Source organism: Populus euphratica, unplaced genomic scaffold, assembly GCF_000495115.2.
Source record: "Populus euphratica unplaced genomic scaffold, PopEup_1.0 scaffold25.1, whole genome shotgun sequence".
NCBI lineage: Eukaryota > Viridiplantae > Streptophyta > Magnoliopsida > Malpighiales > Salicaceae > Populus > Populus euphratica.
Genome location: NW_011499851.1, coordinates 3,091,795 through 3,163,883, shown reverse-complemented (window position 1 = coordinate 3,163,883; position 72,089 = coordinate 3,091,795). Strand labels below are relative to the sequence as shown.

Below are 72,089 nucleotides of genomic sequence, written 5' to 3'. Positions count from 1 at the left end.
GCATAAATAAAGAATCTATTGATAGCATTTAAGGTCATCTTCTAGCGGAGGAAGGGATTTTTTTTTTTTTCACTCGGGTTTAATTTTTTTTTTTGGTGTATATCTGTTATTTTTTAAGATATTTTATTTATTTATTAGACTTACAAAATATTTAATAAATTTAAAAATTATTTGTGTTACACTGACCCAACTATCCAGATTATATAAAAAGAAGAAGAATCTATTGATAAGCATTAAAGAAAATGTTACGTATACACTGACCCCACCATCTGAATTATATATATAAAAAAAGAATCTATTGATAAGCATTAAAGAAAATCCTTTCAATTTCTTAAACACATACATACATGCATATGTATGTATTTTTCTTTTTCGTTTTGAGAAACTGTTTATCCTTAGGGCTGTATTCATGAGTGTGAAGTCTAGGAACCTGTGTGTTATTCTAGCTATATTTTTCACACGTGTATGTATGTATGTATGCATGCATGCATGTATGTATATATATGCATGCGTGTATGTATGTATATGTGTTGTTATTTTTAGCAGTTTATAATTTTGAGAACATCTCCGGGGAAGAAATTCTTATTTCTCCCCTGGACGTGCCCTTTACCAAATGTCCGGTGGAGTGAAAAAAGAATAAACCAGAATGGAATGGGGGTCGGGAACAATTGATTTACTATTACAAGGCGAATTTTCACGGTAGATTTTAACAGTGAAATTACTTTTTTATCCTTTAATTAAATAATATTTGGTATAGATTAGGAGGGCAATATGATTTTTTGTTTTATATGAACAATAAAAATACCACAATGCCATTAGAGACAAAACATTAAAAAAAAAGGTATATGCCTTTAGCGAGATTACTTGAATATGTTTTAAGTCAATTCGTTCTTCAGTGTCTGCTTACTCGGACCATTTTTATATCCTTTTTGTATCTGATTTTATGCTTCCATAGATTTTTTTCAAGGTATTGTGATTGTTTTCTTCTTTTAGAAATAATTATATCAATATCATTTCTTATTCTTTTATTGTTTACTTAAAATAAAACTAACTTATTAAATTTAGTTGATGCTATAACTTGAGCTAGTGATTTCTTTTATTTTCTGGAAACCCACTCGCGACTTTTAAACATTGATTTTTAAGGAAAAAATATAGACCCACGGTGTATCATGGACCCATGCTTAGTTATATATATAAAACATTAAAAGGTGTGGGCTTTTTGATGTGCACACGTCACCATTCATTTTCTTACATTTTATTGTGGAGCTACTATTTAAAATTTTGTTTTTTTCAATTTGAATCTCAAACTCTTTTTTTTAGCAATTGCATCTTTTTTAAGTCAAATTCAAAGAAAATTCAATAAAATTTGATAATTAAGAAAAAAACTAAAAAATAGGGGACCAAAATAGAAAACACATAAAAAATGAATAATGATTTCAAAGCTTGTGTAAAAAGTTTAGTTTAATTCTTACACTTTAAAAATTATATATTTTTGGTCTCTACGTATTTTTTCAATTCAATTTTGATATAATTTTTTTTTTTAATTTTAAAAAAGAGAGAGAGGTCGTCGAATTTCAACGATAAAAATAGCAAAATGTCACTAACACAAATTTCACCTATTAAAATAATCGAGCTTTGTGTCAGATTGTTTTATTTGATGAGAGTAGTTCTTATTTAGTGTTTTTTTTTTTTAAAGTTCTTATAAAGTGCCTCTCCTTTTTAACCTTAAAAGTGTCTAAAAAGTAGATCGAGGATGAAATATTTTTTTTGTTTGGGGTTGATTTTGTGTTTTAAGATGGCTTTTTGAGGGCATGGACATGATTATCAAGACCTTCAGAGCTGGTTTAAAAATGAGCAAAATTAGATGAGACATTATATACTTCAGAAGGTAAGGCGTATCCTCGTTATTTTTTGAAAAAACAAATCATGGTGAATGACATATCATTTATCCCAACTATAATAAAAAAGGCCCAAGTACACGGGTATCGATGAAATAGGTTGAGTTGGTTGGCCTCACTTGTCAGGCCCAACAATGCTTAATTTTTTTAATTTTTTCTGTTTTTTTAAATTGATGTTTTTTTTTATATGCTCTATTTTTAAAATATTTTTTTATTTAAATTTAAATTAATAGCCATCATCTTTTTTATTTTATTTATACAACCTTTTTAAAATAATAATAATTTTTTAATTCTTGAAGAGATTTGTTTTTTTTATTTATCTATGATTTTTTTTATTTTTTGCATAGATGAAATTTATTTTTAAAAATAAAAAATTTATTTTTAAAAATATTTATAACACGTGTAGCATTGCATAGATTTTTGCCATTTTATTTTATCCGGTCAATTTATTGTGCATGTTTATTTCTATTATCGTTTGATTAAATAGATAAATAATTAATAAAAAAATTTAGAAAATACAATGAGGTAAGTTTTGCAAGATTAAATATCTTGATCTACATATATCTTTTAATTTTTACATTTTTATTTTTAGTTACTATTCATGATTATTTTCTTTATTTATTAATATATATAATTTTCAATTTATTTAATTACATAAATGCATAAAAAATTTAATTTTTATTTAGAATTTCCTTATCTAAAAAAACATATTTGAAATCCTGTACGTGTAATGTTTTTAGAAAAAAGATTTGTCTCACGGCAAACAAGAATGAAATGGGCAATGTTAATTTCTTTAAATGAAAAGGAACCCTTTTTGTTTGGTTAGCTTGGAGTATCATGATCAGGTATCTTTTTTTTTTTTTTATTTATGTGGGGTGTTTGGACTAAATTGTGCGTACCACGATTAATCTTCATGGCCTATTGAATATTCTACAAACCCAGTAGACAGATAAGATATCGTGAAAATAATAAACATGTATATCAAGACTCAAACCTATATACAATGAAAGAAGACAATCTCCTTTAACCGCTGAGATAAGAGAAAAGGAGTGAGATTTGTTCACTATCCTTAAGGGAATTGAAGATGAACAAAGACAATTAGTCAACTCATGGTGATCTCAAAGGCATGCAAACGCAATGACGTCACTGACTGTAATAAGATAGACAATAGTCGTGCCTCCTTTTTAATAAAATAGTGAAAATAGAAATTAAGAAAGGATCATAAGTGAAGAGCGTGTGAAAATATAATTAAAAAAAAAAAGAGTAAAGGCAAAAACAAGGACTCACCGAATCAGTGACGAGGTGATGCCTAAGTCACCACACAGGACACCATTGAATATAGATAGGATGACGTCAATTACAGTGGTTGGCCGTTGGGTTATCATTTATCTCCTTGCCATGTGTGACATCGTGCATGGCTGTCCTTCTTACCGATATATATATTTTTTAAATAGATTTTTAATAAATATTTTGTTAAAATGATTATAAGATAGTTTCTTACATATAAAATAAATAAAAAAGATCTTCATAAATAAAAAATAGATTATTTTAGCTTTCACAAAAACAAACACTTGATTGAATCATAATTATGATTTATTATAAAAAATAAATAATCTGTTTTAAATCAAATCACATGTAATTTTAAATTTAATTTTACGTATAATTTTAATTCAAATGATAATTTTTTATAATTAATAAAATATTAAATTATATAATTAAATTCAGTTATATTATTTAAAATATCTATCAAAATAAATTAAATTAAGATTTTTAACTATTTTACTTTTAGAACTAATCATTGATTAAATAAAATAAGTATAGTTAGATCTTTACTCGGAAAAGGCTAATACTGAAACCTGCTATCCATTGATAAATTCATCTACATAAATGTATTATCCTTTGAATTCCTTATGTGAACATTGTACCCATCTTTAATATACCTTGAAATCAAGAGGTTATATAGTGTTACCCCTTTAAATGTTTTTTTAATTTTATTTATTATTATTATTATGAAAGTATCGACAGGGCACTGTTGCCGCCAACAAGCATTATTATTTGGTCTTCCATTGGAGGAACCTTTTTGATTATCAAGATAAATTGAATTCATAGTGATATCATCTTGAAATTATTATTTTTTTAATGTAAAATAAATTAAAAACAGATTTATAGAGATAAAAAAATTGATTATTCTAATTTCTATAAAATTAAAGTTTGAAATACACAATTATATGCGGGGTCCAAAACAAAAAACAAAAATGATTTAACTAAATAAATAATTTTTTCTATAGTTAGGTAAAAAAACAGAAGTTACCTATTGCCAAATGTGCTCTTCAAAATAACTAAGCTTCTACTTTTACCATGTTTGTAGTATTTCGAAAATAGAAAGGAGTTATATATATATATGTATGTACTCAATCTATCTTTGACTTTATCTAAATTGTTTTTTAAATGAAAAAAATGTTTATTTTAAATTTCATTAAAAAAATTAAGAGTTTACTTGACACTACAATAAATTATAATTGCATATTTAAAAAACATTAGTTTGTTTTTTAATTTAATCATATTTTTATATAGATTATCAAATTTTAATATAATCGACTCGTTTCTTAGTTACATATGTTGAATTTTATTAGAAAATTTTAATATATATATAGCAATCTGAATTAAATTACTAACATAACATACGCAATAAACGGAACTAGATAAAATATAATAGCTTTCCTATGATAATACATGCTTTTTACATGATTTTATTTATACATTTTATATTTATTAACGTGGTTAAAAGGGATACGTTAATATAAATCTATCAAACCATCTATCTCTAACAATCGTTATTTCTTAGTTGCAAAGCATTGGTCGTTTTGACCGCAGCTCAACTGGTCTGAACGAAAGTCAGGATTTAATTAGTAATTAAAGACCAGGCCAAACGTCTGAACGCGCTACGAAGGAACTGTTTGTTTGTGCCGTAAGCCTTTTTTTTTAATTGTTTTAATATGCAATGTTAGAATAAAATTTTAAAAAATATTATTTTAATATATTTTTAAAAAATAAATTCCACCACGATCACCTACACTTCCATAAAAGAAGAGAGAACCCATTGAAAGATAACAAGGTTGTCTTGGTTATAAATCTCGTCGACTTCAGCCCCTTTTCACTTCACTTCTTTCGTTCCCACACGCCATTCTCTCCCTCTCTCTCCTCTATTCCTGTGTGTGTACGTGATTGTCTCCGTATTTTCCACTTTTAAACTGTTCTACTTTTTCTTTCCCATCTTGTTCCCCACCCTCATTGCTTCTGTTTTGGGTTTTGGTTTTGAATCATAGTTCATTTTCTTTTAAATCCATGGTCTGCATGCCATCGAATTCGTGGTTGGTTCTCTGCTATCATCACTTCTCTGCGATATAATTGCTCTGATCAAAGCTCAGTTCTTTCTTTGCTGTGTTTACACCTTGTATTCAATCCTCAACTGGGTTTCTTTGTTCTCGTGCTTTTCCTTCATTTCCCCTAGTTTTCATTTTTTTCATCCCGCGGTTGCTTTTTGAGGATTGAAAGCTGAAGGAAAAACCATGAAGTGTTTCTATATTTTTAAGGATAAATTTAAGAACAAGAAAGGACAAGCAAATTCAGCCCCAGAACCGAGAGACCAAAGCAAATCAAATAGTTCACCTCTGAGTCGTACAGCGAAATCCTTACCATCTCCAAGAAGCATACCTGAATTGTACAAAGAGAAGGAGCACAATTTGCGAGTTTTCAGTTTTCAAGAGCTTAAAGAGGCAACAAATGGTTTTAACAGATTGCTTAAGATTGGAGAAGGTGGCTTCGGGAGTGTGTATAAGGGAACAGTCAGACCTGCCAGTGGTCAAGGCGATCCTATAGTGGTTGCCATTAAAAAGCTCAACAATCATGGCTTGCAGGTACAATCTCTCTCTGTTTTTTTTTTTCCGTTGATAATTCCAATCTCATTTTTTCTCTGTAATTTTTGTCCTTAATTTTTTTTTAATTCCTTCTGTTTATATTTCTAGTTTTTACCCTTTTCAATTGCCTTTTGCATTCAGCGTTGTATTTTGGTGGAGAGACTATATGTATGAGCATCATGCTATAAATTGAAAAAAATATCATGTTTTGCTTTCGCTTTCAGTTCATGATCAAGATGAAAAAGATTGCTGTAAAAATAAAGAACTGAAAAAGGATGCCTTTTTTGGTGATTGACTGATGTACTGGCATACCCGTTCCTGTAACGATCACAAAACTGTAATGCGCTACAGTTTCGAGTCTTCGAATGACCTTACAGATGCTAAATTCGAATTGGTTGGGGGAGTTGATGTTGAAATCAAAACCTGACATGATCATGTGAAGGAATTTTTTGGCTGTCTATGCTTACACGAGACACAAATCATGTCATTTTTCTGTCAACAATGTCTTTGGCCAAGGTAGCAAGACGATTCCGTTTGGATTTGCAGGAGTCTTGAGTTCCATTCTTAATAATGTTGGTAGTGATAAATCATTTGGTGATTGCCAGTTGTATAGGATACAAGGGAGAGAGTATTGTGAATGAGCAGAATTAAGTTGGTATTATCCCAAAGTATATTAGCAAGAGAAAAGAAGCTAAGTTCAAATGTCCAGTAGACAACAATCTGCAATAAGCCAACGTCTTCGCATGTCTTAAACTTGAACTTTATGAAGAGAATTAGATTATAATTAGGAAAATGGAATGTTTTTCTTGGAGTTAAATTAATTGTATCCAAAACGAAGCATTCAGATCTTGGAATATTCTATGTAGTTCTAAGACACGTAATTCTTGAAGATTCTTTTAGGGCATATATTATTTCTTCCAACGGTACCCGGTTCAAGCTGAAGTTTTTTTTTTTTGGTAATTTTGATGAATATTGGCCTTCATTGAGTGTTAAGCGTTTTCTTTTCTTTATTGTTTATATATATTTCTTCATTTCATTTCATCAACTACAATGAAATGATTTTTCATTTGTCACTGCCCTTTTCTGATATAGGGTCATAAACAATGGCTTGCAGAAGTTCAGTTTCTTGGAGTTGTTAGTCACCCGAACCTAGTGAAACTTCTAGGTTACTGCTCTGTTGATAGTGAAAGAGGGATCCAACGGCTTCTGGTTTATGAATATATGCCCAACAGAAGCTTAGAAGATCATCTTTTCAAAAGAGGTCCACCCACTCTGTCATGGAGGAAAAGATTAGAGATAATCCTTGGTGCTGCTGAAGGATTGGCGTATTTGCATGGAGGAATGGAAGTCCAGGTACTGTTTAGAATGACCTAGATGAACTGAATAAATGTCCCCTTTACCTGTAACTGTGCAAAATCAAAATCTGTAGTGATCTATGAAAGTGGAGCCTTCTTGCACTTTCATGCTTTCTAGTTGTGGCTATTGGCGTGTGTACCTTTAGGTATTGGCTAAAAGAGGAAATTTCAAGTCAAGGTCTTAAATTCAAAGTCGTATCAAATTTATATAAAGGTAAAATGACCCTTTGTCGACCATCAAACTGGTTGAGTATTTGAGCTCCTGGTTTGGATAGGTTCGTTGCTTCATGTGAGAACATTGGTTCCCTTCCCGCTGTGAATTGAACATTGTTTCCCTTCTCGCTGTGAATTGATAAGTCTCCAGCTCTGGAAGATGATATAACTTGGCCACTGTCCTCATTCTTTTCTGGCAGGGGATTTGATTGGCTCGTAAAAAATGCCCCATAGCTTCTGAAAGGCATTTCTGAATCTACTGTTCAGACCTCTCATTGCATAGATGACAAGTCGCACCATTGTCTGATTTTACACCACAGGATATTATTGTGAAAGACTCCCATAGATAAAACCTTAGCAGAACTCATTTTCTGCGTCCAATTTATTGTAACTTCTTTTCCTAATGGTATCTTTTTTTTTTTTGGGATTTGGAGAAGCTGTGAATTGTGCAATTGGCATTGTGTATCTTATTTTGTTTATGAAAGACCTTAAATTTTCTTGGCTTTACATTGAAAGTTTTGGTACATTTGAAAGCAGCCTCCTTTCAATTATAAAATTTTAATCTTTTTCAGCCACAATTGTACAGGTTATTTATCGAGATTTTAAATCCTCGAATGTTCTTTTGGACAAGGACTTTAAACCAAAGCTCTCTGATTTCGGGCTTGCTAGAGAAGGACCGACGGGTGATCGAACTCATGTATCCACTGCGGTGAGTAACTTTAAGACATTTATAAATGAAACCATCCCCAAATTTGTGTTCTTCATTATGTTTCTGAACCAAACATTGTAGCTGTTTAATGCAATCAACCATGAACTGCCACACTAGAAGGATGGTTCTCTGATTATTGAAATGATGTCTGGGAAACTGAAAAATAGTAGTCTGTCATTACTAGGAGAAACAAAATTAATCTCTTCTCTTTCCTTTTATTTTTTTCCTTTCCTTCTTTAGTCATATCTATCAAATCATTAATGGATTTTTACCAGCGAAGTCCCACTATTAGATCTGGATAAATGTGGTTATGCAGGATGCCTTGCCCTAACCATCGATGATTGAGACAAAGCTTCGTGATTATATTTCTAGATTGGTTTTTAGCCTTGCTTGTTTTTGTGTTGATGTGTTTTCTTGTGTCAGGTGGTTGGTACATATGGATATGCTGCTCCCGAATATGTTGAAACAGGCCATCTCACCATTCACAGTGATGTATGGAGTTTCGGCGTCGTTCTCTATGAAATCCTTACTGGCAGGCGAACGCTGGAAAGAAATCACCCTGTAAAAGAGCAGAAGCTTCTAGATTGGGTGAAACAATTTCCAGTTGACAGTAAAAGATTTAGCATGATAATTGATCCACGACTCATAAATGAGTATTCCTTCAATGCAGCAAAGCAAATTGCTAAGTTGGCAGATAGCTGCCTTAACAAGAATGCAAAAGAGCGGCCGACAATGACTCAAGTGGTAGAGATGTTGAAGCAAATAATACAAGATATAGAAGGGGGGAACACCTCTACAAATAGGAATGCTGAATCGTCTCAATCTAACTTGTTAAGGCGCAAACAGAACAAGGTTTGTCCATGTGTATTATCTTAATGGGCTGGCTGAGCCTACACATCACCGTACTTAACCGGCTAAACAATCTTTTGTGATTCTGGCAGGTATAATTGCTTGGGGGTTGAGCACAATTGAATGGCCATATTATCAATGCGCCTGAAATCTATTGAAAAACAATACCGTGGAGTTACGTAATTTTGTATATGAGTTGATCCGAATCAATCTCAATTCGACTTAGCTATAGCATTCTTTTCTTGTTTTACTGGTTATCATTTTTCCTCTGTTAAGTTCATGAATGTTGCGAGGCAATAAGATAAAGGCACATAGTAAATGATAGAGTGGTTTTGAATCTTGATGCTGGCTGATGTAATCATAATGATTGATGCAATACGATTTCCATTATTTCGCTAGTTTTGAACAACGCCTACAGTTGCTTTTCCCCTCTTGCCCCAGGAAATGGAAATTGAATTACCCCTCTTGCCCCAGCCAGCAGCTCTTGGTAGAACATTTCCCCTCACTACTCTTGTAGCATATGAATATACGAGGATCAAGGGTTTTGCAGGGTGATATTTTGCAGTATATTTGCTTGGATCCTGCTCAAAAGGAGCCATGAAACGTTGCTATGGTTTGCATCCTTGGCTGTGCTCTTACCAAGCAGAAGATGGAAAATCAAAGATTATATAAAATATAATTTGATTAGCCGGCGGAAGCCGCCCGCCCCACTCAAGTGATCCTACACCCAACTTTCAATATATATAAAATATAATTTAACCAAACAGATTATATAATGATGATTATTGCTGTTGTTCAACTTTTACATCGTATGTTCCTACAAGAGTGTATTCTCGTCGCGCTCAAAACATAATTCTTCACGAACTCATGCCTAACGTTTTGTCACGAAGCGATTATCAGCTAAAATAAAATCTAAATACACAAGCAAACCGTATTCTTAGTTATTTATCTATGAGCCAAAAATCGCCTACATACAAACAAGATCTTGTAATTCGATGCATATATTTGTTTTTCATGAGCCACGGTATTACCATGTGTTCTTAGAGATAGATCGATGTGAAAGTTATCCTCGTACGAAAGATGTTTCTTAATGGCCGAGTCGTATGCATGCCAAGATTGACTTCCTGGGAGGCTTGGATGATGACATCTTTGTGTGATTTATTTATTTTAATGGTTTGTTAGAAAACATGGCAACCAATCAGGGCTCATATTTGTTTAAGAGGCGTCAGAATATCATTACAAGGTGTCAGCATACACCGTTAATGACGAGTTAGAATATATTTGTTTAAAAGGGGCGCCTTGAAAAACATAAAATTCATGCTTTCTATGAGGTGCGCTGCGCACCGCATCATAAATATTATTTTAATATATTTTAATAGTTTTTCAAAATATTTTTTTAATGTATTAAAATAATATTTTTTTATTTTTTAAAAAATTATTTTTAATATGAACATATTAAAAAAAATTAAAAATGTATAAAAAATATTTTTTTTTAAAAAAAATTAAAATTTACTCAACCTCTGTTTATAACACAATACTCAACGTGGTGTTACTCTGCAACTGGCCTGAGTTCAACGTATTGCCATGATTCTTAATTGCACAAATACACTTTTTCATATGTAAATCGGGTTTTACACTTAGAGTCTTGGAGTAATTAAAAAGTAACTATTAATAATTACTTGTTTAATAGGAAAGATGATGTTTCCAGAACATTATTGAGAATAAAATTTATATTTTGGATAATTAGTTAATTTTTTAATTTTAACAATCTCATTCCTTTTTTCCTGTCAAAGTGGCTGTGTTGAATGCTTGATATTTCGTAAAATTTTTTGTTTTGAGACTTTATACTTTTTAATATTTAAATAAATATTTTTTCGAGAGAAAATATCATGTTATTGTCCAGAGGTATTCTTCTCAGCAAAATCCATAAAATTAAAAAAAAAAAGTTTGGGATTTGATTGATAATAGGGTAAACCATTAAGGCCTAAACTGAGGTTTCTCCGAAGAAAACTCATGAAGATTCGATAGCCTTCGGCTACATGAATTCATTATTCAAGTGAGAAGCATTACATTACAGGCTGGTCTAAGCCGGCTCTGGCCTAATAAATCAAGTGTTTTAAGCTCCGGCTTTGGTCATTGGAGCCCACCTCCAGCCCATAATTATGTTCTTAATTACTTCAGGCGTCCTCAATATTTATTCGTGAATTGATATGGAAAACTATTTTTTAAATTATTTTATATTTATTTGTTATTAAAAAAATTAGTTAATAAAAAATATTTTTTAATAAATAAAAAATATTTTTAGTTACAAAAATTTAATTTGATTTTTAGCAAAATATATTTTTTTTTACTATATTTATTTTTAGGAAAGTAGTTTCTGGAAAATCATTTTTAATTTTTTTTTATATTTGTTTATCATTAGAAAATTAGAAAAGTTAATTAACGAAAAATACTTTTCAGTTAAAAAAAAATTTAACTTGGTTTTAAAAAAAGTATTTTCCTGAAAAATTTGGATGGAAAACACTTTTCAAAAGTTGTGAAAAATTTTAAAATGTTATTATTAGCTGATTATATCAAATTTGATCGTTAAATTTTTTATTACTATATATATTTTGTTTTGAATATTTATTTTTTAATTTTATTTTTTAAAATTTTATTTTTATATTAATTTTGATTTTAATTTTTATAATTGCTATTTATCTTTTTTTTTTTATTTTTTTTATTGAAATTTTTTATATATCAAATTTTATCCTCATTCTTTTTATTATTACTTATTTTATTTAAAATAATTTATGAAATGTTAAATATTATTATTTTAATTTCTTCATCTTTTATTTTTTAAAATATTTTAGATTTAATTTCTATTATTTTGATTATTATTTATTTTATTTAAAATAATTTATGAAATTATATATTTTTTAATTTCATTTTCATTCAACTATTTAATTTATAAATTTTTTTTCTTATTATTTTAATAAATGTTTAAAAAATAAATTATTAATAAATTATTTTTCAGCTTATTATTCATAACATAACCATTAAAAAATATTTTTTAATTTATTTTTTATTATATTATTAAACATTAAAACATAATTTATTTTTTTAAAATTTATTTTTAAAAAATTATTTTTCAACGAGAAAACAGGTCTTAATTGTATTTTTTTTTTAATAAGGAAAATCTCAAAGCATAACTGGAGAAGGAAAATGGGAAAATAGTTCACTTTAATTCAAACAGTAGCCCACAACAGGTGTTTTCTCTGCCGTTCCCTTCTGGTAACCAATTCCAAACAATTTCTCCTCAATTTTTTTTTAATCTTTTTAAAATTTATCAGCTCGGAAAGTGCCTGGAGACTTAATTGAAGATCTTCTCTGCGGAAATCCTAATCGGTACTGCTACCACGTTGGGATTTCTACTTGCTTCCTCATCTTCTGTGTAACAGTGCGTTAAATTGTTTCCCGTCTTACCTAATTTGTTGTTTGTTTCTTTCTTTCTTTAATTGTACGTTGTGTAATATTGCTGCTGCTGCTGCTGTTGTTGTGAATTTTTCATGTATAGAGGGTTCTATCTTTTTTGGTATGAAACTTGGCGTCAGAATACCCTTCTAGAGTCCTAATTCTCCATTTTTTTTTAACTTACTTATGATGCGAGTTGAAGGTGGAAGATGAGGATGAGATGACATGGGGACTATCTTGGAATGACAACTTTGACTAAAAATCTCTTCACACAGCTTTGTGGAAGAATCTTGTATTGAGAGACGAGGGATTTCCTTCAGGATCTATTCGGAAGATCAAAGCCCTTTCTTTACACTGTCTTCTGTCATTCTTTTCTTTTTGTATGGGAGTTGGCTTGCATACGATTCTGACTGTTAGTAATCCTACAGAAAACGGAAAAGGTGGTGGTGAAGTGGTACAATTTCTCTGAGGGTGCATCTGAATCTCTCAATCCCTTGTTGTTTCACTGTTGCCGCTGTTTGGAAATTGGAGCACTTCAGGCTTTGGGGATGTTGAGTTGAATGCTTGGCTTGGTGGAGGTGTCTGTAGGAGGAAAATGGAAGTTATGAACTTGTAGTCCACAAGCTATAATTTTGTTACTAAGGAATGCGACAAAACTGGGTGTGCAATGGAAAAGAGTCTTCGCCTTCTTATAGATAATTCAGTCACAAATTTAAATTCTGGCACACGGGGAAACTCTTTGCAAGTGTAATTTATGCTACAGAGTTTATTAACTAATTATTTTTTATCTAAGTTTTGTTCTCTGTAAATGGGATGGCACTCCCTTGATAGCTTTAGAATAGGCTTCTTTTTCAACAGAAGAAAAGAGAAGAAAGGTAGATCCGAGTAACGATATGGAACATTATAGTATATAAAATTAGGAACAAGTTTAATGTACACAGTAGTTTACCAAAACTGAGACCTGGGAGCTTATGATTAATCTCTGCAATGTTGATCTCTTAGGAAGTATGGTTTCATCTAGTCTTTATAAATTATTTGATATGGCAGCATGGGAAACTCAACAAACTTACATAGTTTTTAATACAAGACAATTCTTCCCATATGATTATAGAAAAAGGTTGCTGTTCAGCTGCAATTCTTTTTCCCTGTAATACAATGGACACATAGTAACTAATAGCCTGACACTCTCCTCTTTGAGTTATTTTATAATGTTCAAGGTCTCAGCAACTGCTTGAGATAAGTTCCATCTTGGTGTTAGGCACTGCATATGTGTTCTTGAAAATTGCAGGAATTGAAAAGCCGAGCTTTATGAATCTCTTCTAAATAATTTGAAGCATATTTTTCATGTAACCTGAAAGGATTGTACTGCTTCGGGAGATGAATAAGATCACAATTGAATTTTAAAATGTATTTATTTAAGCAAATGTCAAGAGAAAGAAATCTGTTGACTTGATGGTGTGATGAATGAGATTGACTGATCTTAGAAAGTACGGGTCACCCTAAATGACGAGTCATCTTTTAGCTGTCCATAATCTTGGTTGACAAAACATTAGCTTAAAAGAATTATTCTCCATTAGTGGCATGGAGATCTAAATACAGATTTTGATTCTTTTATATAACCATCTCAAGAGTTTGGCAGGTGATGCCGAAAGTATGGTGTACATGTAAGATACGTTTGCTCTACTCTACTTTCTTTTCTACCTATGATTCAATGAGCTATTCAGTGTCTTACATGAACGTGCACATGTCTTTGTTTTATGCTAGAGCAGCTTCCTTAGTTTTCTGAACACTCTTGTCTTTGATAAAGCCAATGTAAAGGTTAGTTCCATGGGTGTCACACTCCGATAGTTTTTCCTTCCGACCACCTTCTGACATGCTCTTAACAAACTCCACTAATTGCCGCCAGTTGTCCCCTTCAAACAACTTCTTATTCATTCTTAGATATGTAAATGCAGTCAATCCATTGCCAGATTCTGATCTACTTGTTGCCATAACTTGTGAATATGCACCTGCATCATACCTCTCCAATGCATTCTCCCCAGCAAGTTCAGTTCCAGCAGTCCTCGTAGCCATCTTCACTTGCCGCACTAATCCTTGTGGAGAACAATTTGCATGTTCTGGCTGTTCTCCATCTCGCATTTCCATGCAGGTGAAATTGAATACAACCCCATGTTTACTGAACATCCGTGCTATTGGTAGGTACCCATCATGATGTCTAGTATTATAGTATCCTGCAGTTAGTTCAGCTGCATGAGATCTTGTTCTGTAATGCCAATGAATTCCTGCTACCTTTCCCGATAGTTGTGCTCCAGTTCCTCGAAATATGCCTTCTGCAGCTGCTAGGATTTTTTCGCCATGCTCTAGTAGCTTCCCTGAGTACCATTCTAAGAAGAACTGTCCATATTCAGTATTCCATGTTCCATCCCTGCGGAAAAATCCAGTTTCTTCAGGAAAATGATTATACTGGCCGGAATCATGGGGTCCTCCTCGTCCCCAGTCTTTCTTTCCAAGTGCTTCAGCTGATGCTTCCAGTGAAGCTCTCATGTACTGTTCAACATAAAAGTTGTTTTTAAGAGTTAAACTTTCCATACTTGATAAATGACATGCTATCTGGTTTATTCTGATAATTTGATTCCATAAGATACATGTGTTATCAATTGATGGGGCACTCAATCTCTGGATTGCTCAAATTGGCTGACTAGCATGCTAAAAAAATTGCAGTTTAGGATGTAACCAAATTTACCTTGTCATAGCATTGGAATTCTCCAATTCCAGGAAACCTCCATGTGCCATTGGTTTCTGGATAAGCTGGGTATCTCAGCTCTCCACATGGACCCATCCCCACTTGAATTTCCTGCAATAAAAGCTGAATCAGTTTCTAAATCTTCAGGCTGTAATATCTCTACTTGTAGATAACAAGGGGGTTACTCATGATTTCTTTTCTCGAAATGGTTGTGTGTTCCCTTCTATCCCGTGAGGCTCTAATTTTTTATAGCATACAACTGAGTTATTTATTTTCTTCTCTCTCTCGTCTTGTAGATCCTTTTTATTTCAGTTCCCCTCTGACAGTCTTGGTCAAATAGAACCAAGTGGAACCTATAATCTTGCATGGATGATGATGGTTCTACCACTGGAATATATATATTGCTGCAACTTTAATTCAGTGAAAAGTGAAAAAACATAAAGAAAGTTTGTTCCCTAAGCTTATATTTAGTACCAATGATGAGCTCAAAGGAATTGATGCTTGCAAACTAATTATGATGAACTTGTGCTTAAACCGTGTTTCAAGCTTAGTAGGTTTTTAATTGAGAGATTATGCAAAAATAGAAAAATTTATTTTTAACTTCACCTAATAATTTAAATGCTCACATTTAATTATTTTCCTTTTGTTTCTAAATTTTTTTGGTTGCTAAAAATACTTACATAAGACAATAAAATACCTTATTTTCTTCCTCTTCCATAGATATTTGATTTCTAATGACCAACGTTAACTCTCACTTTATATTTTTCATTTCTGTTATTTGGTTGCTTCCCTTGTAGTTAAAACTATGCACACTTATCGAGATCTCTCTAATCTACTACCTTGATATGACATGAATTAGACATTCAGAATGATTTATTGTTATTTCCAATCCATATGAAATGGTGGTGATTGATGGACTTGCTGTACAAAACTATGTGACATCCCTTCTTCTTTTTAAATGTTTGTATTTATGCATGTGTTTGATCCATGAGGGATTTCCATGCTAGCATTCTTTTGATGCTCTTTTCAAAATTCTTATAGCCATAAAACTAATAACAGTGATTTGATTGGTATGAGCATGTTCTATGATGTGTCTACATGAGTGTGAATGTCTACATGGTATGAGCTTCAAGTTTGTTATATGTTGTCATTTTGTGAAGTAAATTGGTGATTTTCTATGCGTCTAATTTACCCAAATTTCATCTCTACGCCCAAAAAATAGCACCAAAAGGTGTGATGTCTAGAAGCTCACCATAATAACATCTCCTAGGTAATCTTTGAATCTCTTGCGGAAGCTCCTCATGTAATCACTGTAGACCTGTATGGGTGTTCTTCCTCTTAGCAATGGTAATGAGTCACAGCCCAAGGAAATGTACTCAGGATTCCTTCTTCCTGATCTGTCTGTGTAGACAAGATCAGGGTTTTTGCTGATCTCTTCAAGCACCCATGGAGGCAGGGGAATGCTAAAATTGAAGAGAAAGAAGGGATTAGTCATTATTTAACTTGTCTTTTGCCTAGTTTAAAATAGAGTTAACTAAAGAATATTAGTCAGGCTTATCAAAAGAAATTAGTACTTAACAAAGAAAAAAAATCACTGCATGGCACTTTAAGTGGCCAAGTCTGAAAAGGTCTTTAATAGGCTCTTAAGGAATCTGAATAATATTATTATTTGACGAATTCATCTCTTAATCTTAAATCTGAAAAGAGAAAAATATATCAAAACTAAAATTCATTGCTTATTTGTGACTTTCACCCAAAACCCTCCTCCAAACATAAAAGTAAAGGCTTTTTAGTACCTGCAAGAATCTCCAACATTTCCTCCACACTGATGAAAGGACATGACTACTTGAAGCTTCAGGCCATGCTTTTGCACCATCTTCACAAGCTCTGCATACCCTTCCCAGTTGTATTTTAAAGGCCCATCTTTCTCCACCAATCCCCACCAAGCATCCACCATTACTCCTTCGACTCCTGCACTTCTCAAGGCCATCAAGCTAGCATTCATTGCTCTTGGCTTGTTCAAGTTCCCCCCTATTGTTATTGTGTCAAGTGGCAGCATCACAAACACAGGCACTTTAGAGTCATTGCTACTACGAGGACCTGATATTGCATGTAGTTCGCCCCCTTTATTGCTTTTCCTTCCATCTGTCATCAAGATTTCATCGTGTGAGAGCTGTGCTTCTTGCATTGAATTCTTTGCCTGAAGACGGCATGATGGCTTGATATGCGCAAAGCAAATTGTGCCAGAAAAATCATCAGGAGTTTTAGGGCTTCTGGTGTCTTTTAGACTGATAAAGGAAGTTGAAGATCGCATTGCTGAAGTCATTTTTCTTTTTGGTGTCTTAAGAACAGAAGAGGGAGAGAAGAAATGGAGGAATGAATGAATGAATGAATGTGCCTTGTGTTCATTTATTAGAGAAACTCAGGTTCAGGTTTTTCAAGGATAAAATTTTGGTGGGCACTACTCTAAAGAGAAAAAGTGCAAACAATGAAAACTACTCTGCCACCTTTTCAATGTCATTTTCACCATATGTGGCTGCACCTTTTTCCTTTATGTTATGCTAGGAGAAAAAAGTTCCAGTTTTTATTTTCCATCCATTGAATTAATCTTGATTGTCGGATGCTGACTCAAGGGTATAATTGGCATCTTATTGTTCAAAACTTATTTTTATGCACGATCTTTCCCACATGGGAGCTGTGAGATAAATATTAGCTCTTTACTTGATAACAGGCAATTGGAATATCTTGAATGATGCATCTAATATTTTGCCTATTGTCTTTTTTATTGCCTTCCTACTTGAAGGTTTATTAATCAGTTAATTATCCATGGTTTGTTAAGTCAAATGGCTGTAAATTGCAGAAGATTGCTCTAAACTCTATTTTGAAACTATTGGGTTTATTGTTTTTTCTTGTTCAGCACTTGCCTTCCAATTTCTAACTGATGCACATGGTAACAAGTTCATGGACTACAAAAACTTTTTATGATATTAGACAAGCTAGTGAAGATTGCACCATATGATCAGGCATTAGCCACTATTGCTGATAGAAGGGTTTTATTTTCCCTTTTCAGTTTGGCTATTATCATGCTTATCATATCAAATCTCTGGGATTGGTGAACAATGGGCGGGTTTCTTTTGCCACTATCTAGCTTACCCCACAAAATAAGTATGCATCCATTTGGCTTTATCTTCATTCCTACTTAATTTGATTTTCTGTGGCAGGTAAAATCTTGATTTTTTTTTTCCTTCTTAGTTTTGCACAGATTCAGATAAGAGACTGGAGGTTCCTTTTGATTAGGAAAACATGTGGCTGTAATAAGTCTCCTTTTTCATTATTCTTGGAATTCTGTATCTGCATGCTTCAACTATTCAAAGCTTGGCTGTTTCTTTGAATTAACTATTCTCCATTGGAATTGTGAACCTCCACTGCCATGCAAGTCTTCATCAATTAGATTGAACTCGCCTTTATCTTGCATAACGTTATTCCACATTTTTGCTAGTGTGTTGAGAAATATGAACACCTTTAGATGCAATATTCATGGAGAATACCTAGGGTGTTTTCCTCTCTTCATGTGCGTTTCAAATTATCAATGCTTGGTATTGGATGGAGTTCTATACACAGCATAGAGAAATAAAGCATAGAGAAATAAATCAAGATTTAAAATTTAATACCGGCAATACCTGTACTTTATACAACTTAATCTGTGATCTATAAAGTATAAAGACATACGTATTTCATGTGTGATGGAAGGTTTTATCTAGATTTGATGTATTGATTGTATCTATCTTATTTCTCTGTACTGGTATACCTTTTTTGATCTCTTCACTACATAATCTTGCAGTTTATGGTGTCATAAGTTTGCTGCTGCATTTATCGCTATATATAAAAATGATGAATGGCAAGCTCTCTCTCATTATGTATATAGTGATTGCTTGCTTTTTCTGTCTTGACCGTTGTGAGTACTGGTGTCATGTGATAGCTTTGCAGAGCAACCAATGCCTGTGTTGCATTTCTGAAGAGAAGTGTATTTTTGAAATTACACAAGCACACGCATACTAAACCATTCATAATTGCCTTTGCTCTTTTTTTTTTTTCCTCTCTTTTTTTTTTCAAAGTTTTACAACTTTTCTTCCCATTTGATGATGATGATGATGATGATGCCTGCACATATACAACAGAATATGTTATGTAATTTTCCTGTTTAGCATTGGTCACTGGAGCAATTTCTGAAACGATAATTCAGTATTGGCGTAGAAGAAGCGTACAATTTGTGATAGATAGTGAACCCAGTGGGTCCTCGTTAATAGAGAAGATAATCACGAATCTCTCACACTCGATGTGGATATTTTGGTATTTATTGAAGCAAGGTCTTTTGAGCTTAGCTGTATGCTGCCTGAGTGGTTAGCCATCATTACAATTTCGTGGAGGAAGTGAGGACTTATCTCTTCCCCTATCTCTCTGACTCACTTTCTCACGCGTCACACACCAACGGGACTTGTGAATGAGAAGACTTAACAGAACGGGAGAAAAAATTGTAAAGGGAAGGGAGAATGAAAGAGGCGGAACAGGAACATGTGTAAGCAGGAGTTAGCCATGTGGTGAAAATCAAACATGAAGGCGTGGCCCTCCAAGTACAAAACATATCTGCAGTTTTAGGGCACAAATTGATAATACCAACGAAGTTTCACATTGTATAGAGGTTTCAGGTCTTGACTACTGAGAAAACATTGCACCCAGAAGTTTGTAATTTTGTGACAATCATCTAAGGGAATAGCTCAGTTCTGCTTCTGGGTTAAGCATAACTTCAGCTGCAGTCCCTCCCAATGATATGCCTGCCGTCACGACGAGGCTCTAATTCACATCCGTTGAATTTTGCTATAAAAAAAAGGTGGGAATTTATTTTCCAGGCAGAAACTCCGGTCCCGGGCAGCTCCTTGCTTTACTTCAGGGTAAATTTGATTTCACTTCAAAGTCCACAGATCCGTGAGATAGCTGCGATTAACTTTATTTGACAGTGTCGGTACCTCACTTTTATCTCATGGAGAATCAAGTTTCAAACATCATCTACAGAATAACAGGAAGGATCTTCTTATATTCTTCTTTGGAGATGGATTGAGACTGAATTTGGACGGGAGGAAAAGACCCCATTTGCTAACACTTTTTTCACGCTGGCGCATTGAAGGTACTATTGTCGTCTTGCCTGCCAATCGGTTCAAGGGTCCCCCCGCAAAAGTTTAAAGCTCACACGCTCTTCTTTCTTTGCTTGACGTGGTTCTCTAATCTCCATTGCTTGAACGTTACCATTGAAAACGCCTGGCAGCCTTGTTAAGTGGCAATGCCTTGCAGTGCAAGTAATATATCAGCCTGTTCCAAGTAATATATCAGCCTGTTTTAAGAGACTTAACTCACCCTTTTAATTTGTTTTCGGGATCAATGAAAAGAGCAGTTGCTGACTGCTACGGCGCGTCGAAGCATGACCAAGTGTGAATATAGCAAACATGAGGACCTTCTCTAACTAATAATAAGTCCTCCAAAACTGGGCTGGTGGACAATGACTTGAGCCGCGTTTAAGTTGTGTCCAGAAAACACAGATATTTCTGTGGTGGACGCTATAACTTGGTTTTGGGATCTGGTCCCGTATCTTCTTCATTTACACGGTCAAACTCCCCTTCAAGCACAAATACAGAGTCGTGGTTAGCTTGTTGGTTTGTAAAGCATATACGACTTTTGGCCTTGATAGGAATCTAGTTTTGGCTTCGATTGCCGCTTGTAAGGTAACATTTTATTATTATTATTATTATTCCAAAAAATGTTAAAAAAAGAAAGTATAAATAAAAATTTATTTAGTTGAAAAGACATAGATATAAAAATAAATTTATTTTAGAGTGAATTTCTATACTTCCAAAATATATAGTTAAGAAACAATATTTATTGTTTTTATTGTTCAATAATTATCCTTGTAAAAAAATTTTAATTTCAAAATTATTTAAGACATGTAAAAATAAAAATTATTATTATTATAGTTTTAAAATTTGATCTGGATTAAGGGTAGAGAGGTTCACCTTGAATTGATATTTTTTTAAATGATTAAAATGATGTTATTTTGACTATTTTTTTAAAAAAATCAATGGTTTTTTTTTTACTTGAGTTATGATAAGATTTTATCTTGAGTTGTTGGTCGACCCTTGTTTTTTATTGGGTTTGGTCAAGTCAATTCTTCCTCTATTTTTTCTTAAACTTGGTCTAGAGCATAGGTTGATCAAGTCTCAAGTCGATGTATCAGCAAAACAAAAATTGATGGATTTTTTATTTGAGTTTTTATTAGATTTTATTCCAGTTTGCTAGTCGACTCTAGCTTTTTTATTGGATTACTTTGGGCCAATCATCCCTTTATATTTTCTTAAACTTGGTCAAAGCCATAAGTTGGCAATGTCTCGAGTCAACTTGCCAAGCCAACTCAGGTTTTATAAATAGGGTTATTATACTTTATTAATTTTATCACTCAATGTAAAATATATTAAAAAAATAACATATAAGTTTGACAATAATATATATTAATGGTAAAATAATTTTTTTTCCCATCTTTTTCATCATTAACTAAATATGATACTTTTACCCTTGTTTTTCCTTATACTTCACTACAAAACACTATTCTATCTTCATTTCTTATTCCATCTTGTTTCTTTTATTCTTATTGTATCTGTCTCTTGTATCCTAGGACAATAACCACAAATGCATATCTGGAACCTTTTTTCTTATGTTTTTTGTAGGAAGTCTAGCCTGTCTTTCTAAACAAGTTAAAAGTGGTATCGTTCTGCAATTCTAAAAAAAAAAAAAAGAAGTAAAAAGATAAAGGAGGGAAAACAAGAGAGATCCATCCATTTCCCGTGTTAGGGCAATGCCCAGCTACCATACTGATTTATTAGTCTTATATTTTTTATGAGGGTCGTGGATTTGAATGTGTTTGCCATTTTATGTTTTTATTATGCTACTAATGACTCAATGTATCAAGTTTGTGTCAAGCTTAATTTTGCTACTATTCATAATACATAATTTTAGTAGTATTGCCTAGTAGACGGTGGGTTGCACCACCAGAAGTAAAAACATCATCTCGAAAGAACTCCTACAATATATTTCATAGATACTTTAGAACTTCTCCTATCATGGAGGTTTTTGAATTTTAATTGTTGATATTTTGTAATAAAGTCCTCTTTTATAGCTTATATATCTGTCTTTTTCAAACATTATTTCCAACTTCAAAAAGTTTCTGATTGTCAGAAAAAATATGAATAAGGAAAAAAATCAGTTTAAAGTAAAATATGCTGTTAAAAATAAAATATATCAAAGAAATTATTAAAGGATAAAAAAGAAAACATGAAGAGAACCTTTCAACAACAAGAAGATTTCCTTTCCATATGAATTTCAAAGGAAAAAAAGTAGTAGTGAAAAAAAATAAGTATCTACATGCAATGACAAATTGGAAAATTAGCACATAAAATCAAAACAGTTAGCAAATTAACATAGAAGCAAAATGTTTTGGTGAAATAACACACTTTTATTTTGTTGCGCTTCAAAATAGAGACAAGGTAAAACTCCAACTATTGGGCTTAACCGGTTGACTGGTTCGTAATGTTTAATAGAACTAATCAATTGGTTAAAAAAATAACAAAAAAAATCACAAGACTGCTAAAATTAGAAGATCTTGACGAGATTTTTGATACTTAAAGATTTGACAGTTCGCGTAGCAATGCAATGACTAATATAGAGAAAATAACTCCAGAAACTCTTGTAAAAATTTATGCACATTCAATGATTGAATAAAAAATTATGTTCCTTTTGAGCTGTTATTCTGGTTTGACATAACTAGACCTCTTTTTAAACTATATATGTCCTACTGGTCCATAAATATATCTGTTAGGTTATTCATGTAATTTATTTGAGATAGATCCTTATTTAATTATGACAAACTCATACCTAACTACTCATAATTACCCATTATTGCAAGCTCGATTACATCATTAGCATTGAAAAATAGAGAACAACTGAAGTGTTAATAATAGCTTTTTAAGTTTTTAATTGGAGTCTATTTTTGAGTTTATAAGAAGTTGGACAAAGATGTATATGTTGACTCGTAAAATATATTTGTAAGAAAAAGTTCATTAAATTATATGTTTTTATAAAACGATCGACTAGTTAATCCAACCAGATGTAACTGGTCGACTAATTGAGTTAAATAATTAGACCTTGTCATGTTTTAAAAACGTAACAAGATAAAAATGTGTTGTTTCAACAATTATTTCTGAAATGGTGTTATAATGCAAGATCTTAAAAAAAAACAATGGTAATTTTAAAACATGTGATATGATGGGTAGGTTAAAAAAAAAGGCTAGAAATCCTAGTTGTTTGGGTCGGCCTGAACAACTAGACATCTAACTCAAACAACCATTAAAAAAATTAAATTAATCTTTGATCAAACAGACATTAAAACATATGTCTAGCTCACAAAACAAGGTTATGTTACACAGTTCAAAGAAGCAATATGACATAACCTTATTACTTGATTTAGAAGTGACTATCGCTAAAAATCATATGTATATATCTTCTAATTGGTTTATGTCTCAATGAAATAAAATTTACTGTGTAGTTAGATATTTTATGATTGCATGCACGGTATATGCTATTTTTATTGGCTAGAAAAATCACCACGCCTATTTATAATTAGGAAAGTCATTGCTTCATATCCTCTAATTGTTAGGTGAGTTACCACTGCTCCTACTTACATCGTTAAGTAAATCATGTGATCTTGAAATGTTAGATGTATACACCACCATCTATACAACAAAACATTCAGAACATCCTCTTCACCATTGTACAAAATCTTTTCTCTTATATATCTCTTTTATTTTCTCTTTCTCTCTCTCTATTTTTCTTCTCATCAATTTACTATTTTAACCATAAAAAAATCCTTTAATTATACAAGGACTTGTTTTGCAGGAAAAACATCTTTGAGAAAATTAATATGGATACCCATATTTGAAGTTCTAATCATGCTAAGTTTGAATTTTGAAAACAATGTATCTCAGATGGTATCTAATTCCTAGTTTAATAAAAAATCTAAATATATCATTCACTTAAATGACCCTAAAATTCCCTAAAAAAATCACCAAATACAATAACCATGTTATTCTAGTCCCCTATTTTAATTATAAAATATTTATTTTTAATAATTAACTATAAAAAATAATCATGTAAAATATATGGCAATTATGGTTTAAAAGTAATAACATTAGAAAATATGATTAGAAAAAGTTATGAAATATTTTTTATTTCAAGTAAAGTCGTATTTTAAGCATATTGAAAGGCCATATTATGGTGGCCTGAGTTATCAACTCATAATCCTTTTCAAATTCCTTAATTTTACTAGTACTTCAAATTAATTTATGAAAAACATATAAAATCACTTCCAATAGCTTTCTATCAATAGTGGAGGCACTTTATCAAAAAACAAGTTGTACATAACTCAATTTAGATGATTTTCCTTTAGACATGGGCTAACAAAGAAAATTTTTTAATATCATCCTAGTGATATAAACAAAGTTCAAAAAGTCTAATTGCAAAAAGGTATTTGTCAACCTCATAGTTATAATTTTCCACAAAAAAAGATTGGGAATATTGGTTAGAGTATAGTAAGGATGATGATTCAACATTTTACTTATGTTGTTATCTCTATAAGCTGAATATGAGAAATCAAGCAAGTGGTGATTATTTTGTTGGTATGAGATTAACAATTGGATGAATAAAAAAAAATTCAAGATTCATGTTGGAGGTCCTAATAATGCTTACAACCAAGCCTGGAAGGAATACCAAGATTTGATGAATCAAAGGCAACACATTGAAGTTGCTTATGCCAGAATTTCAAATCAAGCTCAAAGAGATTATCAAACCTAATTGACTGCAATTATTGAATGTATTCATTTTCTTTTGTGTCAAGAATTAGCATTTCATGGTCGTTATGAATATAAAGATTTAAAGAATTAAGGAAACTTTCATAAGTTTCTATGGTTTCTTGCTAATCATAATCAAGGAATCAAAGATGTTTTTGACAAATATCTTTTGTACATGCTGCTATAATAGAAACCACTAATATAATCTTGAATGATCTTGGTCGTGAGTTCTTCATTATTTTAATTATTAAGTTTCATAATTTATTAGTTAAAGAGGAAATGGTTATTGTTCTACACTATGTAGATGTGAATGGATGTGTTATTAAATGTTTTTATTGGTATTGTGCATGTTAAAAACACAACTATTCTACCGTCTAAGGAGGCAATTAAAGCATTATTTGCCAAACATTGACTTGGTATATCACATCAGCATTGACAAGGCTATGATGGAGCTAATAACATGCAATGTGAATTTAATGGCTTGAAAGCTTTAATAATGAAGGAAAATCCATCCACATATTATATTCATTGTTTTGCCCATCAATTGCAACTAGCACTTGTTGGTGTGGGAAAAAACCATGCTTATATTGCTTTTTTATTTAATGTGGTTTCTAGTTTGACAAATGTTATGAAAGCTTCATGTAAGAGAAGAGATACTCTTTGCGAGAAGTAACAGAACATAGCAAAATAGTTGAAGCACTTAATAATAGTGATATTCAATTGCCACTTGGTTATATATATTGGGACTCATATCATGAATCTTTGATAAATCTAATTATATTGTTTGCCTCCATTATTGATGTGCTTAAGGTCCTTGTTGAAGATTAAAAAAAAAAAAAGAGCAAAGTTTTTGCACTTCTTAACTCAATACAATCTTATAAATTTATTTTTAATTTATATTTGATAAAGAATATAATAGGAATCACAAATAAATTATCTTAAGCATTATAAAGAAAATGATGAGGAATGATGGATATCAATCTTTAATTGATATTTCAAAAATGAATGATATATTTATCATTCATGATCAATCAAGATGTAATACTCAATTATTAACAAACTTGCATCATTACCACGCAGAGTTGTTTTATATAGAAATTAACATGCAACTTGAAGAGCTTAATCATTTTTCCTTGGTAAACACAAAGTTACCTCTTTATATTGCATGTTTGAATCAAGAGAATATATTGCATGTCTTACTCACAATTTTATCTGTTTGACTGTTTCATGGTTGAGCTTGTAGCACTTGATAATCAACTTAAAATAAAACAAAAATTAAGATGAAATTGGAGTAATATTTTATTCGGATTTGATTTCCAATCGGCATACATATACAAACAGGTTACCAGACAGCATTCTAAAAATTCTTTTATTTAATGCTTTATGTTATTGTTTTGATTTTATCACAATTGCTTGCTTTCCCTCCGTATTTGTAACAATCTTCACTAATTTGTGTTTTATTTTTTGCCAAAACCACGTATTTTAGACCTTCTGAGTATACAAGGCTACACAATGCGAGCCTACGGGATCATAATCCAAAACAATATCCAAAGAAGCAGCAGAAAAGACAAAAAGTAGCCTCTTGGATGTTCATGTAAATTCACTCTCCCAGCGTGCAATTCGTGCAATTCCTGTTGGGAGCAAGAGTCACTATTTTGGAAAACTTAAAAAATGTCCTTGTATCAAACAGTCCCTATTACAATTGTATTTACTGCCAGAGGAAGACGTGGTTCACCGAGGTTCTGATAATTGTAACCGAGTCGGAAGGTTATCAGCCACCCTCATTGGCTTCCAATCAGATTCTTCCTTTGTCTGTCTAAGAGCAACAAAGTGAAGAGCATCGCTCCTGACCTGATACATATGACAAGCCCATGGGTATGAATCTGGAGCAGACCAAACTTTCTGCTCTTCGAATTCTGTTTCCTCCACTAGTGACTCCGCCACACAGTATACCGAACAAGGTTCTGGTTCCTCAAAGTTGGAAACAGCAACACATCCAGGAGATACATATCCTTCTGGAGCCCGTGGATGCCAAACAGATACTGGAGCTTTGTAGTCATCCTGACAATTCCTCCACACCTGCAAATCTCCAGGTTATGCATATTTTATGGCAAATGATTGCTGATGTTCTACTCATGGACATCAGAATTGGTTGCTTTGAAATGCATGGAAAAATTATTAGCCATTCTTCAAATTCTTTAGCCAAACCCCTTTGTTAGCCAATAACAAGAAAAATGTCACCCACCTGAATGGGTTTGCACTTTGAACAAAAATTGAACCCCACTACCGCTCTTGGATCAATCAAACCACAATTACGGTTGTGATATTTGACTTCACAATGAGCAGGAAGCAGGAAAAACTACATGCAAGATATTACTTCGCTGAAAAAATACACTCTTTAAACGAACCAACTCATGCCATATGGGTTCTGACCAAGCCAGTTGTAAGATTCTATAAAATAGGGCTCACACTTGGTTGATGATTTTTGTTAATGAAATAGATGGAAGCTTCTTACCAGGTCATAACCCAGCGGAAGTGCAAACAGTCTGTCAGTGTTCCGATAAACAGCAGCCACGTTTGGAGGATGGCAGCCAACATGAGCAATGTCCCCAATGGAGATATACCTGCAAGGAAAGTGACATTTCTGGTTCAAAATAGACTGAAAAAAACATCTGAAAGCAAAAACTGTAAAACATGAACAAGGGTAAGAAAAGGCGGCCTCCTGAAAACAACAAATTTATATGGAACATCCAGAAACAGACAATAAAAAGCAGTTAATTTAATTCAACTTCCTGGTCATTTATTTGTTAAAACCTTTCACTTTAACAAAGCATTACTCAAGAAAATATGGTTCCAGGGAAATCAATACCAAGACACCCCAGCCCCTTCCAATGTCCTTGCATGGAAGCTCACCATTAAGAACAAATATAAACTCTTGAATAAGAATAAAAAGAAACTGCAACCACACGTTGCTTATCAATTTTTCATTTACTGGGTATACGATATCTCAAAAGGGAGTTTATTATACCTTGTATTTCTCATCCACAATGAATTATGGAGCACAAAATCTTAGTTACCCATTTCAACAGAACAATGTTCTCTATTCCTAAACAGAGGGTTGAAATAATTATTAAGCAAACACCTAATAGTTTGATGTAACCCCCATTATAAGATGTTGAAGAGTGACATGCTGAAGTAGCAAGTTGAAGAAAACAGCTATTAGTGGCAATATGGGATTTCCAAGAATATAAAGTAAAAACCAGAATTACCCGTCTGGACAAATGGGTCTCCAAATGCTACATATTCCATCGCCTTCTGTAACCTGAAAAACCAGGTGAAGTTTTGCATTTATATGCAGCATGGACAAATTTAAAACAACAATCAGGCATAGCTTGATAATTTAGAAGCACCTGCTTCCTATAAAGTTTGCACCGGCCTTTAGATTCTTGTTCACTGCTCCAAATCTTGAAAAAGTTGATTGCATGTTTAACAAATCTCCCTTCCTCAGATGCATAATTTGATGAAGATAGCTCCCTTGATTTGATAATAGCTTTATTTGGATTATGTGGTTCTCTACCATCAGCTTCACTCCAAGCAAAATAGACATGTCTCTGGCTTGAAGGAACCTAAACAGGCAAAACACAATCAGAATTATGTATATGCAGTCTAACATTACTTTTCAATTTCAATGATTTTTTTAACAAAATTAATGATTTACACAAAACCACCTTTAGAACAAGGGTTTTCATGTCAAACTTGTATGCTTTCCACACTCTACGTACAACTGAACAGATCCTAGTAGCTTGGGCTTCCATGTCTTCTGATTCTTCTCCAACATTGCACTTTATGACCCGGACAAAATTTTCCGATCTCTTGAAACTCTTAAGATGGAGGAGCAAGTGCGAAGGTTGGTGACTGCCTGCTTTTGCCAACTCCAGGGCCATAAGCTCTTCCCATGCCACATCCCACATTATTTTGGAAGGTTTCTTATCTATCTTGTCTAGATCAAAGCACTAAACACAAGAGGAGAGGAACAGAATGTGTCAGATTAGCAATGATAACTAGGAAGGACATTAAATATTAAGATGACTAGCAAGCAATGAATTAAGATTCATGAGACAAACCCGAAGCAGCATGACTCGTTTGTTTGTCACTAGAACAATCTTTTGATAAGGAACAAAAAAATGGTCTTTATAGTAATCAGACAATGCAAATTTTGAGGGCTCCTTGAATATTTCAGTACAGCCAAAATGTCGACTTGCTTCAGCAAGGTAAAGTATCATCTGGGAACCAAAATAAGAAAGTTAAGAAACATATCATCAAGAATTGTGTTAGCAAGTTTTCCTCCTTAGATGATCCAAGAACTAGGACTAGGACACTAAAGACTTAATTTATAGACATTTAATTACGTGTTCTGACCATCCTCCCAATAAGCTTAATGCAGGACTTTAATTCCATCAATTGGATGAAAAGTTCTACCTCCTATTTTTTCAATCTGGCAATGGAAGAAAAGGTTATATTTTGGATCTCCCTTGCTCACACATGAACATGCATGTTCCTGGCCACCATTAAATTCCTCTCAATTCTTTCAAGAGACGGTCCGCCCAGTGAACAGTAATTTATGGTGACCATGACAATTTTGACCTTGTTGAGATGCGCTCATGTTTACTATATTCAGATTCTAGACTGGTAGATCATGTGAACTGCATACAGAAATAAGCACAACATGTGTAACACTTCTACTATAATGAACAGGCAGGCTAAATTAGAATGATATGCGGTCTCCAAGTGGAAATCTAATTTTGTGCTAAAATGTTTCATCTTGTGAGTGTTGATCATTGAAGTAACAGTAAAGAAAAAACTTTTTCACTCTATATCTTCATTATATTTGCGTAAAATAATATGTTTTTCAGTACAAAGATAGTCAGACAATGAGCAAAAATAGAAAAAGGAAAGGAAGATCGAGAACGACGACAAATTCCAAAAACATTTACATATAGGTTACCACTTAACTTTGCAATAAAAAAGACTAGTTTGATTCCCTGTGCTACGCTGTGGGATGGAGCATTTTTTCTCAATGCAAAAGGAGTGTTGGCATTAAAGTTTTTTTACCATTAAGAAAAATTTTACTCTAATAAATGATAACAATTTTTTTGATTATCGACCTAAAAGCCTCGACTCACAATAAGCTAAGATAAAAATGTTATTTCTTTTTTAAAAAAAGGGCAGAATATTTCTTTCAGTTTGTAATGGGTCTCAAAAGTTTTATTAGTTTTGAATCAATAAAATAAAATTTTATTTTGCTAAATTGAGCATTATATAAACATCAAAAACGCTCATGATCTCAAAGGCCTAGCAACCAGAGAGCAAGCTAACCACAAAAAAAAAAAAATTAAATAAAAAAAAGTCTTGACTTAATGTGGGTAACTATTGCAACTGATAGTGGCTTGTCATTCTTCTATGTTGTATTTTCATCAAAAAATATTTCTTCCATCTCGTATTGCCTTGAGTGTTTATTATTTAAACACCATTTCATGGTCTACCAAACATTAATTTTGTGAAACTAGATAACAATTATTAAATGAAAAGCAATAGGACCCAAAAGATAAAGGAAAAAAAAAAAGATGCAGGTGAAGAAAAAATATTTGAGGTTTATTAAATGGGAAGCAAAAGGACCCAATTAAAAAAAAAAAAAAATAGGAATGAAAAAAAGAAGAGCTGGGGCTATTCATTGTTCATATGAAGAGTGTTTCCACCCCAAGTTTTTAATTGGATTGATAGCAAGCATAAGAATATGATAGTTTTCAAGTCGTGTTCTATAGCTAATGCAAAAGGTAAAATTTACTGAAAGCATAATAAATTTTATATCTTTGAAAGCTTCAAATTTATTTTTTTTAATCTGAGACACCTATCCAATATCATCATGCAGAGGTTATCAATTTACTTAAATGGTGAATAACAAAATCCTCCACCACCCCTTTTCTTTTCATTCTAACATGTTTTCATTGATAAGTAATACCAAGTAATATTGAATCCACCCATCCACCCATTTCATTCTAGCATGCACAAGAATCGTCACCTTATCAAATATTCCAAACTGTGTCAAATATTTTAAATCACTTTAAACTTGTCAAAGGCTTATGAAAGTAAAACCTAACAGTTTTAAAATTTATAACATCTGATAAATTTATTTTCCTTGATCTTTAACCTTTCATTCTACTTGGCTAAAGATAACAAACTCTCTCACAACAGCTTTTAATGTAAGCAATAGAAACTGTACCTGACCAGAAGCCTCTTTCTCAGAATACTCTCTCAGAATACCATCAGCACGAATAGCCCGTGGGTTTCTGAACCTCTGGGGAGTGGTCTTGTTATTAAGAGCCCCTAAACATTTTGAGCAACTAGCACCTATTCCATCAACAGTCAAGGAGAAAAAATCTAGGGCCCCACTAACAGGTTGCACAATAAATCCTATGAAGGCACGCCCCAGTCCATGAGCCAGTCCTAAGAATCCATTCTGTCTGGCACTCTCCACAGGCTTTGTCAGAACTCCAGATACCCCGAAGGCAACACCTTGTGCAAAAGCTTCTGTTCCTTGCATAATTCCATCACCTACCCCAGTGATTCTTCGTGACCCAACCTGTTTGAGTGCCAAGACCTTGTTTACAATTCCAGAATACACAAATAAAGTTTCTTGATTAAACAAAGTAAACACACACCTGCTTCGAGCGTAATTGAAGAAACTGTCCATCAGTTGAAAGCTCGGCAAACCCTTTACTAAGAGAAGACAATGTGGAACTTGTCATACCAAGTACATCTACAGAAAATATCAGATGTAAAGGATTATGTATCAGATCTCTCCATATACGATTTTGAATGGCAGGAGCAATGGAACTCTTTCGCATGAACCTGTCCCTATGCATCACTCTCCTTAGATGCACCTGAATTGAAGATATCAAAATGTTATATCTCACTTCCAAAAAAGGGCTACAGTTTATCTTCATGTTATTTGAAGACAGAAAATCTTGCAGCTTACAATGAGAAACAGTTGACTTGGAAGTTACCACTACTTTTAATTAAAAGTCAATCATCCAACCTGAATTTTGAGTGCATTTCCAACAGCAGACAGTATTGGGCTCCATACACCTAGAACCCCATGAGGTCTCTGAGATGGTTCTGTCTCCAGGGAAACCTTCAGCCTTATTTCTGAAACATCAATTAACCTGTAAAGACCATAAAGGGTGAAAATTTATAGCTTTGAAGAAAGTCCAAAGAACATTCAAAGTATAGAAGATTCCATGGGGAAGAACGAAAACCTTTTCACTCTACAAAAATAAACATGTATGCGTGTGAATACCTTGCATGATTGTGCTAATATATGAATGGTAACTACAGTTGCACTGGCTTATCACAATATGACATTTGTGAATGGAGTCAAATTTGCTCTAATAAATCAAAAGCAGCCAACATTCCTCACAAGAATTTTCAATAGCTACACAAATTCATCAATTCAATTACAGTAAAGGATATATGATAAGTGCAAATATTAGGGAAGAGTATCAAACATATGAAGTGATGATCCCAATTGAAGTATTAGGAACCATGAGTTTTACAAAAACCACGCCAAACATGAATAAACAGACACCAATGCTTTGAAGCCAGAGTCCAATATGCTTGGTTTCTTAAACAAAAGAGAATGTGAAGGGTAGATAAATGACTAGTAATTTTTAACGAGTTCAGTTAAGGAAAAAAAAAACATATTTGAATGTGCGCGCGCGCGCGCGCGACAGTGTTAACGTTGGAAAGCGGCCAAAATCAGGAAAATATCAGCAAAACCATCGCTTCATCATCTTTTCCCAACAAAGAGTTTCACACCCCTAAATTTAATAAACATCAATGTTATAAGTGTTTGAATATCTAGTTTAAGATGACCAACACTTCAGACATCAAAATAAAAAATGCACTATCAGATATCAGAAGATACAGGTGAAGAAACTGGAAATTCCAGGCAACATGTCCTAGGCAAAACCAAGCCAAGACTTTTAAAGTAGAAAACGTAAATCAATCTTTCATTCAGCATTGCAGTAACAATGCACTCTCCCACTTGCAGTTATGATGGGAAATGAAAATCTCACCCTATATGTATCTCTGGATCAACTTCTGTGACATTAGAACTTTGGGGTACACGATCTAGCTGAAGATTGTTATAGAAATCCACCAGTGCCCAGATAATTGGTTCATGAATATTAAGCCTCCAAACCTTATCAGTAACCTAGCATGTCCATGCAGATATTAAATTAGATCATACTGTTCTCCTAAGCACAGTATCATATACATTTCAAGTATCACTTTCACGAAGCATTACCCGTATATATAAATGTGGGTAGACCTGGATGCCATCAGTGCTCTCATTGCATATTGTAAAAGTCATCTTAAATACAGGATGATGGGTATCAGTGGTCTGCTCGGGTGCCAACAGCACTGGCATCAATGTTAGAGGGAGTTGATTATCAATCTGCAAATTACCTAGTATGAGCTTGAACCTGCCACAAATGCACATATCCAGATCCTTTAGTTCAAGCACCAATTTCAAAATGAGGAGATTCAAGGAGTGTAAAGTTGGAAGATATTTAAAGGTTTCTGAGGTTATGCTAATTAATAAACAGATGTATAATAGTGAAGACCTACAGAAACAAAAATTGAAAGCAATTTTGCCCCCCTCTCTGGTCTCCCCCCAGATTCAAAAAATCCATTTAATTTATTAAAATGATTCACATAAATACAGCGAGTGATGTTCAATAACTGCACATGGAAAAAACAACATTTTTGAACATCATGAGAAATACCTGCTGGTAGACCCACCATCATAGCCAGTTGAATATGATACAAATACTCTCTCCAAGTACATGTAAGAGAGCTCTTTTGGTCTATGATCCACAACAGAAATCCCAACCACTCCCAGCTCGACTATAAGCTCTATAGGTGCTGCAGCATTTTGCATCGCGCTCTGCACATGTGAGGTTCCCCAGTTTCCAGCAGGTGTCAGAGACCTGCTTTCTTCATGTGAAGTTGAACCTTGATAATTAGTGAACCTCCCAACCTTGACATCTCCCATTTCTACAACATGAAACCGCAATCCTAATTCAGCATCTTCAGCAGAAGATATCCCAGTCCCTTCCATATCAAGTTTCCAAATACTATTTCTACTGTCATTATCAACCATGGCATCAACAATTTTTTGACCATATGGATCTTCCCAAGCAAATTTCTTTGTTGAAAGAGGTTCCAACTTAATCCAGGCAATGTCTCCAAACCCAGATTGCCGAATGCTTATCATCTTGTCAGTTCTGTTCTCAATTCTGTTAAATGAAAGTTGCAAGTCAGCCACAGCATGGATAGGTGACATATGTGCAGGTGCTTTGAGAAATGCAGCATAACTACCTGATGGGACCATCTGATGATCCAGGGCGGAATACAACTATAAAACGTGATCCTTCTTCATATCCTCGTATTTCTGTCCTAAAAATTCTCCAACTATGATTTTGACCCCTCAAAACCAGAAAGATAGTGTCCTCTTTTGAAATTTGAACTGGAAACGACCATTCTGTATCTTGCAGCCGAACCTAGGAATCGCGAAATATGTAACTTGACTAGAAAATAAATATAGCTCACCACACTATTTAATTAAGTTATAATTTCATATGTGCTGGTTTGAAAATTATGCACTCCCTTCTGTGAGGAACACAAAATCATAAGTGTCCAGTTTGCCTGTCGCTAGACCTTCAAAAGATCCTAAAGGTGCTGTTTTTCCATGCAACATTTCATGTACCAAACTGCTGTCTTGAATATAGGGATAAGAAATATAATCTATTTTTAGGAAACACAAGATAACATTCACTGGTTTTATGATAGAATAGACCACTGTTGAGGTTCTCCCTATCCCCTAAATATACCATCTATTTTAGCAGTAAAATTCTAAAACCACCCCCAAACTTGTGAAGCAATCGAATGGTTATAAAACTTCTTTTTATCTATTCTGTCCCTCAAAGTTACAACATCATTTGCGATTAACAAAAATTGAAGATATGGCATGCATTAATTGTAAACAAGCAGTTTCTTTACAATTTTCCATCAGTGTTTTTCTTTGATTGTGGAAGCTTTAACTTGAAGATTATAAAAATAATAAAACAGCTAAATGAAAAACATAAGGACTCAATTGAAAATTTATCAAAGTTCAAGGACTACTGTATATAGCAGGTATATAGACAAATTTAACAGAAGAAATAAAGAAAAAAATCGCTGATATTTTGACAAAAATGATTGGAAGGGATATTTGAAATTTTAAGTCTTCTTATATGTTGCTTGACAGATCATTTAGTTTAAAAATTAGCCTACCTAGATTGTCCATCATATTAGTTATTAGTTACATGGTTTACTGGATACTGATGCATAGACAGAAAATACCAATCAAATCAATGAAAGGGATTTACCAATTTAAATATGGTGCTGCAATATAATATTATTAACAGTACAGTTAGGCCAATTTTTCACTAATTCAGAAACAATAAATCCAAGGAATGAGAAGGGTAGAATAAAAAAATTTCTACAAAAACTACACACTTATCAAAATTTCTTCTAGGTATCCCTACTTGCATTTTCTTTTCTATTTGAATTCTTGTACATTTAAAATAACAATAAATTATGTGCATTTGTTTACAAAATATTGATCACTGATTTGTCAATGCACTTGATTGATCATTTTTCATAAATTAAGACACTCAGCTAGAAAAACTATAGGAATTCAAATAGAAATTTTGACAAAGTACATGCACCACAATTGCATGATAAACAATTAATCAAATGATAAATGATAAACATACTACAATCATACAAACATAGAAAAATCATGCTTCTGGTTAAGCTCCATAAACAACCAATGTCAACATATATAGATCCTCAGAACATGTTATTAGAAATTAAATATGAAATTTGCATTAAAGAAGTAAGTATGCCAAGAAGGGAGACAAGTAGTGGAACAATAATGCATCCCAAATTTTGATTCTACCCTTCTCATAATTCTGATGGTTCAAGATTAGCCTTTTGAACTTACTCAAGAAATGACTTGCAGATAAAGTTGCTTTACTCTTATAAAATTGAGGAACACCTGATAATAGGCATGATATTTGTCAATTCAAGAAAAATTATATTTTCTCCTTGGGTGCATATGATAAAGAAAGTTTGATCATTGTTTTCAGTCGCTAAAAAAACTGAGTTGAATGGTTCAATGGTTTTGGTTTAGCTGAATCTAGAAGAGTCGTACACTAAATACCCTTTCATGAGACATTCTCAACTTCTGAAGCAAACCATTTCATAATAAAAATAAAATGAAGAAAAGAACAGTGCATGTAGAAAAATTATCAATTAGGAGATATCATATCTATTTCCTCCACAAGTAAAATTCCTTATCTCCAAAGAAATCGATAAATATTAACGGTTAGAATTCTGAAGGCAATCCACTAACCTGGATTTTATCAGTTTCAGTGGTTTTGCGGTATGCAAAGGCAATTCTTGAATCAGATGCCCGTAGAACCTTTGGTTCATCTTCACTGTTTAGCTTAATAAACATGTCTTGACCAATTCTATTTGTGAAGGTCATGAATGGCCGAACATAAATTACCTAAAGAATAAAACGATGAGTTAACACAAATAGTTGGGAAGATTTCTGAAATTCTGTATATTATGCATTACCTTAGTAGGGACAGATTGGTAAGGACATGGTTTTGTAGAAACAAAAAGCCACATGCAGTTACCATCAGCATCATAAGCATAGAAATCCAGAGAGCCATCCTAACAACCCAAAAAAGGTGAGATCAGAACAAGGACATTAGAAATTGATAGCTTGATAGATAAAAAAATTGATTACCATATCACCAAGGGGAGAAAGATCTTTAACAGGGCCAAAGTGCTGCTCCTGGTCAGATCGAGTGATAGACGCTGACAGGCCCAGCAAATTAAAGTTCAATGCCGAAGCAATTGTATGACCTTCATATATTTCCTCTTCCATTATTTCCCCGAGAATTTCTTCATCTCTCCTTTTGGACCTAAATGGAAGAGCAATTTTTCGTGGATTTTTTTCATCCGCTAGATCTACAAGCCTAAATCTAAGTGGAGGACATCTGGTGATTGAAAACCAATAAGGAGCATAGACTCTGATGATCTTTGCTAGCAGTGGTTGTTCCTTGTCATAATTGTGATCAAGAACGAGTTGGACAATCCTGCATATTACCTGATTTGTAAGCACATATTTTTCAAAGACATTCTAGTAAAACAAATTATGCAGCATGTTTCAGAACCTTCCAGAAATTGAACTTCTTAAGCTTATTGTTTTTGATGGAAGTCCACTAGGATGAGATATAAGAACAGCTTCCTGTACAAGACATTGGTGAAAACTTCAGAAAAAAACATTAATAAAATAAATCAAAGGTGATTAGTATTCAATGCTAACAAAGAGAGTGATATAGCAACAAGTCAACGAGACTAATATGCTTGTAGGAAATCTTACATGCATCGGAACCCATCCTTTTTGTGGAAGTAGTGAAAGGAATAAAGGCTTTCTTATGTCAGCAGTGTGAACCTTCACTGTTTCTCCAGGAGAAAATACTCCTCTAGCACATGCTAAAAAATGACCACGTGGCTGCATATTGAGTACAGAGTATTCAGCTGCCAAGGGAAGGCAATTGCTAAAAGTTAATGGAGATTTGACCACAAGACACCAATCCTGGATAGGATCACAACGAATGTCTTTTGCAATCTCTGTGGCTTGTATGCTTACGCAAAACCACAATTTATGGGAACCCTTTGAAGAGGTACCACTTATCTGGCTGCAGTACAATAGTTCTTCAGACTCAGTGAGAGATGATATACATATTCCAGAATCCTTTGGCTCGCCAAAACCCTCAGGTTGTCCAGGCTTATCCACCATATAACTCCATGAATATTCATCATGAGTACTAACATTTGAAGGCTTTAATTGCAATATATACACACCAGATTGTGTCAAGGCTGGTAAAGGAAGAGGCATAGAATCTCCAGGCTTCAGTGATCCAACAGATACTTCCTGCTTTACATCATACAAAATTTGTTTCCTGGTCCTAATCCATCTCCTTTGCCTTGCATGGTTTGCAAATTCTAAAGGATTAAATGTCTCGGGCCACTTAAGGCTCTCAACATCTGGAGAATATACCCAACCATCAGCATCATTGACGGACAAGGTATCCAAATGCCAATCCTCAATCCATTCCCAGCCTGATGGTAATCCAACTCTAGAGATTTCCTGTGTGATTAACAGGTATTAGAAGTAAGATAATGGCATCAAGACAGTAATTCAAACTTTGCTAAATATGACAAAACCAGAAGGTCCAAGAGAAAGGGTTTTAAGCTTTCGAACTTCCAAATGACATAAAAGTTCAGTTCAGCTATTATTCAATTTGTTTCACAATATTTTACAAGGTAACTGAAGTTATGTCTTGATGGTGCCTGGAAGAGAGTTATGCTTACATTGTTTGAGGTATTCTTTCAAGCCCTAATATTATTGGTGTACTTGGTAATCTTTTGTCAACAACAATGATTTTCTGATTTTGTGAATCATTTATTTTTCACGCACAAAATGAAAAGTCAATTCTGTAATTGTTACCATATCCTTCATGGCAAGTCCTTGGTCCCTTTGTTGGTACATATATATTCACTATTACTTATCAAATACATAAACAAACGTGTAGGACGCACACAGAAAACAAACAAATATTCATCACTCACTTGATTGAGATCTCCACCATCTGAATAATTTGAGTAGCCAACCCAGCCAAGAGATGGGTTGTAGTTTTCAGTTTCAAAAATCTCATCTGTCTGCACTGTGCTACCATCAATCTGTAAACCTTCAGGTTTGCTTGCAATACTCAGTGACCTGATGTTCCTGATGTTTTCCTTTGAAGTTTTGGGCACAAGGCATAACTCAAGTATAAAATCTGTGTTGTTACGCACTGAAACAAGAGACCTCATGTTCACATATATATTGCCATCGCTTACACTTACTTCACTAGCAATTACGTCATTTCCTAACCGCCAACAAGCAGCAGGTGCAGCATAGTGTAGCCTCACAGTAGTCCAAGGCCCTTCCATGCTAGGACTAATCTGAATAAATCCAGATTTTCTTTTGCCAATAAAAACTTCATCTTTGTCCATGGCTTCAGACCTGGGCGACAAGAGTACAGCACATCTTATTCTCCCAGATGACTTCGTGTGTTCATCTCCTTGAGTCATAGTCTGTTTCAATATCACTAGCATCAGAATTAACTAAGGATCCTAAGATAAATTCTACAAGACCAACAAAAGAAATGAAAATATTAAGATATGAAAGGTGGCATTCACCATAGAATTGGATGAAGATAAATCAATCCAGGTTAAGTAATTCAGATAATCAAGCTCATAAGAGCTTTCTTTGATGTTTCCTGCTATCTGATTCAAGGGAGCTGAAAAGAATCCAACAGTATCACCTGTGAAATCAAAGAGCAAGTTAATAATGAAGAGGCCTTGTGTGTATTCAGCTACAAGATCCATTTAGTCCATCACCTGCAAATGCTATTATTGGAATTGAATATTTTTCCCAACAGAACAGTGACCTTAAAGCTATGGAGAAATAGACAAGATGAATAAATATCATACGACAATACAGAGATGTACCTTTTCCCAAATCAGTCACAATTAGCTCCAGCAAGTACTTGTCCTGTTCATGTTTTGAAATGAGAATATATTATATCATCGTTCTAGAAGGGAGAGAACAATATACAGAATAAATGCAATTGTCACCAAAAGGACATCAAGTAGACATTTAAACATCATGTCACAAAAACACCTCCAAAAAAAAAGAAGAAGAACATCTGCAACCATGTGAAGTTTTCAGGACTTTCATCAACATGCATTACAAGGAGAACATAGAAACAAATTCAGATGTAAATGCGCACATCAACAACCATATAATGAATGCCAACTGAAAGAATTAGCTGTTGCAATTGATAAACCAATCAAAGGTTATCTTATCAGGAGTAACTTAGTAAACAATAATACAACAAGGAGAAGAAAGCACACATGAAAATGGGTGATTTGAACAATCATTGACCATTAGCACAATAACATTCAGGACAGAACAATACAAATTGAATAGAGAAGTAAAGGCCATGGTGTACCCATGTCAATCAATGGTAAGTTGTTCAATTATGAGAACGGATTAAATGAAAATATGAACATATATGTGGCGGTACAGGAACAAAAGAAATTAATGCAATTGAACTGCCCCCCAAACCTCCACCCCCACCACCACCAATGAGAAAATAAAACTCAACACAGCGAAAATTATAAACTAAGATGGCCCTGTAAAACAAAACTCCAAACACCTGACCATGAATTACATAAATGGTGTGCTGATTCAAGTTTTCAAATTACAGTGATGAGAATTTGCAAGACCAAAAAAACCTAGTGACTAGTAGAGGAAATAACAAAAGGTAAAACATGCAGCGCCATAAACCCTGTCGAGTTTGATTGACCTGTATGGTAATATAAATAACATGTCCTCATTTAAAGTTGTGCATTAACATGGTTGTTAGACTACAAAGAATGACTATCCAATTTTATAGGATGTCCTCAAAAGATCAACAATAATAGTGGTACATGTTGAAGGATACAACAGAACCAAAAAGGAAAAAAGAAAAGGAGTTCAATTATCTTTTCTTCCTCAGGAAAATTGCATGAGGTAGGAAAGGCAGAATTATCATCTTTGAAAAGAGTTTGAACCAAGATACAGAAATATTCCCCTGAATCCATCAAATTTCAATAGTTCACAGGAAAGAGATTTACAAACTGGAATTCAATAAGAAAACAAGTAATATTCCATACCGGGGAATCAACTTTAAAGAAAAATATTTCACTCCAGTTGACCAATTGTTGCTCATCAGACAAGAAGTTTGAAATGCTTCCACTTGTACGTGCACTTTGTTGATGAGGCAATGATTCACTACCAAGGTTTTGGTTTGGTGTAAGACGGAGTGCTACAACGTATAGATTAGAAGTCAACCCCCTAACTGTTGGCAACTGCATCAGAACATTAAAACAATTGGATGGTTAAAATACATGAAAACACTAAGAATATTAATCACAGTATAACAAAAGGATCATAGTCACCTCTACACAGGGAGGTGTTAAATGAACGGAATAAACAGATTCATTCACAAAACATTTAAATGCAGACTCCAGGTAATCAAAGTCACTATTAACCAGCATTTCAATCAATTCCTTAAAGAAATGTTTTGACATGGTTTGTTTAGAATAATGATTGTCACCAGCTAAATAGATTCTGTACTTATGAATGCAGATTTCCTAGAACTTCCATAACCCAATTCGAGGATGCTAGAGCTCTACAAAAACAATTTGAACCGTATATGCCCTCTCATCTTATTCTTTTAGTAAATATGGCAATTTACTTGTTTCCTAGAGAGCATAAAAGGAAAACTATGTGATGGTCAAATCCAGCATGCACAAATCACACAATGTGCAAAGTCCGTAAACTATAAGTTGGATCTTTAGAAGCAGTCCTTTTAAATGCTACCCTATTATAAACCAAGCTAGCAATCTTATCAAGGAGAGTGGATAATCAAAATAGAAAATCACATGAAAATCTAGAACGTTAATTTAATCCATAGCATCACCATTAGTTAAAACAGTTTCACATGAAATGAAGTCTAGTCTCCAAAAATCAGACCATGTCACTGGGAACAAGATTTTTCCTCTATGATATGAAAGAAAATAATTGTACCTCTGCATCCACTATAGCAACTGTCACCATTGTTCTATCTTTTGTGCTAAGTTTTCCTTTCAAGTGAGTTTCCATCATATTTTTTGAAACAGGAACTTTCACAGGTGTCATGTCCCCAGATGGCATTCTTAACACATTTGAGAAGCCCACATTTTCAGCTGCTCGAATAAAAATATCTTGGCCAAGTTTATTTTGTGGAATTATATAATAGTTTCTCCTTTGATGTACATCAATGACAGATCTCAGACCATGTGTTGGAGAAACTGCTTCCTATTTAACAAGAGAATTCATTAGGTGATGTGTTAATTTATACAGTAAAAGCTAGCAGACACAGGAGAGAAGAGGAAGAAGTTACTCTTTTTTTATGATCATGGGCATGGCTAAGGTTGCTCCAGCTCGCATAAGCTTGGATAATCATATTAGCATTAGATACTGAAACGTTTATGTTTAGATCCCTGGATGATGTCAAGCGTAGCTGAGATGCTGCCCCTGGGGCATTAAGATCATATTGGTACCTGAAATTAACTACAAATCAGCCATCAATTGGAAATAAAATTACTGCATTAAGATCAAAAGCCAAACAAAGAATCAAAGGAACTAGCAAAAACTAAACAAATATATAACATACACTTAGTGCAAAATTATATCAGGTTTTTCGTCTCCAAAAACAATAGGTTGGGATGACCAAACTAATCTGTCACATTGATATGCTCTCATAACACGTAAAGAAGTACATTAGCCAGTTCAGATTACTGAGGAAAATGTTTCAGGCACAACTCTTCTAGAGAACTGTCTTAATAGGACCTTTAAGATCACAGAAAAAAAAAATTTAAAAATATCAGGACAAAAAAATTTAAAAAAATATCAGGACAACTAACTTCCAAACTTCTAAAGCATGATGAAAATAAAAAGTCAATGCTTCCACCATCACCAAAAGTAGGTATTCATTTTGGAAGCAAGCTGTAAGTGAGCCTCCCCCAGGACTTTCATATATTTTCTGGAAATTTCTACCTACAACGGATGTTTAAGGCATGTCAATGGATCATTTTACTAAAATACCACAGTAAAATTGTTTATCGTGAATGCTACCCAAACAACAGTTATTAAGAACTACACTGAAAAGTGCCATATTAGAGTCTATTTTAATGTCCCACCATAGTTCAAATATTAAACCATGCATGCATGGAGGTTTCTATTTCCCAGACATTATATGATAACTGCTCCCTAAATAGTCCTAAACAGCTTAGCATCTTCCACAACATGACCAATGCTGTTCAGAAAGAAATAAGAGCATTTAGCTTATCCCAAGAAAAAGAACTGAATGCCATCTGATAGCATTGCACATTTGTGAAGCAAAAACATGGTTTGTAGTGACTCACAGGAACATAAAGCCCCTTTGAACTAGCAATGCTTGGTATCAAGTTCCGATATCTGTCCACACAGGACAAAAAGAATCAAATTTTAATTCAATTCAGATATTAGAATTACCTAAGATATCCATCTACTGACTCCACAAGGGGCTCCCACGACTCATACTTATCATTATATGATCTGGCAACCAGAGAGAAACTGGCAGTAGAATTCAAGTAGTCAGCTCTTCCATGCAAGCTGAAACCTATTCCAGTTAAATGTGCATTGAACAATGGAACCATCTGTGAATTCCACAATAGAATCAGTAAGACCATTTTGCTGAAGCTTCACAATATATATTCCAGAGGAATCAAATCAACAGGTTTAGAAAAGAATAGACTAGAATAGATTCAACACTTGACAAGACGACCACTTTCGTAGATGATTGCATTAGCGACCACACTTGCTGAGTAATGGGCCTCAAGACATGAGGTTTATAAATAACATTTTCTATTGGTATTGAAACCCTCATGGTATGAACAGAGAAAAACAGAACAATAAAGGCACTAGCATTTTGGAGAATCTGTTATTTGCATATACACTATCGAAGAAATAAGGTCCTCCACTCTAATCATCAGGAGTGCAAAGGAAAAGGACAATACTCAAAAGCTGTCATGCTAATTAAAAGAGAATTGATATTCAATCACCTGCATCCCCCATTCTTTCCAAGAACCATCTGGAGTCCTAAAGGAAGAAGTTAAACATGAAACTTCTTTTATACAAAATTTTCAAATATTTATATTTTTATCTATTCGATTTTTGGTCACTAGAAGAACAGAGTACAATAGATCATTTTCCATAAACTTTCTTAAAATAAGATTTAGGGTTCCAATAGTGGTGCTTCCACAGTTGACAACATTTAAGCAAAGCCAAGCAAGCAAATCCAAGCAACCAAGCAAATCTTCAAGGCCAATAAAATGCATAATGGCTATGGTAAGCAAATCTAAAATGATCCTTTTATTTTTGGTTTGGATACTTGTTTCATTATTTTTAAAGAGAGCCACTTTATGAGTTCAAAAGCTTGACAAATGAATGGAAGAATGCCAAAATTAGTCAGAACTAATAGGAAAATATCCTAAATGAGACTTGTTTCTACCAGAAACAAATTCAGAGTCATGATTCACATCATTGAGTTCAGTACACTACTTTTAATTGACAAATATTTCAAATAGGCTTTGATTTAATGATAATTCAAAGGAAGCTATATAGAGGATATTTCTCACCAAACCACCATAGTCGTCAAAAATGGCTGCAGAAAACGTTCTAACTTCAGCATCTATGACAGTATCATCCGAACCAGTTGGTAAATTGGGATCTGCCAACTTCAGAGCAAACCTTCTTGGTGGTTTTTTGAAACCACTGCGGACAAGAAAGGTACCCAATTCGTTACCAACTGACCATATGCTAAATGGTTCTTTTGTATACCTGGCATCAGAAGTATCCCATAGGCTTTCCTCCAAGAACCGATCCTGAGTAACCATATCGCTCCGCATGCATCTTAATTTACTGAAATCAAATTGCTTTGGTGGGCCTTTACATGCAATAGAACCTAAGGAAACAAAGCCTGGGGGAGCTTGAGGCATCCAGAAAGAAATACTGTCCATTCCCCTCTGTTTCTTAATCTGTCCAACAGGCTGGAAACTCAGAGGAGCATTGAAAAGCACTCCATCCTCAGTATCATGAAGGACAATGCAGGAATTTGGAGGCTCATACCTAATTTCCAAATGAGCAAGGAGGTTTAGCATTTTTACCTTTAACAAAATGTTCGTGTTTGTTTTTGTGGTTGGTCCTGCTTTTCAAATTGTTTTTTATCTGAAAAAAATTAAATTTGTGCTTTTGTAGGAGATTTTCAATTATTTTCATGTGCTTGTGTAAAAAAAATCATTTTGATACATTTTCAATTGAAAAATACTTTTGAAAAACAGTCTACATCACATTACCAAGCACACATATGTAAGAGAACCACAGTTAGAGCACATACCCTTTAACAGCAACATCACCAAAATATACCATGCCATGGGGGACTACCGGACGCCATATAGATAGTTTATTCCTTGAGCTCGAACCCTGGTTCCACCATATCAACTGAAAACTGGCAACAACTTCAAAACACCGGCCAGAGTTTACAGTTGTCGAATTTTCAGGTTGTACGTCAATGTTACCGGAAGGAGAAGCTTGTACATCTGAGCCACTGGATGCTGAAGAAGATTCTAGAAACCCAAATTTTACATCACGCAATTCATATGCTCTACCTATTAAACTGAGAGTCACAGGATCTGCAGGCAAGAAGGTACCAACAGAATTGTCCACACGCCAAAAGGCTAAAGTTGACTGGTATCTGAAATTTAAGCACAAAATTAGAACTCAACCCATTAAGAAATTAATCACAGAATAAATTTGATTAAGAAATAACAACTGCCAACCACGAACATGAGGTTATTATACCAAACATGGGGCAAGACAATTAAACCAACTAACAAAGTATTGCATGCATAATTGTGTGTGTCCTTCCAACTGTCCTACCAGGAAGTGAAATGTTAGTATATATGGTCATTATAACACAATATGATCCAAGGAGTTTGACATCAAAGACTTAAGTTTCCTGCCCGTTTATGTATTTATGTGTATGTGTGCAGTCATCTATCTATGGGCATGTTGGTTTCTACATGCATTGAACTGAATGTAAATTATGTCACAAGTTAATTACAAAAAATCACACTTACGAATTGACTGAATTGATGGTAATACAATCCCTGAGGGAACAAGAAGCAACTAGAGAAGCCGAGATGCAGAAAGCAGCAGATAGAGGGGGTTGTGCTCTTCCAGAGGACACTACACAGCCCAATGCAACATAACCTTTGGGTGCTTCAGGAAACCAAATAGAACAGTAGTTGCCTTCCTTGGTATAGAAACTATCTAGTAAGAAGCTAGAATTGGCCACATCTTGACCAGAAATTTCTTCAGAAGCTAAAGGTGGCCAGATTAGTTTGAAAGATATGGGTCTTTTGACTCTTGCAAAGTTAGTATTCACAGCGACAACTCCTTTTGTAGGCGGCTTGTCCCTGTCATGTGGAAACCAGTCATACAATATTCAACGCAAAGAACTAAATGAGTGATCTCAGAAAATGAAAATGTTAAAAAGAGGTTCTACTGACAATGGTGTCAAACAATCACCAAGAATTGCATAACCAGGTGGTGCGCAAGGTCTCCAGAAGGCAAATATCTGATCAGTGTATGGATCTACACAGTACAATAATAATCAGGTGATAATTCAATGGCTCAAAAAATTTCATATCTTTCCAGACACAGACTAGTTTAGCATGTACTTGTAATTGTTCCAACTTTGTCGAACTGAGAACAGGGTATTGTTTTCTTTGACGTCATCCTCAGAAATGATAAAATGTCCTCTTCAACAGCTAAAAACAGTCTCAAGATGCTGAATGTAAAGTTCATGAATATATCTGAAACAGATAGATGTATATTGGTCTTCCCAGAAGCATTTGAATATTTAACTGAGGTGTCAAAAGGTTCCAGGATTGTAATTCCATTACTCTCCATCATCAAACCAAGTACATTTGCTGTCATTTCAATCGTATTGCCCTTCAAAACAAGCCTGATAGAAGCCAAAGTACCACGAATGTTATCATTCTATCAGTTCATATGTATTTTCACAAACATCTACAAAGTTACTTTCCATACTTCAATACAAAAGGAAACTGTAGCTATAGAAAAGGGTCAATAGTGGTTCCATTTTCTTCATTCCATGAATAAATGAAACAACTCATAACATAGAGCAAGAGAATGATTCAAAAACAATCACACAACAATAACATGAGAAATAGATGAAGACCAACAAATTCTTGAAAATGACGAATAAATATATATAGAAGTTAATGAAATACAGTACATGGCAAAGCAGCAGAGACTTACTACCATCACATACAATAATAAGAATCATAATAAAAATACTGAATATTGCTTGAACATACTTTCTTCGCTTGTAAGCCCACACTGGGGGCCTGCCTATCCTTTTAGGCCTGAACATACTGAATAAGCATCATAACCAAAACATACAGAGTTTTTGCTACATTAATTTTATGAAGACCTTGAAAGATTTTGTAGCAATCAACAAATGAAAAGGTAATAATCAGCTCATGTTCACCTGCCAAATGCATCTAATTGTGCGTGCAAAAGTTTGTTGGAGAGATTTGATGGCACCCCTACATCTTTTGAGGTATTATAAAAGGTAAGCTCCGGGCTAATGGCCTGCAAAGAAGCATTAGATACAAAATATCACTATAATCTGCACAACAGTGCTATATGACACATCTGCCTCCAGCTGGCATTGAGGTACCATGCTGGTTACAACAGCATTAAGAGATTAAATAAACTCAAAAAAAAAAAAAACTGATCTAAGCAGAGTGACAAAGGTTCTTTGAGGGGTTTTAAAGACTAGTGCAAATTTTTTAATAAGGTTTGTTTGCATGAGCCCTGAAATAAATTTAAGTTGAGAACAATAAAGTGTTGGAGTTTGCAATGGAAGCAGCCACCCCAGCTGCCTTTTAACCCAGTCAGGTGTGTGTGCGCGTATGTGATTATCTTGTGTCGGGCTGTCCCCCAGAATCAGTGACCATCTTCATAATTTATTGAACTTTGGTTAATATGAAGTTTACTTAAAGAAGGTAAGAGGAGCTTTGATCAAGTACTTAGAGGATATATGAAACACCCAATAACAAAGCAAAAAATGAAATCAAACCTATCTTCAAATCCAAGACTCAAACTAGAAGGAGAATATCTAAGATCATATACTTAAAGCTATGAGAAGGTGGAGGTGGCACTAATTGAAAATTTTAAGGGATGGTCAAGTAAGATCGTCTGGCCATATCTGACATCAGCCTATAAGTGAACCAATGAGAAAGAGTGATCAAATTGAAAGATCAAGACAGAGGAGGTGCAAAGTAAACCAAAACAACATGCGCTCAAGTGATAAACAATGATGTAATGTTATAACAACCTTTGAAAGATGTTAACCCATAACAGAACTAAATAGAAGCAGCTAATCCATTGAGCCCCTAGTTCGGAATTCAAGCTTAGATGAGTTGAGTTTTAATGCCATTTGCTTGGCATCCATTTGTTAGCCTCCTTAAAATAGTTTGTAGTTTGTTGTTTTTATATTCAATCTTGGTACAAAAAAAATTCGAGACATTTTTAAAAAAATTGAAAAGAGAAAATAAAACCAAATTTAACCTGTAACTCAATAATAAACTCAGTTGATCTGTCAACCAGAGTGTCTTCAGATGGTTGATCATTAATACTTCTTGAAGATTCAGTGAGAGGAGCATCATCCTGTCCCTCCAATTGGACCTGATCATTCCTTGAGACAGAATAGCCACTATCACTTCCCAAAAAAATACAAGAATCCAAATATTTCCCATTCTGCATCAACAAATATACAAAAAACATCACCACCTGGGAAGGATACACTTGTTCAAAAACTCACATTACGCATGAACATAAACATGAGAGAAGAAGGTGGAACCTTGATCACAACATTTTTAAACTGCAACTTTTTCCCACTTCCAACATATATAATAGCCTCCTTGCTGGATGCAGAGAGATTAACTCCCTGTCTATCTTTTAAATGCAATATTCCACCTTTACCATCATAAGTGAAATGATCAAATCTTTCATCATCAACAATTAAAGGTCTCAATGGAGAGAGAGAGATTTCAGCAGAGGATTGCTGATAAATTGGCTGATCCAGAACAATTGCATCAACCTCGTGCATGGGGGTTCTACTTTCCTCATTTGACAGCATATCACCTACTGCTGGAACAAAAAACTCAGCAACAGCCAGAAGAAAATCAAGTGCAACGAGCAGTTGTGGGCGTTGGACACAGAGAGAAATAAATGTTGAGTATTGACCAAATTTTGCATCAAATATGAGCATTGTAGGGACTGGTTTGATCTCATCTTGTTTCATCACATTTAAATCAGATATATGCTGGTTTTCATCATCAGATGACAAGTGAAGGAGACTATAACCAATCTTCTCAGGCATTCCTACCGCCAGCCTAAACTCTTCTCCGGTTCCCTCACGATCATCAATCACAGTGAAGCCTTTAAGTGTTGCTGAGAGAAAACCTTCCCCTGTGTTATTAGACTTGTAGAGGAGCCAAGCACCACTAACCTGCATGGAACCAGGCTAGAAAATTAACTACAGAACACTACATAACACTGCAAGAAATGAAAATAAGCAGGATGATGAATGTTGGACCATGAAACTGTCAAAACAAATATGAAAATTAAGGCGGCAGTAGTTTTACTTCATCTTAGGTTGAATTGCTGCAATTAATAATGATGTTGCTAGATTGATATTAGTGGGCATGCGAGAGGGAGAGAGGGAGGGAGAGGGAGAGGCAAATAATAATTGCTGAATAAGATGATAGCATACACATGGGCACGAGGATTTAAACTGGTGTCCCAAGATATCAAGGCATCCCATAAAAGTTGCAGCCATCATGGGCATAATCATCAACAAATACCATATTCTCTTTAGTATATGAATTTTAGACAACTTCACTGGAAATGAAAAACACATTCTGTAATTAAATTAAGTGCAATGTTAATTTTGATGCAAACAAACTTTAGCAAGTGGCCATAATATATGCATAAGCTAAAAGACTCTTTAAGAAAAAAAGACTAAGCAATTGAAAGATCATCAAAGGCTGCAACAAACATGACCACAGCTGCTGCCCACTATTGTAACTTACAGGCTCTTGCAGATATAATTTTTAAATTGCAACCATAACACGTGATACAAAAGTCATTTGATTCCATGAAGGGTACAACAAAGGAGATTGGAAAAAGAGTTGCATGCACCATGATGATTTTAAGCAGAGACTATCCATGAGCTACTAGTAAAGATCAAAAGGGAGATAAATTTATGAAGAAATTTGTGAGAGAGCATATGTAATTAAATGAAACATTACCTTTATGGTGGCCAGCGATGCATCTCTGGCAACCCCAGCATATAAGCACAATTCAACTAGATTGATCGCTACAGAAACTTTCAAAGAAATCCAGGCTTCCCTATTCCGTGTCTCAGCTTCAACACCACTTGGATCCCGAAGAGCAATAGGTTTTACAACATCAGCAGAAGATGCTACAGAGTCATGGTTCAGTGGGGGCACAGTGTGTGGAGTCTCGGAAATATTTGATGTTGCACATTCAGTGATAATCTGGTAATCCCTGCTTGTCAGAGCTGCTTTTAACTCCTCCATCTTAAAAACAATATTAGATACAAGTATGCACTTCAGTGTCCGCACATAAATTAAACAATGGAAACAAAAAAGATATCACAGAGAAAGTAACAGATTAATAGTAATTAAGAAAATAAAAGTGGAGATACCAACCCCACAGAACACAATTCAATACCTTGATTGCAGCTTCTGTAATTGGTATTTGATGCAACAGGTCTCGAAGTGACCTACGAATGAGAATAGAAACCCCATTTACATCTTGGATTATGCTTTCACCTAATTCTGTTCCACTGCCAACATTTAAATTGATGTCCTCCACCTAGAAGTCATATGAACAAAATGAATAAACCGGTCCACAAGATGGAAGACCATATGGTTCTGGTACTTGACAGAAATCAATAACTCAAATCACAAGAAAATTGATAGAAAACTTATGGGCATGGGAAAATTTCATAGTCACAACAAACCTTTTGATTAATTTATACTACAATAGGTCAAAAGGAAAGAGCTACGCATAAACTTTTTCACTTGGATCACTAGTTAAAGAAGCCTACTCATCAAATCTTGTCCTGCTATAATGCTCACCTTAATTGTTAATATTTCTAAATGAACAGCATGCAACTCCCCTTTGCTGCCACCAAGCCATTGAAAGGTGTTCTGAATGGTTATGTGAACCACATCAAGTTTCAAGTAACTGCCCCGAGAAATTTCAAAAGATTAATAGGATATGTCAGCAATCAAAGTAAAATATAATTATTCACTAAGCCTAACTGCAAACTTACTCAGGACTATCTGTTCTTCGAGGCATCAATATTATAGGTTTCCTGAGTGAAAGATCCAACTTCAGAGCTGGTGATCCTTCAATCTCACTGGTTGTGAACCACTTCTCAGAATTTGTTACTTGATCTTTCAATTTGACAAAATTTTTTGAATTGTTGGGAATGAGACCCATAAAGTAACTCACAACCTAGATATGGTTTTGGAGATGTGTGAGAAACAGAATAAGACAGAATAATGGTTGAGATATTACTTGGAATTAATTTACCTCCTGAATAAAGCGATTCAAATAAACAATGCGCACTTCTGAAAGCTGCCCAAAAAGGCTATATTCATAACCTTCATAGTCTTCATCATCAGCACTGAATGATGTAAAAACTAACTGCACAATTACATGTGAGGGATTTTAAAAAGCGCAACATAAACAAAATGCAGCAAAGAGGACACCAGATTGTAGAAAACATAAAAAAATGTAGTACAAAATGGCATTAGATTGAAAGATTAATATAGAAGTAGTAAAGAAGCCCACCAAAATTCGTTTTATACAGCCCTTTCTCAGAATATTTTAAGGTTTTTTTTACATTGTATGCAATTTATAACCTAAAAATTAAAAAAGTAAGAACAGGTCTTCTGCAAAAAGAGGAGAAGAAAAACAGAAAAGAGTGCTAAGTACCTCAACAAATGAACTGCCCCCGTAATTTCTCATATCACAGATCCAGAAATATGCATGACCACCGGAAAGACTATCATCACTAATTCTTAGATTTCCCAGGGCTGCCTTTATACTGAAAGAGCTTGGGAAAACCTTATCACAAAAGAAACGTAAAAGAAATTAGAGAACAGAAATTAAATCTTAGAAAAAGAAACATGAATAACACAGAGAAGGGGAGAACAACCTTGATATCAGTAAGCAGATTATCTTGTGACAAAGTAGCAAACTTAGTTTCATTTTCATGCATTAACAAAATCTGAGCACGGTCCATTTTTAATATCAAATTGAAAATGATCCGGGATTTTCCCTTCCCTAGCAAACCCTTAACAGCAGGCTCCTCAATTGTTGTTAAATCTTGATCATCGAAAATTTCATCTCCAGAACTGTCATGTTTTACCATTGCTGATGGTGAATTGTCACTAAAAGTTTCACATTTTTCATCCTCAACATTAGTGGCATTGACAAATTCCATGATTGCAAGAATTGTGGGCCTACGGCAGAAAAATGACAATGTAGCCAGGCTCACTGTGACCTGAAACAATAATTTATGGGACAGTCAGTCAATTCACTACAAACTAGAGGTAATCAGAACAGACAACTGAAAGAAAATTGGCCACCTGCATGTCGATGTTTTTGTATAAAGAAGAGTTCTGATCATAGATGACTATCTGAGCTTTCACAAAACTATCCATGGTATTCATTATTTCGATATCGTCCATCCTAGCTTGAACATCATCACCAGGGAGTAAGCCAGCAACACGACTAAAACTAGGAGGCTTGAATGATGAGTATTCAGATGAAAGCGAATTTTGGGGACTTGGATAATCAGAGTTGACCAAATTTTCTGGTGCCTCATAGAACTTGTCTTCTCCTTCACTTGGAGTTGAATTATTGTTGTCAAAAGTCTGGTTCCCAGTATCATCAAAGGATAAGTGCTCATCTGAACTTTGAACAAATGATCTTGCAAGGAAACAAGGCTGAGAAACACCATTACAGCAAACTAAATCTTCAATCTCTAAAGATTTAAGAACAGTGCCGATGAACATATCATTCTCTCTAATTGAAAGTTCAACCTGTGTTCAAAAATATAAACCCTCAAAAGAGAGAAGCATAAAACATCCATAAATATAATCATCACAGCATTATTTGTACCTGGCCACCTATTGCTCGAAATTCAAACAAGTGATTCTCTTCAGCAAGAAGCACATTAACAAAACTCAGGTCACCCTAGAAAAATAGCACGTGTATCAGATTTCTCAGCGGTTCCATTGACAAGGAATCCCATGACATAACTAATCCAGGCTTACCTGACGATTGTAATTGAAGCAGATCTTTAGCTCATCAAGAGCACCTGTTATAAATATACGCTCCATCTTCAATATATTACTTGCTTCACCACTGTCATTAAGTTCAGTTTCTGAATCCTCTGGATCTGATGAAGTTTCAGAAAGAGCGGTAATAGGTGCAGAACCCTGTGAATAAATCCATTGGTAAGAATCCCTCTCATTGTTCCATGTAAGCATATATCTAATAAGCAAAATCTTCAGTTTGGTAGACACAAGAAAACTGAGACAGATGAAACTCTAAGGCCAAAAATAGCCGCGAAAGGTAAGTGAAACGACCTATTGGAGCTTATAAAGAACAGGAAGGAGACATTTAAGCTTCTTAAATACACACACAAGACATCTAAATCAATTTAGCAATTATCCTCGCAGTTTCAGAAGAGTTTGATGGTATTAAACTATACTTTCAGTTACGCAACACATTTTATTTCTGGTAAATATTTTGGGGGAACTCAAAAGGTTCAGGTTTGAAGTTCACCATGGCATTGATACATTCCCCCAAAAAAAGACTGTAAATGTTCTAATCAACATCAAAGTCCTCCCTATGATCTTCAATAATTAGAGTTTAATTATCGCCAACAAACTATTTTTATACATATTAGTGTAGATGAAACTATGCAAAAACCCATTGTGATTAGATTACTTTATACTTCCAAATCACAAAATTGGAAAACTAAAACATTAATGACAAACTGGATAAAAAAAATTAAAGAGACCAAAAATCAATGCTAAATATGAATAGATACTGGGTACATGCGAACAATATAAGCACCTCTTTGAGAAAACTGGACACTTGTCCAGTTTAGAGCAAGCCTCAAGGGTGAAATAAATCAATGTTCTTTGTATCATTTTCTTAAAATAAAAATGATTTGGTTTGACACACATGATTTCTTTTTGCTAAAAATATTTTTGCAATCATTAATAATCTGCTAGTTTTTACATGAATCTAAATATCAGCAGAAATAACTTAAACCAAACGGGTGCTTGTTAAGGGAAGACCAGCATGGAATAGAAAATCAACTACCTTTACCAAAATTAAAAACCAATCACTTCTTAACAATTTAAGTCATAATTCTTTAACAAAACAAAAATTGATTAATCTTCTCTCCAACCCCCACCCCCACAAAAAAAAAAAAAAACAGAGTGGGATTAGGAGTCAGCAAAAACCCATAAACTGGCCAGCCTTCTGATCATCCCACTGCTAAAGAATATTGAGTATGCAAAGTTTTAAGGTCAAAAGTAAATCTTAGATATAAAATTTTTAAGACAGAAAAAGTAAAGGACAAGATCAAATGTGATGGATTGAGCTAAATTGAGGATTTACTGAAGCAGAATATATAGCCCCCTGCAAGCGACTTTGCCAATTTCTCTGTGAATCATCAGAATCACATCGTAATATCAGTGCATTCGCATCTTCCACAACCTACAGACAAGTGATGACAAGAATAAAATGTCATCAAGAATTACTTCCGCGCAAAGAGGTAATGCAGATTAATTGTAAGGTCATTAAATTATGAAGACATAACAACAACCTTGCTCAGGGGGCGTGCAGCATCACAAATAGTCAAGACATGCTCCACACCACCAAGCAACTCTGCTGGAAGATGATATACCTGTTTTCCTCGTAAGCTACAACAGTCATAATATCTAAAATTAATAAAGAGAGAACACGTTCCAAATAAATAAATTTAAAAATAAATAACAAACTTTTAATACTTTTTTCTTCTTGAGAAGAAACAATCACATATATCCCAAACAAAAGTTGTGAGCCACATAATACTTATTTTCTATTCATCATTATTGTTAGTGAGTTAATATATAAAATCATTCCTTGGCTTCATCTAACAGCTTATGATTTTGGATTTAGATGTTATCACCCTCATTCTCTTCAAAATAAAATAAATCAAAAAAAATAGTGTGGACGTGCAAGTTTCTAACTCAAATGGCTTTCACATGAGAAATTATGTTAGTGAGTTAATTTTCTTCTTGGAGCCTTCACCAAACATCTTAAGCTTTTGGTTTGGGATAGTTCTTTGACGATTATTATCAAATTATATAACATCGTAGCATTGAATTTCACAGTTGCACCACTTTTTTCCTGTTAAGAAACAAGGAAAACAAAAGGCAGCCATGGACACTTTCTCAATGTGCAATTTGGGTTTATGCTAGTTTTCAACATCGAGATACCCTAAATTGCTCTAAATTTGAGCCAACAGATAGCCCATGCATCAGAATTTTGATTCAAGTACTCTGCTGCCTTGGGACTAGAAGTTTGAAGAATCCAGGATAATTTGATCAACTAAAATTGCCAATACCCTCTATTACTAAATATGATAATATCTACACCCAAGCACACAATTTGCCTACGTGATTTCACATTGATACAATTTCTTGCAACCGTACTATCCTGCAATGTTGCCAAAATGATCAAGCAAATATTTCAGTCAACTTCATACTTCATACTCCATACTCATACTGATGTTCATTTTTCCGTATCAGTTTTCTAATAGAATAAATGCTTTTTACTCTTGAGCAGCAACTCAAGAGAAATAAATCTTTCAACATAAAAAGTTCATATTAATAAAACTATGAAAAAAAAGAGGCATAGTCCAAAATAACACAAACATCGACAAAGTACCATGAGTGTGCCAAAACAGAAACACTTTATCTCAGAAAATAATGGGCAAATATTGGTCTTAAGAAATTATAGCATAAATGGACATGAATGGTATTCGAACCTGAGATAGTGCTTGTAAGATTTTGAGTCCAGGTTTTCTAGTACATACAGAAAAGAACCAACTAAGCAAATATATCGTCGCTGCCATACAGCTTCCCTATTTCCCATGCCCTGTAACAAAAGAAAAGAAAACTTACTCTCTCTCTATGCATGCATGAATGCATGCATGCATATATGATAAGAGGCCCTGCATATCCATGAGACAAAAACATGAGGTGGGAGAGAGAAAAACCTTTCGAATAAGAAGAGACAACCACCCCTCAAAGTCTGCTTGATTCCAAGGTCGAAGAAGATCAGAATTCTCACTACCTTCCTCCTGAAAGATCTTTGCCACTCGCATCAATCGATGATACCGAGCAGGAGAAAAGTGGAACCCCAATGATGGCACCCGTACAGAAAGTCTTGTAGAAGGATATGATGGGTTCTCTAATCGAATCTAGATGCCAAAAGTTATTAGTTCCAATTTGAAGTCCCATGGAATCTCTTTCTCATGCATACACATAGGATGTCCAATTTAAGGAGAAATGTGCAGATTTTTTTACCTGTTGGAGAGTTAAGATTACCCCGCACCTATCAATAACAGGCAAGAAACTAACACCTTCTGAGCGGATAGAACTAGCAGAACCTTGTGATGCTGTTTGGCTCCAGCGGTAATCACCATCAACCAAAAAGGCACAAACATCACTTAAAACCAAATCAAATTGCAAATACCTATTCTGGTCCTCGGATAATCTCCTTTCATAGTCATCCTGCAAACATGGGGCAACTCCATGTAAAGTTTAGCTGGTCATCCAAAAAGTTAAGGTTAAGTTTGTGAGTTCACCTCTGAGCGAATGACCAAATTTCCCAAGTCTAGCAAAAGTTTTGTTGAATGGATGTTGTCAGGGTAAAACTCAGTAGGAATTGTAATCTTTGGAGCAGCAATATCCAGGTCCAACAGAAACCTATCATCATTAAAATGCTAGATGTTATCTTTGTATCAGTTAAATATGATTGAAATATTACACTCTAGGCATCTAGCAGTGTGCAAGTAAAATTAGAGCAGGCCTGCGCTATATTTCAGAGAAGCCTAATTTCACCCTCAGATTTAAAGTTTATTTCATTTAAGGTGTTTAGTATGCCTCTGAAAGTGACTTATTTTCTATATGGCCCCCTCTTGGTTTTTCTTTCAAGCTTACTCTTATATTCTCTCATAGCTCCATGTAAAATTCTAGTTCCACCCCTAATTTCAAATTGTATTGACGCACTTGTGACTTAAACCACCCACAACTTGCCAGGATGAGAACCCATCCCTACCATACCCTCCCTAACAATATTCTACTTGTTGAACAAACCACAGCATCCCTTCTCAATCTGACACCACAATCAATAACACTAGTGAACAACAACACCATCTCCTTTTAACTTAAAAAAGAACAGAAAAGAAAGGACCAAGAAAAGAAAAGAACTTTATCTTTTAGATTAGAAGCAGCCTGCTATTTCAAGGGAACAGGGTTTACAATATGGCGGTGCTGGAGACCAGATTTGGTGGGTAGGTAGCTTCCGAAAGATTTTGTTAAGGAGATGAGTTTTTGATTGAGGATCTCAGTGCAGGAGTATGGGGGATTTTAGTTTCAATGATCAGCTGTTGGTGGTGCTGGCCGTTTTGCAGGAATGGAAGTGGCCTTTGATGTGGCAATGGTGGTGGTGGTGGATCTGTGGTGGTGTGACTTTGTGGATGGATATAGAATTTTGGTAATTTTTAGACTTGGGTCAGCAAAGGAGACAGATTGGAGGGGGAAACATTAAAAAAAAGAGTTAAAAACCACTTTATCTTAAACAGGATCAGTGTTTTGCTCCTTGAGTCAAATTTAGAAAAGAAAACAGATGTCAAACGTGCTGTGAGTTTTCCTTCTGAAGAAAGAAAACACAATGATACCAAGCACCCTCTTAATAATTGTAGATATAATTGTAGATAGTCAGTACAGATAGAACTCTCCAAAATAATCCATCAGCTTCTCATGGCAATATATATGTTCTATACAGCTTCACCACGTTATTACAATGAGAAGCTACTGAACATCCATCAATTGTGTAACAGGCAACTTGAGAAGCAAAGTGGAGGAACAATTATTTATCTAGCCACAGTTATAAAAACCAACCACGGGTGGAGATATTTGGCATGTGACACATGTTGCATGCAAGATAACATCACATGTTTCACAGCTAAATATAATGCTTGGCTCAAAGTGGGGAGCAAGGCAACTATGAGAACTTAGGAAATGAAGAGTACCGAACCTCGCATGATCCTTCAACGCCCTGTTCACTTGCTGTTGAGCACTGCGCTTAACCCCATCAAATGTCATCTAGTTATCGAAGGAAAGGAAAGAATTATGTGATTTTCTTGTTTATATGTAATTTTACTATCATCAACTTTTGAGCTTTAGACAACTCTGTTGTGAAATGGATGTTGACCACCCTGGTACTAAAATGGCCAGTACCTCTAATCACAAGAAATAAGTGAAGCCATAATAGGGAAAGCAGTATACATGATAGCTACAAACTCTGACTGCAGCTATGACAGATGCAAAAGTGACAAAGGTGGTGGTGCAGTGAATGAACACAATGGTAAAATTCATCTTTAATTATTGATTCTATTTGGAAAGTTTTATTGTGCCAGATAAGACAAGTACACAAAACTAGGAGCACATGGTGCTGAATTTATTTAATCAAGTGCATGGTGATGCAATATCATCCAGGTCACCATATGTCCCACTCTATGAGAACAATCATGCAATAAATCACATTACATCTTGTAAAGCATGCGTGCTTATTTAATTTATAATCTGAACCTTCTAAGCAATTGAAGTTCTTTCTTGAATTTCTTGCGCTGCTTACTCCCGAGAGAATCAGCTAAATTTACCACTTCCAACTATCAGCCAGTTTATGCACCTTCCCAGTCAATAACTGACCATGATTATCTCATGTTATAGTATTCTAATAAACTAGGCAAACAGTTAAAGCTAGCTTTTCAAACAAAAGTCAAAGAACATGCATAAATAGAAGGTACCTGCACAGCAGCTGCTGTTTCTAATGCAATAGTCTGACTGACAGCATTACTACTTTCAAAAAAATTGATAATCCCGTCAATGGAATCCTTCAGATACTGGAAAAAAAAAATCAGTAAACAAGCACAAGTCTTAAGGATAATCTTAGGGAATTAGAGAATAGTAGCATACAGTCATGTAGCATGGAGCAGCTTTCACAGCCATGCTCCAATCCACCTTAGCATCAAAAGGCTTGTAGTAGAAGACACCAATTAGAGAACCAGATGCAGTTGCACTCTGCATGGAGGAATACAACAAAAACTCATGCCAAGGAACAAAAGTTAGGATTCTAGCTTCAATCACATAAAGATAAAATCCAACCTCAGCAAGGAGACCATTTGGCGATGATAATTGATATGACCCCAATTTCAAGTCAAAAACTTTTGTCTCTGGATAAAGCTTTATGGAGCAATCAAGATCCTCACATGATAATTCAGCAATATATTCCCGGTCCCCATCAACAAGCTTTGAGGCATTATGTTTCATGTGCACTTCCAAAGACATATTAAGAGTATCTGCCGTCTCATTAATTATCACAGACTGCTCATTTTCGCCTTCCCTATAACCTATCAATTTGTTTAATTGTTCCCAGTCCTCCTCGCTGAAGTGAAATTGTTCACTCTCATCTTTGTCAGATTTATTGTTCCTGAAAATGCATATGCAGATTGCAGACAGATAACATTAGATGTATGCCGTTGCCACATACAAAAAATGGAAACAAATATCATGAGATCTATTCTCAAAAACAGTTTACCATCCAAATGACCACCATGATGTCTTGGGTTTCTGTTTCCTTGAGTAATGATCTGACTCCATCGACTGCTTCACATATTTGTGAGCCAACATCCTGCACAACATCAAAATAATTCAAGATGATAGCTTGCTAGATCAGCACCCAGGAATATACCACAGATTGTAAAAATATTTTTAGTATGATTATAAGCAACTATAAAGCTGTAAGGTCGTGCATGTATGTATCAATGCAGCTACCATGTATGGACAAGGAATGGAAATGAGAAGCTGCATAGAAATATTTGTAAATAAGAATGTATACTTGTATTTCTATCTCATTTTTTATACAATCTTCTCTCCTGTCATAAGACATTGAGTATAAAATTCACTTGAAACTTACTAAAGCTGCACAAAATAAGTCATGCTCTCATAATAGAAAAGACAATGTAGCCTTGTGAACCTGAAAGCAACAGCTGGAATTCAAACATCATGGATACATCTGTACTTGCATGCAACTAGAAAATGCAATCATAAAAGTTAAAATTATCTGCACTGGTTCGAGTTCTATCTGCACTGGTTCGAGTTCAATCTGCACAGGTTCGAGTTCTGGTTCTGGTAGATGACATAGTACTCATGCTAGAGGTATGAGAACAGATACCTTAGGATGAGAATGATTTGAAAGGGAAGGAAACGCGCTTGCTTTGACGAAAGTATATGTAATTTAATATGGAAAATGAAAAAACAGAATAAAAATGCAGCAACAACATACAAGGATGATATTAAGCCGGTTCTCAATAAAAACCAAAACTTATTTTGCTTAGAAAGCACAGCTAAAGGGTAATTGTCATATAAGCACAGCTAAAGGGTAACTGTCATATAACACCATAATTCTCATACCTCCATTGCAAAATGAGTTCAATATCAAGTTCACGATCAAGTTCCTCGATTTCTTTGTTGTCATCAACAATTTCATGACTGGGATCAGATTTAAGCAGAGAAGCATATAGAGAGATGTATCTCTTGCGTAAGCCTGCATATCTCAGTACTTGCTCCCAGGATAATTTCCCACTGCCAGAAAGATTATGTCCTTAGCAAAAGCAGTGATAAAAACACATGCAATGTTACACCAATGATATCAATGAATTCCCAATTAAGTTTTGGCTTACACCAAGGTTTTTCCATCCCTGTATCTTTTAGTGCAAGCCATGGACAAACTGACCAGTCATGTTCAAGATGGCATCTTGTGGTACATGCTATTTGCCAAAGATCAGAACAAACAAAACCAAGAGTTCAATTTGCATACAACCATGTTGATGCCAGGAATAGGATGAGGTGTTAGTTTGGAAGGAGTAGAGGACCATTTTAATACCTAGACTACATCTATAAGGGTAAGTGAAAGTGAACATTGCTCGAGACTAACATAAGGTGAGTGAAATAGAGAAAGCAATAGTAGTAAAACACAAATAGGAAGCACACATTATGCTAGGGCTGAGTTTTCTAAGACCATAATTAAACCAGCTATGTTCTAAGGTGATTAATACTTGAATGCATAATCACCTAAATTCTGGGAGAACTTTCTGGTTTTTGCTTGTTAGCAACTTACATAGAAAATAAAGTAGTTACTAAAATACCTTGCTTTCTTCATCTGGTCAGAAACAGCTTTGTAAGCATATCTCCACCAGGACCTTGGATTAGATTTCACTGGCAAAAGCGGACGATAATGAGCAAATTTTAAGCGTTGGTTAAAGGCTGCAAAATTATCAGCTAATTTTAAAATATCTCTGTAACCGTCCTGCAAACACAAAGATATGACTTAGTGGCGAGCAACTGAACCTATCTCTCAAAAGAAAATCAAGCTGGACTTGATACCAGGGAATACCTTTGACAAACTCAATGTCACATCATTCAAGTTCACCACAGCCTTCTGTAAAGGCTGGTCACTATTAGCAGATTCTTTTCGCCGCAGCTTTGAGTAAGTTGCATCCCCCGTCACCGGTTGCAGAATGTACGAGTGCTTTACCATCATATGATCTGCTGGTTTTCCATCCTTTGTACCAAACCTAAAAACCTAAAGCTCACCAGGGGAAAGTTTTCATAAGATCAATGAAAAAACAAGACCAAATAGATGATGCTAATTACTATATCAAAGATTACTGACAAGACAGCACCTGAAGCCACTCTGAAGGTAGCAAGTCCTCCCATGACTTGTCAATATTCCATGGTGATATATCAGAATCCAGATAAATTGCAAGTTGATCAAGTTTAACAGACTGCAAGGCAATGAAGAATAGAAACATGAATTGCAAAATAAAGGAAGACTGACAGAATCATAAACCTGAAAACTACACAGGAAAAATTATAAATTAATAAAAATCCTTTCTAGCTCATTGTTTGCTTAACCAGCCTTCCTCTGTGCTAGTGTAAGGAATCTCACATGAATGGAAAGATCAATTAGCCTTTCAAAGTATCAATACCATATTAAGCCACATTTTTCCTTCTAAAACTGTCACCAGGAGTATGTTCGAATCCAGTGCTCTGTTATATGGAGCAAACTAAATACTTTGATGTGTTTAAAATTAAACCACTAAAAATCGTTCCACAGCTTCACCACTAATCAGGAATCTATCAATGTATATGTATCTATCTATATATGGCATGAAAATTAGAACCTTCTGAATACGGTCTAGTGCACCCCCAGAAACAAAGGTTTCCATCCCATTATCATCAACTGTCACAGCAGAGAGTTTGCCCAAGGTTACCCCAGCTGCGAATGGGTGCTCTGGATTGCTACAAAATAGAAGAAAGTTTTGGATGAAGTTTAATTGATAACTAGAAAAATGAACACTCGGAAGAGAACTATACCTCTCAAGATCCTCATATCTTATATGGATATTTGAAATTGAAAGCTTCAGGTTCCCAATTATCGTGTTGATCAGAGATCCAAGCCATGATGTATTCTTCATATACAAGGAAAATAAATGTTGAGGGCATGTTAGAATATAACCAGATTCAGGGTATAGGATTTCCTAGAGTGAAACTACCAAAAAATATCAGACAATTTAAAGTAATAAACTTTTTAAAAGGAAAGAAAGGAGTTCCAACAATTATAATCGGCCAGTTTTCCAGAAACAGATTGTTTATTTAATAGTAACAGTGCATGAATTACAAAACTAGTTGCAAGAACACAGCCAGCAAGGCTGGTATAATATTCAGTTAGAGAATGATAAAGAAGCAGAAGGCAACATGAAATTTTTTTCTTCATTATTTTTTAATTTTTAAGACAGCAGAAAAGAAAATATTCGCGAACAATTAACATAGGTTCAGAAGAAAGACACTCATCAACACATCACTTCACATGGACACACACTTACCTCAGAAATATCATGTCTGATAGACAATAACTACAAAAAATAGGATACAGCGGAGGCAACCACCAGGTGATCTTAGCACCAGACCAGAGGAAAGCATTTTTCCCTTGCATTTTTCTTCCAAGTACTAATGCAGTTTAAGAAACCACAAAGGGGAACGATCACAAAGCAAAATAAGGTATAAAAGAGAAGTGTCTGAGAAAGAAAGAACAATAAACAATACAAGCCAGAATCTTCTCTTTTTTTTTAATCAAGAACAAGCCAGGATCTTCTCAAGCAATGAAGAATGAATTCTGTGAATAAGCAGAGTTGATTAGATCAAAATGCAATTGACAGAAAAGAGAACAAGGCTCTCAGGGAACTTATGCTAAACCACAAGATGTTGAGAAAATCAAGGCACATCCACATACTCTCTCTTTCAATCAAATTTTGACCTTAAGCATGGCATTGTTGAAGAATGTTACTAATCAGTTATAAAATGCTCACAACTAGTAGGTAAGCAATTAGTAATTTATACAAGAAGAACATGAAATTAGTGCTTATCCTCTCTACCCACATAAAACTTGCAAAGTTCTTAATCTTCCTTTCCAGCTTACACAATTTAATAGTTACTTTTGAACCCAAAAGTACTGGTGCATCTTACAAAGGCATCTCAAGCAGTTTGCTTAAAAAACAAAAAAACAATCCACAATTATTACCTACCAAAAACACAAGGTTGCTGATCACAATTCAATATGAAGCTTCACAGCTTACATCAGGAATGTATCTTTATTATTAAAATGTACCCAGAGAAAAGGCATTGTAATCCTAAAACGCTAGATATCCAGAAGAAAAGGCACCCAAAAACTTAAAGCCGACACCTAAACCTAAAAATGAATAGCTGATAATGATATCTGGATGAATTAAAGTCACGAACAAAAATTTTGTAGGGTATCTTGGTGAGTTCAGAAAAGAAGAAGAAGAAAAGGAAGAAAAAGAAAAGGCATTAAGACTCCACAAAGCAAATTAGAAGGTGGATCATCCTCTAAAACATTATTTTCTCGCATGGAAAATTAAGTTGACGGTGTTATTAATAGCATTCATTTGGTTGTGCCTATATTCATACATGATTTATGATTACGGTGTTATTAATAGCATGCATTTGGTTGTGCCTATATCCATACATGATTTACGATTAAGTTGGAGAGGATTTATAAGAAGGGCTGATAGTTTCATTTCTTAGAGGAATAAAGAAAACATACTCCTATATTCATCAGATGTTTTCCCAAAGTAAAAGGGATTTAGCCTCAAAAACACCCTGGCCATTTACTTAAGATCCATACAGATAATTACAAAGGCATTCACTAACTATGATTCCAACTCTAGCAAACTTTAAACAGAATTTGTATTTCAATGCCAACTATCACCCACCCATTACATGTGAGTTGCCTGCGTCTCATCTTATCATGCTGTCAAAAACGTGGAAAATAGTAACTCACCAAGCCAAATATCATGCCACCACAAAATTCTGGTACTATCTCCCACTTAATATGCTAAGCCTGAAAAATCCATTTATTCATCCTTAATGTTCTCCACAAGATGATTCCAGAATTAGTTCAGGCTATAGAGGAACTACATGACCTAGGAATAGCAAGGAAAAAAAAAAAGATGGTCCATAGGAGCAATCAGTTTCTGGGGGGGATTTCATAGATGACACAAGGTAACATGTCTAATATATCTATACCAAATATCAGTCTCGTTGATATAATACCAGAACCCTATATAAAATCATGTTTTTTAGAAAATATGAAACATCTGAGCCATAAAAAAGACAGAGAGAGAGAGAGAGAGAGATTTATTCATTAACAAATAAAAGGAAAACAGCAACAGGAATACTAGTCCACCGCAACTGCCAAGTCATCCCAATTGGAAAATGTTGCCCAGTTACAATGGTGTACTTGAGATCCTTCTAGGCAAGTGCGAGGCAACATCTCGTATGGTTTGAAATCAAAAGAATTGCAGAAATCCTATAATGTAAGCCCTAACACTCACAGTAGTAGTTATAATGGAATCATAGACAATTCTAATGTATGAAATTTCACTGCAAAAGAGCTACCATACCATTTCTGACGTCAACTGTTGCGCCTTCTCCAAAAGCTTCATTTCCATTTCCTAAGCCCAAAAGAACAGACAAGTCAGTTCATAACAAGAAAAACATTCCATAGAGCAAACAAGATCTACTTGGGTTCACCATGTCCTACCCGAACTCGGCTTTTCTTTGCTTCTTGAACCACATCCTCAGTAAGCCCGTCAACTTGAGTTGCAGGTTCAGCCAATAAAAATATGCGATCCAAGTAAACTAAAACGGGATCTTGGCCTAGCCTGCTCCATGGAACCTGAAATCGAAAAGCGTCACTCATGCATCTCTTTTCCATGGAGTGAAATGCAGAATGCATGCATAGTAGGCTTGCTAAGGTGAAAAACAAATATGGAAAATAAAGCAAGTAATTATTAACTTCACATTTGCCGTATTAATCTACAGCAAAAGGTAAAGAAACGAGTGAGGGTGCGGGATAGAACATCCTCCAGAAAAAACAGAAATTTCTTCTTTCTTTCTTTTTCTTTTGTGGTTTTGAACAAGGGCTCTCTGCCTTTTTCTCTATTGAAATACGCAATTGAATTCACTTCAACATTATCGTTTATACATCACTCTTCTCGATTGCATAAGGTTTCCATCCAATCTCTAGTTCTTATAAGTTCTTTGGGATTTTCAACCTCTTAGAATATTATATAGATGAAGTTAAGACAGGATATTATTTTGTAACTTCAAACTCTCAACTCTTTACGCTTCTCTTTTGAGATTAGATGGAACAGAGAGGAATCGTTATACACATTTTCTGCCACACGTTGTCCAGTTGTAGAAGTCTAGAAAGGATCCTAGTTGTTTCTCAGTGATCAGGCAATCATGTTGGGTAAACCAATCATCCCACCTCGACAAATAAATAGTTGAAATTGAGATCATGGAAAAAAAACCGACCTTGAGTTTGACTGATCCAAGAAATCCAGCCTTAACCTTCACAGGCAACTTCAACGCATTGAGTGCCTCAGGCTTCAGTTGCATATTCGTTAGCTCTACATCGCCTGTTTCACATTTTTACACGGCAGTGGTAACTAGTAAACAAAAAGGAAGGGTGATTTTCTAAACCGAGACAAAATTACTAAGAGGGTTAATAGTGGAAACCTTTCCAAACGCTGATCTTGAGAGCTTCTTTGTTGAATCCTCTCACATAATTTCCAAGTAACCTCTGTAACAGAGACGCCACTTGATCCTCCAACATCTTTCGATTTCTTTTAAGATCAACCAATTTTAAGTAACATTATCGATCGATTGATAGAACGGTAGGAAGAAGAGGAGAGGAAGAATTTCGAAATTCGAGAGGAGAGAAGAATTTGGTGTTGATTTATTTTTATTTTTTGGGGGGATATTTCGGGGGATATTTTTTTCCTTCTTTTTTTTTTTTTTTTTTGGGAAGATAGTTTCGTCGGTAGTAGAAAACGCTAGATGACTTTGGAAGGACAAACAAGCACGGGTACTGTTTAACTGTTTTTGTTAGTATGTTGCTGACTTTTTCAAATATTTTTTATTTAAAAATATATTAAAATAATTTATTTTAAATTTTTATGATTTTTAATATCAGTTAATCAAAATTATTATAAAACATTAAATGAAATATTATTTTTATTTTTTAAATAAAATACACTTCTAAATATATTTAGATAAAGTTTATGACTGTAATATTGATTGTTTTAGATATTTTATTTAAAATATATTAAAATAATTATTTTTAAATTTTAAATTTTATTTTAATACATCAAAGCTATTAAAAATTATAAAATATTAATTTTAAACAAAAATATTATTAAAAAATCTTTAAAAGCACTTTTTAAATAAAAATACAAACACATTCTCTCTAGCATAGGCTACGAAACTTTGGTTTTAAAAATATTAATATTTTTGTATCTTAATTCCTCAATTTGATTTTTAATTTATTTTCTATATAATTATCCTAATTTCATTACTTAAATTGTAAGTTTAGTGAGTTAGTTTTATTAATTAAGTTTTTTTTCTTTTTTAATTAGTTTTTTTATCAATTTTATCCTTTAATATTAAGTTAATTAGGAATTAACCTTCATGATTTGTTTCAATTTACTTATTATGATGTTATTTCAATCTCATAACTAAGGTCATGTGTTTTATGAGATGACTGGGGTCGCTTTATGGTTCTTTTTTTAATCTGATTTTTTTTAATTTTATTATTTCATAATTAATTGATTGAGAATTAGATTTTTATAATTTATTTTGATTTTATTTTTATAGAGTTATGTCAGTCTCATTATTCAATTCACGGGCTTGTGAAAAGGTCAATTTTTTAGTTTGTTTTATATGATATTATTCTAACCTCGTGATCTAAGTTATGAGTTTTGTGATCTGACTCAAGTTATTTTTTTGTATCGTTTTTTCATTGATTTTTTTTTCAATTTTGACATTTAACATTAGGTTTATTAGGAATTAGATTTCATGAATTGTTTTGATTTACTTTTTATAGAATTATCTCAATCTCGTAACTTGAATCATGGGTTTAGCAAGTTAACCCAAGTTCACTCAAGTCTTTTTTTGTCCTTTTTTCAATGAACTTTTTTAAAAAAAAATCATCATTCAATATTGGATTGATTGGGAATTAGACTTTAAATTTATTTTGATTCATTTTCTATAGGGTTATCATGATCTTATGATACATGTCACAGATTTGGCAAGTTAGTTCGGATCCATCCAATATGTTGTCGTCCTAATATTTATAAAAAAAATTATGATATCTTAAATTATTTTTAGTTAAACTATAATTTTACCAATCTTCTGAGTTACTTTTAAATCTGTCAAGCTGACTAGATAACATTAAGTTAACCCACACGTGCTTTACATTTTTTTATTCTAAAAAAATACTAGCAATGCCAGGTTATTTTTTTATGTTTAAAAGAAATTGAATTGGCCACTTGTAACACATACACCAATCTAGTCAACTTCTATTTACAATTACATAAATTAATATTTATTTTCAAAACCATAAATAGTATCTCATGATAGAAACAAAAATGGTGCATTTATTAGAAATTTTAAATATCATTGACCTCCTTTTTTATGATTAAAAGGTGGTGTTTTAGAGTGTGGTGGTGATTATTTTTCAAAGTATTTTTTTACCAAAAATACATCAAAATAATTTATTTTTTATTTTAAAAAATTATTTTTTACATCAACACATAAAAAAGATTTGAAAATACTAAAAAAATATTAATTTGAAGCATTTTTAAAACACAAAAACAGAACAGGTAGTAAGAGTGTTTTTAAACTAGCTTATGCATCCACCAAAATTAGTTTTTGACAAATCTAACTAAATAGGTGTTCCGTGCTATATCACGAGCCAAGTCAAATTTTTCCTAATATATATAAAAAAAAAGATCAGACAACAACAATTTAAGTAAATTCAGGTTAACTTTACTAAGACACGATATAAGATATGAAATAAAAAAAAAAGCTCACAAAAAAAAAGTGAAAAGAAATTGCAAAGCTTAATAATTGATAATTGAATGTTAAAAAATGAAAAAGAATTTTTAAAAAATATAATGTCAAAGAATAAAACATGTGTCAATCTAGGCTATTTGACTAGCCCACGTCTCACAATATAAGACTGAGTTAAAAATATAAAATTTCAAAAGAAAGACTTAGTAAAAAAAAACTCAGGTTCAATAAAAAAAACGAATTAATCTAAGTTAAATTTACTTACTCGTTCTCATAATAACTTAATAAAAAGTAAAGCTAAAAATAACAAAGGTCAATGACCAAAATTTCAACGTCAAGCGATAATTTTTTTTAAAAAAAATCAATATCATAGGAAAAAGCCTAAGGGATAAAAAAAACTCAAGTGAACCTGGGTTAACTTGATTAACCTGCTACCCACGACATGAAATCATGATAAATAAAAAAAACTAGATTTTCAAAAGAAGGACTTGGAAAAAAAACCATATTTAAATAAAAAAAATACTTAAGGTAGCCCAAGCTAACTCAACTAACCCGCATTTAGGATAACCTAACAAAAAAAACTGAGAAAAATCACAAAGCTCAAGGGCCAATAATTTAATACTAGATGATGAAATTGAGAAAAAAAATCAATACTATAACAAAAAATACAGGAAAAAGATACGAGTTAAGTTGGGTTAATGGTGAACATATTATATTGGATATGAGACTAGGATAACTCAATAAAAAAAAGTGGAATAAACAATAAAGACAAGGACTTAATAATCAAATGTCAAATTATGAATTTAGAAAAAAAAAAATCAATAAACGACCCCCAAAAAGACGAAACATAATTGGCCTCATGTCTAAAGACAGGGAAAACCCCGTAGAAAAACAATCATGAAAAAATAACAAAGTAAAATCTCCAACTGAAAACAATTTTAAACTCAAACGATATAAACCAAATATGGTATAAAAAACAAAACAAAATAATTAAGGGCTAGATTAAAAAACAAAATAAATCAAGAAGATGATTAAAAAAACCATGCTTGAAAGAATGATGACCAAGATTTGATTAAAAAAATGAAATAAAATATTGAGAGGCAAAATCAAAAGAAAGATAAATCAAGAAAATGATAAGAAAATAGCAATAAAAACAATAAGGACCGAAATTAGATTAAAAAATGTAATAAAATTGCAAAGGGCAAGGTTGAAAAAAATAAGAAAAAGTATATAAAAACATAAAAAGAGCAATAAAAAATAGAGGGACCAGATTGAATGTAAAAATTAAAATTGAATAAAACACCTACGGATGAAAAAGAAAAAAGTTAAACTTAAAATACAATAAAAAAATAAATGATGATTAAAAAAATGGGAGTTAAAATTAATAAAATTACAAACTAGATGATATGATTGTTTTTTAGAAGAGCTTATATGAATTTAAAAGGCATGAGAAAGAAAAGAGAGAAGAATGGAAAAAAGTTTTATCGTAACTCGACGAACCTCTATTACAAGCACACACCACATAATTGGAAAGAAGATGACTAACTGCTCTTAACGTGTCGCCACATATAAAGGATTTTAGCAATCATAAGGCTCTATATGCATTGCTCAATAAGCTAAGAGGTTGTTATATGGTGATACATGCAATTTTTTTTAATAATATTTAACTATTTCAAAATACCAAATGGTTCCCATGACTAAATCCAGAATATGCAAAAAAAAGAAAGAGAGAGAGAGATCAGAATGCCCTTAAAACCAACATTGTTTTTGCTAATTAAAGGGTAATTTTGTAATTTAAATATTTAAAAAATTAAAAATTAAAAAAGCTCTTTGAATCCTAAGGATATAGCCATAAATTTATTGTGCATTTTTTTAAAAGATAAAAGAGCCCAAGACTAAAAGTTCAATATTTTTTTTTCTTTTTAAAATAAAATAATCATTTTACTATGATAAAAAAGATGTCATTACTAATTTATCCCCAAAATTTTTTTCAATAATTAATGGATCTCTTGGGAGAAAACAATTATACCCCTACTTACAAGCTTCTAAGTTTTTAATTTAAGGGTATAAATGTTATTTCATTTTTTCAAATGACAACGAAATGTGTGCTTAGTGTTCTACTTATGCCTTTTTGGATTATTTATTTTTTTGTAATGTGCATCATCCACTTGGTTATATTGCATTGAATTGAATAAATTTATTTAAAACGCTAGTTTTAATGTTGGAATTTAAATAATAACAATAACCAAAAACCTTCCCATTTATCGACTCCTAAGAATTTCAAATATAATAGAGCCAGGTTGACATACAATGGTATAGAATTTTTTATATTGAAATTTTTTTTATAAATATACTTGTTAATTTGTTTCAGAATTTACATCCAAATTAAAATTTCAATAATTTCTTCTTTTTTTTTCAAGATAGCAGATCGCATGGTCACTCGTAAGGCCACGTTTTTCAAAAATGCCAACTGCTTTGCCGCAGATTTGCAGATCTACCATCATTCGGAGTCGATTGTGGGTCACGTGCCTAAGATGGCGGGTGGAACAAATAGCGTCACGAGATCTTTTTCTCGATTGCAAGCGATCGCTCATTCCCATCGCAAGATGGATACTATATATATACGATGCAGCGGTGACGTGTCAGCTCGCGGTGCCTTCGCCATCATTCTTGACGCTTCGTAATCGGCATGAATTATAAGTCACTGTAGTTTGATTTTTTAAAAGTTGTTTTTATATAAAATAAATTTTTAAAAATTGAATTATTTTTTAATATTAAATAGTATCATAAAAAATAAATTAAGTATATTTTATAATGTTTAATTATATTATAAAAATAAACTAAAAAAAAATTATTAAAAAAAAACCCTGAAATAATATCGTTTTAAAAGGTATTGTTATCCCTTTTCCCCTGCACATGCAAGGCAGGGGAAGGAGAAGTTTTGCTTCCCTGTATTTTTTTTCTTTTTCTTTCTCTCCATTTGCCCAAACTCTAATAAAACCTACACCCCTCACCTGGCATCAGACAACAATGCAGAGGGGACAAGTCTTTCGTGGGGTTGCCAAGTGGCCGCCCGGCCACCCTCCCACCCTTCTGCCATGACCAGACACCGGTGGTAGCCTTTTCTCCCTTTTTTTTCTACTTATAAATAGCAGGGGAGAGA

General features: G+C 33.8%; 3 protein-coding genes and 1 long non-coding RNA gene across 6 annotated transcripts; 2 read left to right on the top strand and 2 right to left on the bottom strand.

The window, feature by feature from the left end:
• The first annotated feature begins 4,983 nt into the window (after positions 1-4,983).
• On the top strand, positions 4,984-9,339 carry LOC105121637 (probable receptor-like protein kinase At5g47070). 2 transcript variants are annotated; one of them, XR_841584.1, is made up of 6 exons: positions 4,984-5,815; positions 6,908-7,168; positions 7,970-8,092; positions 8,516-8,680; positions 8,763-8,944; positions 9,034-9,339. XR_841584.1 is itself a non-coding variant. In XM_011020366.1 (5 exons), exons 1-5 carry the CDS (start codon positions 5,468-5,470, stop codon positions 9,037-9,039), a joined length of 1,167 nt encoding a protein of 388 aa, XP_011018668.1. In that variant the 5' UTR covers positions 4,985-5,467; the 3' UTR covers positions 9,040-9,339. The 2 variants fall into 2 exon arrangements, 1 of the variants encoding a protein (XP_011018668.1); XM_011020366.1 differs by having other exon boundaries at positions 4,985-5,815; positions 8,516-8,944.
• A 2,760-nt stretch (positions 9,340-12,099) lies between these two features.
• LOC105121635 (uncharacterized) lies at positions 12,100-13,389 on the top strand. 2 transcript variants are annotated; one of them, XR_841583.1, is made up of 2 exons: positions 12,100-12,380; positions 12,823-13,389. It is a non-coding gene; the product is annotated as an uncharacterized LOC105121635 (long non-coding RNA). The 2 variants fall into 2 exon arrangements; XR_841582.1 differs by having other exon boundaries at positions 12,597-13,389.
• Positions 13,390-13,898: 509 nt separating this feature from the next.
• On the bottom strand, positions 13,899-17,591 carry LOC105121636 (beta-amylase 3, chloroplastic-like). Its single transcript, XM_011020365.1, has 4 exons — positions 16,934-17,591; positions 16,390-16,600; positions 15,138-15,248; positions 13,899-14,941 (listed from the first exon to the last, which is right to left on the bottom strand). Exons 1-4 carry the CDS (start codon positions 17,461-17,463, stop codon positions 14,150-14,152), a joined length of 1,644 nt encoding a protein of 547 aa, XP_011018667.1. The 5' UTR covers positions 17,464-17,591; the 3' UTR covers positions 13,899-14,149.
• An 8,956-nt stretch (positions 17,592-26,547) lies between these two features.
• LOC105121634 (pleckstrin homology (PH) domain-containing protein) lies at positions 26,548-66,872 on the bottom strand. Its single transcript, XM_011020363.1, has 64 exons — positions 66,593-66,872; positions 66,389-66,492; positions 65,613-65,747; positions 65,473-65,523; positions 62,867-62,961; positions 62,674-62,791; positions 62,173-62,274; positions 61,884-62,072; positions 61,636-61,796; positions 60,902-61,072; positions 60,027-60,119; positions 59,594-59,918; positions 59,405-59,509; positions 59,236-59,331; positions 58,464-58,531; positions 57,010-57,130; positions 56,729-56,935; positions 56,419-56,622; positions 56,188-56,297; positions 54,982-55,078; positions 54,774-54,872; positions 53,414-53,578; positions 53,259-53,333; positions 52,724-53,179; positions 52,291-52,638; positions 52,068-52,199; positions 51,663-51,776; positions 51,400-51,584; positions 51,203-51,311; positions 50,793-50,936; positions 50,348-50,638; positions 48,895-49,545; positions 48,603-48,791; positions 47,518-47,621; positions 46,682-46,968; positions 46,511-46,595; positions 46,079-46,417; positions 45,337-45,693; positions 44,579-45,068; positions 43,434-43,597; positions 42,301-42,460; positions 41,946-42,215; positions 41,030-41,224; positions 39,821-39,863; positions 39,509-39,633; positions 38,897-39,403; positions 37,644-38,414; positions 37,435-37,508; positions 37,005-37,356; positions 36,830-36,928; positions 36,603-36,758; positions 34,523-34,704; positions 33,928-34,440; positions 33,447-33,624; positions 33,217-33,353; positions 32,178-32,304; positions 31,801-32,022; positions 31,362-31,721; positions 29,206-29,364; positions 28,810-29,094; positions 28,492-28,707; positions 28,351-28,403; positions 27,597-27,705; positions 26,548-27,160 (listed from the first exon to the last, which is right to left on the bottom strand). The coding sequence occupies exons 1-64, from the start codon at positions 66,687-66,689 to the stop codon at positions 26,813-26,815; spliced, it is 13,074 nt and encodes a 4,357-aa protein (XP_011018665.1). The 5' UTR covers positions 66,690-66,872; the 3' UTR covers positions 26,548-26,812.
• Between the last annotated feature and the right edge of the window lie 5,217 nt (positions 66,873-72,089).

Bases quoted from the DNA above. Each gene is read 5' to 3' on its own strand.
- LOC105121637 (XM_011020366.1), top strand. From the start codon at position 5,468: ATGAAGTGTTTCTATATTTTTAAGGATAAATTTAAGAACAAGAAAGGA. The intron at 5,816-6,907 runs GTACAATCTCTC...TTTCTGATATAG, and splicing joins TCAACAATCATGGCTTGCAG to GGTCATAAACAATGGCTTGC. The intron at 7,169-7,969 runs GTACTGTTTAGA...ACAATTGTACAG, and splicing joins ATGGAGGAATGGAAGTCCAG to GTTATTTATCGAGATTTTAA.
- LOC105121636 (XM_011020365.1), bottom strand. From the start codon at position 17,463: ATGACTTCAGCAATGCGATCTTCAACTTCCTTTATCAGTCTAAAAGAC. The intron at 16,601-16,933 runs GTACTAAAAAGC...CTTCAATTTTAG, and splicing joins AATGTTGGAGATTCTTGCAG to CATTCCCCTGCCTCCATGGG. The intron at 14,942-15,137 runs GTAAATTTGGTT...TATGTTGAACAG, and splicing joins AATTCCAATGCTATGACAAG to TACATGAGAGCTTCACTGGA.
- LOC105121634 (XM_011020363.1), bottom strand. From the start codon at position 66,689: ATGTTGGAGGATCAAGTGGCGTCTCTGTTACAGAGGTTACTTGGAAAT. The intron at 41,225-41,945 runs GTACAATTATTT...GTTCTGATGCAG, and splicing joins TTGCTATAGTGGATGCAGAG to TTGCCAACAGTTAGGGGGTT. The intron at 32,305-33,216 runs GTGAGATTTTCA...TGGTCTTTACAG, and splicing joins GATCCAGAGATACATATAGG to GTTAATTGATGTTTCAGAAA.